Source organism: Hordeum vulgare, chromosome 5H, assembly GCF_904849725.1.
Source record: "Hordeum vulgare subsp. vulgare chromosome 5H, MorexV3_pseudomolecules_assembly, whole genome shotgun sequence".
NCBI classification, from domain to species: Eukaryota; Viridiplantae; Streptophyta; class Magnoliopsida; order Poales; family Poaceae; genus Hordeum; species Hordeum vulgare.
The window spans coordinates 274,385,087-274,457,175 of record NC_058522.1 but is presented as its reverse complement, the minus strand read 5'-3'; positions in this window follow the sequence as shown (position 1 = coordinate 274,457,175).

The window sequence follows — 72,089 nt, the reverse complement described above, 5'->3', positions numbered from 1 at the left end:
GCCACCGGAGGCCAGCGGAGGAAGGCCGCCGATGGTGGGGGGCTCGGGTGCCGGGGGGAGCAGGAGGGGGAACGCCGGAGGGGCCGGCCGACGGGATCGGGAGGGCCCCGGCCGCCGGATCCGGAGGGGTGGTGTGCTCCGGCCGGTGCGGAAGCAGGGAACCGACGGGAGTGGGGGTGGACCTGGGGTAGGCCTCGGTGGGAGGAAAGTGGGAGGAGAAGGAGGCACGGGAGGGAGAGGGGCTCCTGGAGTGGGGGCGAGATGGGGTCGTGCGGGAGGGTCTGTCGTGGGGGGGGGGTGGGAGACGAGAGATGGGTTGTCGGTAGGGGGGTGGGGCCCCCCACGAGGGATTAGGCTGGCGGCGCAAGGGAGGAGGGAGGGAGCGAGGCAGAAAGGGCTCCCTCGCCAGGGGGGGGGGGGCGCTAGGGTTCGGGTGGGAGTGGCCGGCTGGGCCACCTTGGCCCAGTCGGGCCAGGGGGTGGGGGGTTCTTTCCTCTTTTTTTTTAATTAATTCTAATTTCTTTTATTATTCTATTTTTATTTACTTTCTTTTATAATTTCCTATATATACATTTAATTCTTTCTTTTATATATTTATTTTAATTTACTATCTTTCTTTTATTTATTTGATTTAAAGCTCCACCTACAAATATATTGGGATTATCAATAACTCTAAAGTGCCCAATTCGATATTATAATTCGTTAGGGAATTTTTGATAACTTCCCGACGTTTTTATTTCAACAACACAAAATCTTTTCTCGTCTGACTTTATTTTAAAGCTTCGAATTTGATTCGGTTTCAACCAACACGAGATCATTGATATCACTTGCGATGACGTGGCATCATTAGCGCGGGATCAGTGTCACTTAATTACAATCATTACTGTAGCAAAAGTCGAGGATGTCACAATATGTGTAGTATTTAATGATATGCTTAGGTGATGTTTTCCAACAACTCTTCTATTTTATATTAATAAAAAGGACTAAAATGGAATAGTTTTGCTTCTGCTTGGTTGCTTTCAAAAATATTCCTTCAAAGAAATCTAAGGCAAATATTTTTTAAATGATATCTCAGATTTATCAGAAATAGGGAACATTTTTAAAATGACTTTGTGGACTGTTTCTGTGTGAGCTATTTCTTATTTATTGTTTTATCGATGATAGAAAATCCTTGTGATGAGGGAATCGGAACGGAAGACCCCGAAGACCCCGGATACTTAGCTGACCAAGACAAGCAGCCCTTTGACCATGACTGAGCATATGTTACTTTGCATGATAGAATAGCAAGTATTCCCATTGCATATGATCATAAGTGCCGGTAATCATTTGATATGATTTTACCAAAGGCTCCCCCGGAGCACATGCATTGAGCTTGACTCTACCGATACCATGTTGACAAGTAAAGATAGCAGTAGCACTATCACGAGCATGATGTTGTCATAAAGCAAGAGTTTATGAAAACCCCGTCGGGTGCCACTAATGCCCGAGGGTGATGATGAGTTAGGTGGTCACTTTTGGTGAAGTGATGCACCCGGTATTTGTGTGAGTAAGGTTTCGGAAATGGGATTAGATTTATGATGTGTCGACCGTCCCAACCTTACCAGTACGACCATGTTATCCCTTATGGGATGGGGCTATGTTAATTACTCTGGTCGGTGCTAGCAAAGAGCCACATTACTAGTGGCGGGAGTGATATGTGGTCACTCTCGTGATGGGGTCGTGCCGGGTAGGACGACTATGCCATTTTTATGAGTTCCAGTCACACCGTTGGTCCCCACATGGTTGGTACTATCCAGAGTTGGTGCTCGTAAGACGTACGACATGTGGGCTGGGTACCAATCGAGTGGACCTCTTTGTCTAGTATCATCAGGGGAAAGGCATTGATCGGGTACTTACCTCGGGTATGTGAAATACCGCGAGTCGTGGATGACACGGAAGTTTCCCGGATCTCGTGGGTCCAGCGTACTACCTCTACAGAGTGTAAACTATTCGAATAGCCGTGTCCATGATCAAGGACAGTTGGGTAATCCTGCTTAAACTACGTCCTGATATTTCCGCATAAACCAAGTGTGTGTGAGTGTGTGTGTGTATGGTGATAAGAAAGGTGTTGCTATGATAGCAATAATATGACCAAGTTACTTTTGTCTTAAGTATTTCCTTCATCTCCTCACTAGAGCGTATAATACTTGATTTTCCTTATTGAATTGTTAGATTGATTACTAGATTGAATGCTTATGAATGCCATGTTTGATTATAAGAGATTGGCTTGGGAGAGTGACAAATAGTTGTATGAAGATATTTCTTAGAGCGATATTATCTTCATCAACTTACTAGGCAAGTTCACTTTGACCATGCTTTTCATACTTATGATTTTATTGCATTTCAGTGTCACCATCTCACCATCTCCTCTAGTAGTGATGTTGATTCTTGTAGTTTAGTAGTATGCATGAGGTAGGAGCCCACACCTATGTCATAAAGCCCCGAGATCGTTATTTAAAATGCTACGATGTCGTAGACGGGGTTGGTATGAGTCTTCCGGAGTGGTGTGAGAAGAAGGATTCTGTGTCAATGATGACAACTCCAAGATGGCACCTTGATACGTCTCCATCATATATACTTTTCCTAACGCTTTTGCACTTGTTTTGGACTCTAATTTGCATGATGTCAAAGAAACTAACTCGGGATGACGATGTTTTTAGGAGAACTACCATGGTGTTGTTTTTGTGCACAAATAAAAGTTCTCGAAAAGGAACAAAACTTTTTGGATATTTTTCTAGAATATATAAAAAATATTGGAACCAAGATCCACCTGAGGGGGTGCCACAATATCCCACTAGACATGAGGGCGCGCAAGGCCCCCTTGTGCGTCCTCGTGTCTAGTGGGGCCCTCATGGCTCCGCTGACTCTAATTCCAACGCTATAAATTCCTGTTTTCAGAGAAAAATCTGAGAGGAAGTTTCATCGCGTTTCACGATATGGAACCGCCGCCACCTTCTGTTCTTCATCAGGAGGCCAAATACAGAGTCCGTTTGGGGCTCCGGAGAGGGGAATCTTTGGTCTTCGTCATCACCAACCCTCCTCCATTGGAAATTCCATGATGATCTCCATCGGGAGTGAGTAATCCCTTCGTAGGCTTGATGGTTGGTGAAGAGCTGGATAAGATACATCATGTAATTGAGTTAGTTTTGTTAGGGCTTGATCCCTAGTATCCACTATGTTCGGAGATAGATGTTGCTATGACTTTGCTATGCATAATGCTTCTCACTACGGCCCGAGTACCATTATTTCAGATCTGAACCATTTATGTTTTCACCATTATATCTATGTTCCTGATACGATCTTGCAAGTTACATGCACCCGCTACGTGTTAGGATATGCATACCCCAAGGTGACAATAATTGGAATTCTTTCGAGTGATTACCGTAGTTTGAGGAGTTCATATATTCACTATGTGGTAATGCTTTGTTAAGGTTCTCTATTAAAAGGAGGACTTAATATCCCTTAGTTTCCTTATGGACGCCGCTGCCATGGGAGGGTAGGTGTGACATCCTCAGCTTTTGCTACAGTGTTGTATGTAATTAAGCTACAGTGATCCCACGCTAATGATGCCGCGTCACCGTGATTTTTTTGGTAAACTCGGGTCGGTTCAAACCCCGCTGGTATTCCGTTGCAAATTTGATTTGTTTGAAAAGTAGAATTGAAAAGTTTTACGAAACTAAAAATAAAAATGTCGGATGAGTTACAAAAATTCCCTAATAATTTATAAAGTTGAATCGGGCATTTTTGGAATTATTTAAAACCCCTAAATACTTCAAACACAAACTATTAAAAAAAGGGCGCGGCCCAACTCGGCCAAATGGCCCAACTGGCCACTCCCTAGCCCACCTAATGGTGGGGGCTATAAACCACACCCCAGAAAACCTAACCCCGCTCCCCTCATCCCACATCCCGCCGCCACATCCCACCACCCCACGAGGGAACCAACCTCGTTCCCTCCCCTCGTCACCCACCCGGCCTCGTCACCCCACTCCCTTGGTCTTGCTCGCCACATTCCCCCGTGGCAGACCGAAGCCCCCTCTCCCCTCGCTCGATCCCCACGAGCCAGCCCAGCCCCTCGTGGCTCCCTCCCTGGACTAAAGCCCCTTCACCGAGCGCCCCATCCTGGCCGGTGCCCCCACAGCCGGCCCAACCCCGCCCTCCACCGCGGGACTGCCCCCCGTCGACCCCTCTCCGTCGCGCCATCGTCCCGACCCCGACTCCCCCTGCCACCGGATCCACCCCGACGGTCGCCGGCTCCCTGCTCCTCCACCTCGACGCCTCCTCCTCGCCCTCGCCGGTCCACCCCGTCGCCTCCCACGTCGCCGCTCCGTCGAGCCTCCCACGTCGCCGCTCCGTCGAGCCCATTTTAGCACATCTATAGGCTCGCGGTGAGCCTCCGAGGGCTCCCCTCCCTCTCCCTCTCCTACCCCCTGCTCTAGCCTCGTCCCGCTTCGCTCTTGTGGCTGCCGTGCGTGCCTGGGCCTCTCGTGGCAGGTTGGGTTTAATGGGGGATTAACCCCCCCCTAGTAACCCCTTTTTTGTGTGTATGACCGAGGGGGGCATAGTAACGCCCTCCCCTCAAAATTGTTAAAAGATATAAATAAATTATATATATGTTTTAATAATAATAATAATAATAAAATAAAGTAAATAAATAATTAGTTATATTAATTAATTAATTAGTTAAATAGAGGATTAAGCATTAATTAAAGGCTGTTAATAAATTCTGCTAATTAGATTATCATATTAGTGGATGACACGTGGGCCCCCCAATAATTAACCCTAATTAAAAATTGTGTCTATGACACATGGGACCCACTGGTTAGTTTGACCATTCAACTGCTGATGTCAGCATGACATGATGCTGATGTCATAAAAGCATTTAATTGAATTAATTAAATTTGTTTTTAATTCCTAAATATTGGTAAAACTTTGAAAATTAATATAAAATAAACCGTAGTTGAGATGAAAATATTTTCAACATGAAAGTTGATCAGCAGAACGAGACGAACCAGGATACGCGGTCCATTCGTTTGTCACGCGCCCCTAGCATAGCAAACGTGGAACGAGGGACACGGGAAATATCATCTCACACTACTGGAATTCAGAATTTTGCCATCTGCCTTGCCTTTGCCGTGTGCTGACGCATGTCAAAGGTACTCTTTGCCGTCAGCTGTCACAGTGCTGACGGCAAAGAGGTGGCCGATGGCAAAGGTTTAATTTGCCGACGGCCACCTCTTTGCCGTCCGCTGGCGGACGACAAAGAGAGGGCACATGGCAAAGCCCCCCCCAAACGGCCGAAACCCCACCCCACCCACCCCGCCCCTTTACCGTCCGCCACCCTCCCTTTGTAGACGGCAAAGGGGGCATGGCCCTAACGGCTCCGACGCCTCTAACGGCTCCCACCCCGCACCCAATCCCTGCCCGACTACTCCCTCTCTCTCTCGCGCGCGCCGTCGTCTGCCCACATCGCTGCCGCCGCAGCTCCCCTCCCTAGCCACCCCCGCCGCCGTAGCTCCCCTCCCCAGCCACCCCGCACCGCCGCCCCCCTCCCACCTCCCTCCCGACTGCCGCCCACCTCCCTCCCGACCGCCGCCACCCTCCCTCTCGACCGCCGCCCCCCCATCTCCCTCCCGACCGCCCCGCCCCCCTCCCACCTCCCTCTCGGCCGTCGCCGCCCCCTCCCACCTGCCTCCCGGCCACCGCCCCCTCCCCCTCCCTCCTGGCTGCCGCCCCCATCCCACCTCCCTCCCGGCCGCCGCCCCCTCCCACCTCCCTCCCAATCGCCGCCCCAGCCACACCTCCCCTGTGCCGGCGACCCCGGCGCCCTCCCCTCCGGTACAGTTTTTACAATTTTTTTCCTATTTTTTCTTCTTCGTTTTTGCTAGAATGTCCGAATAATAAAAAGAAAAAGTAGAAAAGGTAGAAAAAGTAGAAGAAGAATATGTAGTTTAGTGCTAGATTTAGTTTTTCTTTTCTTTTTTTATGTTAAATTAGATAGTTAGGAGGAGGAGAAAAAGACGAAGAATAGAGGAGAAAAAGTAGAAGAAGAATAAACTAGAAGAAAGAAGAAGAAGAAGAAGAAAGAGGAGAGGAGGAGAAAGATAAAAGAAAGAAGAAGAAGAAGAGGAGGAGGAGGAGGAGAGAAAAGACAAATAATAATAATAATAAGATGATCAGGAAGAAGAAGAAGAAGAAAAAGAGGAGAGAAGAGAAGAAGAAAGAAGAGGACCCCGACCCCCGACCCCTGGCGCCCGACGCCACCAACCCCCGACCCTCGCCCCCTACCTCCGACGCCACTGACCCCCGACCCCCGACCCCGACTCCCGACTCCACTAACCCCCGACCCCCGACGCCCGACGCCATTGACCCTCGACTCCAGACGCCACTGACCCTCGACACCCGACCCCCGACGCCAGACGCCACTGACCCACGACTCCCGAAGGCACTGACCCTCGACCCCCAACCCTCGACGCCACTGACCCTCGACCATCGACCCCCTACCCCTGACCCCCGACGCCACTGACCCCCAACCCCGACCCCGACACCTCTTTGGCCTCTTGTTGACCGAAAAGACCCCAACCGCCGACGCCAGTGACCCTCGACCCCCGATGACACTGACCCCCGACCATCGACACAACTAACCGTCGACCCCCGACGCCACCGATACCTGACACCACCGACTATCGATGCCACCGACACCCGACACCACCGACCAACGACGCCACTAAGTCGACGCGGGTCATAGTTTTGTAAATTATAAGTTAGGTCACATATTTTCCAATTATGTTTTAAAAACATCATATTTGTGTTGATCGTGTGAATTTCAATGTGTGGTTGTTCGACGACCTCCACGTGCGTTGGACGAGCTACGCCACTGCGTTTGTTGGTGAGCACAGATGACTTTTCCTCCTACCCCCTTAATTTGCTCTGTTCCAGTCTTCGTGCCAATGAAACTTGCTAGATATAGGTTTCTTCAATCATGAGTATGCGTGACCAGTATGCGTCTCCCGTTCGAAAGGGCGACATTTATAAATATGCATGGCTTTGCATATTTATAACCGCCATCCTTTCGAATTGTCTAACGTTATCCATGGACAGCCTGAATATGTGTAGATTGGGTTCGTTTTCCCGTATGTTGTGCTCTGGATCCGATGCGAAATTTCGTCATTGCCTCCCTATTGTTCTCCGGATACACATCCTCTTTGCTTATTGCCGAGACGTTTATCAGGAGAACGGCGGGGAGGTGCTACCAAAATTCTGCGTCGCATCTGGAGCAGAGCATGGTAAAACGAACCCAATCTACACATACTCGGGTGGGATTAGGACCTATCTTTACCTATTAGCGTGTAGGTTGCATGGACGTAATAAAACTGACAAACTTGATTAGCGGATGAATATAGATGATGAATTATATGTTTATTTCTTGTGCGCCCATAGGTAGCTAGGCAACATGAGTGATCGTGCTTGGATGTACACTGGTCACCCTAGTCAGAAAGACATGACCAATGAATGGTTAACAAAAACCAGGGGGTTTGTGAGAGCCGCATTTGCAAATGGCCAGCAAAAAACATGGTGCCCCTATCCCAACTGCGACAACTCGAAAAAGCAGACATAGTTTGCAAGGGGTAAACACCTGCAGAAGTGGGGTTTTACGCCTAATTATACGGTGTGGACTTTTCATGGTGAGTCTGACCAACGTGCCAGAGCTTAGGTGATTCGTCGTCGCACCGACGAGCATGGTACCGGGATCGAAGACATGGTGCAAGACTTTGATGATGCTCGAGATTCGGACGATGAGATGGAGGAATCTGCAAAGGCCTTCTATGAAATGTTGGAGTCTTCAAAACGCCCTCTCCACGAGCAGACCGAGCTTTGTCAGCTGGATGCCATGGCACAAGTAATGGCTCTGAAGGCTCAATTCAACCTAGGCAGAGAATGCTACGACGCGATGATGCCGATATTTGGACGCATTCTACCCAAAGTCCATGTACTGCCTGCAAACATGTACCGGTCAGAGAAAAGCCTCCGTGTACTTAAGATGCCCTATGATAAGATACATGCCTGTGAGAATGGATGTGCCTTATTTAGGCTTGAGAATGCGACCTTGAACTATTGCCCCATTTGCAATTCTTCCAGGTATATTGTGGTAGACAACGGTATGGATGAGAAGAATCAGACCAAAATCCCCATTAGTGTTCTTCGGTATCTGCCAGACAGTTGACATGGCACAAATTGGGCAAAAGAACCGAACTAGATGCGGATGGGAACAAGATGCTCGTACACACTTCAGATGGTTTTGCATGGAGGCACTTCGATGCATTACATAAGGATAAATCGGAAGATCCAAGGCACCCTAGAGTTACCATCAGCACGGATGGGTTCAATGTGTATGGTACGACGGCAGCACAATACAGTTGTTGGCCTGTATTTGTCCACTCAATTTGCCACCCGGAGAGATTATGAAAAGAAAGAACATTTTCCTAACGTTGATAATTCCAGGGCCCAACTATCCGGTGAAGAATATGAATGTGTACATGCAGCCGCTTAAGGATGAGTTGCAAGAAGCCTGAGATAATGGGATCAAGACCTATGACACGTCTACCAAAACAAATTTCAAAATGCATGTGTGGTACATGTACTCGACGCATGATTATCCGGCGTTTGCGCTATTCGCTGGCTCGTGTGTGCATGGAAGGTTCCCATGCACCACAAGCAAGGCAGCTCTTCAGATCCGTTGGCTGCAGGCTGGTCGCAAGTTTTCTTGCTTCGACATGCATAAACAATTCCTAGATCCTGACCATAAGTTCAGAAAAGACAAGAAGAATTTCATCAAAGGTAGAGTTGTCAAAAACACTGCACCAGCTGCGTTGACAGGGCAACAGACCCTTGATCAGTTAAACGCTCTCGAGCCTGATCCTTTGCGTCCAGGATACTTCAAAGGGTATAATACGGAACACGCCTGGACTGACAAGTCATGCTTATGGAATCTGCCTTACTTCAAAGACCTCCTTTGCCCACACAACATCGACGTGATGCACACTGAAAAGAATATTGCGGAGGCCATTTTGGGTACATTGTTCGGCATAGAGGGGAAGTCAAAAGATAATCCTAAGGCTAGAATCGACCTGGAGGCTCTATGTGATAGACCGTTGCGAAACTTGCGACAACGGAAAGGAAAGCAAAGCATAGCAAAGCCAAAGCATGGTTCAATCTTGAAAGGCCAGCTATGAGGGAAATGCTATTGTGAGTGAAAATGCGGTTGATGTTCCCCGATGGGTATGCTGTGAATCTAAAGAGGGGACCGAGTCTTGAGAAATTGAAAATATTTGGTCTCAAGAGTCATGATTGGCACATATGGATTGAGCGGGTAATGCCGGTGATGTTGCGTGGCTTTATCCCTGAGGATGAATGGCTAGTACTGGTAGAGCTGAGCTATTTCTTCCATTCTCTTTGTGCGAAAGAACTATCGCCTGGCGTGCTAGATGAAATGGAAGAGTTGGCGATGGAGTTGATCTGCAAATTAGAAAAGATCTTTCCACCGGGCTTCTTTAATCCAATGTAGCATTTGATTTTGCATCTCCCGACCGAGGCAAGAATGGGGGGGCCGTTCAAAATCGATGGTGCTACTCAACTGAGAGGATGTAGAAGACGCTTCGAGCTAAGTGTAAAAATAAACGTAGAATTGAAGCATCGATGGCCGAGGCATTCATTACTCAGGTGGCGGCAAACTTCGTGAGAGCACACTACGAAGCTAAAAATTATCATTTGCATAACTCGAAGCCTCGGTACAATGATGGTGAAAGGACATGGATGTCGCCTAGAGGAGGGGGGGGGGTGAATCGGCGCTTTAAAATAATTAAGGTTTAGGCTTGAACAAATGCGGAATAAAACTAACGTTTAATTTGTCAAGCACAAAACCTACAAACAACTAGGCTCACTTATGTGCACCAACAACTTATGCTAAGCAAGATAAACAACTAAGTGATAGCAAGATATATTACAATAAACAATATGTCTATCACAAAGTAAAGTGCATAAGTAAAGGGTTCGGGTAAGAGATAACCGAGGCACGGGGAGACGATGATGTATCCCGAAGTTCACACCCTTGCGGATGCTAATCTCCGTTGGAGCGGTGTGGAGGCACAATGCTCCCCAAGATGCCACTAAGGCCACCGTAATCTCCTCACGCTCTCGCACAATGCAAGATGCCGTGATTCCACTAAGGGACCCTTGAGGGCGGTCACCGAACCCGTACAAATGGCAAACCTTGGGGGCGGTCATCGAACCCGTACACGTGGCAACCCTTGGGGGCGGTTACCAGTACCCATGCAAATTGCTCGGGGCAATCTCCACAACCTAATTGGAGACCCCGACGCTTGCTCGGAGCTTCACACCACAATGATTGAGCTCTGAGACACCACCAAGCTTCTAGGACGCCAAAGCATCCACGAAGAACAATATCTAGGGTACTAAGTACCAAAGGTAGTAAGCTTATCAACTTCTCACTTCCACGTATCACCGTGGAGAACTCAAACCGATGCAACTAATGCAATGGCAAGAACACACGAAGTGGTCAAGTCCCTCACACTCAAATCCCTCCACAACAACGAAAGCTATGGAGAAATATGAGAGGAAGAACAAGGAGCACACAAAGAACTCCAAGATCTAGATCCAAGGGGTTCCCCTCACATAGAGGAGAAAGTGATTGGTGGAGATGTGGATCTAGATCTCCTCTCTCTTTTCCCTCAAGAACAAGCAAGAATCATTGGAGGGATTGTGAGTTAGCAAGCTCTAAGAATGTCAACAATGGAGGTAGAACAAGAGCTCAACAGATAGATCAGACCAAGGGGGACGAACACCCCCTTTATATAGTGGGGGAAGGAATCAGACCGTTACCGCACTTACAGCCCGAGCCGAACGGTACTACCGCTGACCCTCCGGCGGTACTACTGTTGGGGAACGTCGCATGGGAAACAAAAAATTTTCCTACGCGCACGAAGACCTATCATGGTGATGTCCATCTACGGGAGGGGATGAGTGATCTACGTACCCTTGTAGACCGTACAGCAGAAGCATTTAGAGAACGCGGTTGATGTAGTGGAACGTCCTAACGTCCCTCGATCCGCCCCGCGAACAATCCCGCGATCAGTCCCACGATCTAGTACCGAACGGACGGCACCTCCGCGTTCAGCACACGTACAGCTCGACGATGATCTCGGCCTTCTTGATCCAGCAAGAGAGACGGAGAGGTAGAAGAGTTCTCCGGCAGCGTGACGGCGCTCCGGAGGTTGGTGATGACCTTGTCTCAGCAGGGCTCCGCCCGAGCTCCGCAGAAACGCGATCTAGAGGAAAAACCATGGAGGTATGTGGTCGGGCTGCCGTGGAAAAGTCGTCTCAAATCAGCCCTAAAACCTCCGTATATATAGGTGGGAGGGAGGGGGCCTTGCCTTGGGGCTCAAGGAGCCCCAAGGGGGTCGGCCGAGTCCAAGGGGGAGGACTCTCCCCCCCCCAAACCGAGTTGGACTAGGTTTGGTGGGAGGGAGTCCCCCTTCCTTCCCACCTCCTCCTTTTTTTTTCTTCCTCTCTTGATTTTCTTCTCCTTGGCGCATAGGGCACTTGTGGGCTGTCCCACCAGCCCACTAAGGGCTGGTGTGTCTCCCCAAGGCCTATGGGCTTCCCCGGGGTGGGTTGCCCCCCCCCCGGTGAACTCCCGGAACCCATTCGTCATTCCCGGTACATTCCCGGTAACTCCGAAAGCCTTCCGGTAATCAAATGAGGTCATCCTATATATCAATCTTCGTTTCCGGACCATTCCGAAAACCCTCGTGACGTACGTGATCTCATCCGGGACTCCGAACAACATTCGGTAACCAACCATATAACTCAAATACACATAAAACAACGTCGAACCTTAAGTGTGCAGACCCTGCGGGTTCGAGAACTATGTAGACATGACCCGAGAGACTCCTCGGTCAATATACAATAGCGGGACCTGGATGCCCATATTGGATCCTACATATTCTACGAAGATCTTATCGTTTGAACCTCAGTGCCAAGGATTCATATAATCCCGTATGTCATTCCCTTTGTCCTTCGGTATGTTACTTGCTCGAGATTCGATCGTCAGTATCCGCATACCTATTTCAATCTCGTTTACCGGCAAGTCTCTTTACTCGTTCCGTAATACAAGATCCCGTAACTTACACTAAGTCACATTGCTTGCAAGGCTTGTGTGTGATGTTGTATTACCGAGTGGGCCCCGAGATACCTCTCCGTCACACGGAGTGACAAATCCCAGTCTTGATCCATACTAACTCAACGAACACCTTCGGAGATACCTGTAGAGCATCTTTATAGTCACCCAGTTACGTTGCGACGTTTGATACACACAAAGCATTCCTCCGGTGTCCGTGAGTTATATGATCTCATGGTCATAGGAACAAATACTTGACACGCAGAAAACAGTAGCAACAAAATGACACGATCAACATGCTACGTCTATTAGTTTGGGTCTAGTCCATCACATGATTCTCCTAATGATGTGATCCCGTTATCAAGTGACAACACTTGCCTATGGCCAGGAAACCTTGACCATCTTTGATCAACGAGCTAGTCAACTAGAGGCTTACTAGGGACAGTGTTTTGTCTATGTATCCACACAAGTTTTGTGTTTCCAATCAATACAATTATAGCATGGATAATAAACGATTATCATGAACTAAGAAATATAATAATAACTAATTTATTATTGCCTCTAGGGCATATTTCCAACAGTCTCCCACTTGCACTAGAGTCAATAATCTAGTTCACATCACCATGTGATTTCAACGAATCCAACACCCATATAGTTCTGGGGTCTGATCACGTCTTGCTCGTGAGAGAGGTTTTAGTCAACGGTTCTGAAACTTTCAGATCCGTGTGTTCTTTACAAATCTTTATGTCATCTTATAGATGCTGCTACTATGTGCTATTCGGAAATACTCAGAATATCTACTCTACTATACGAATCCGTTTCACTACTCATAGTTATTCGGATTAGTGTCAAAGCTTGCATCGACGTAACCCTTTACGACGAACTCTTTAACCACCTCCATAATCGAGAAAAATTCCTTAGTCCATTAGTTACTAAGGATAAATTTTGACCGCTGCTAGTGATTCAATCATGGATCACTCTCTGTACCTCTCAACATACTTTGAGCCAAGGCACACATCAGGTGCGGTACACTACATGGTATACTTTAGATTCTACGGCTAAGGCATAGAAGACGACCTTCGTCTATTCTCTTTATTCTGCCGGGGTCGGGTTTTGAGTCTTACTCAAATTCACACCTCACAACGCAACCAAGAACTCCTTCTTTGCTGATCTATTTTGAACTCCTTCAAAAACTTGTCAAGGCATGCATCTTGTTGAAACTTCCATTAAGCGCTTTTCGATCTATCTCCATAGATCTTTGATGCTCAATGTTCAAGTAGCGTAATCCAGGTACTCCTTTGAAAACTTCTTTCAAACAACCTTGTATGCTTTACAGAAATTCTACATTACTTCTGATCCACAATATGTCAACCACATATACCTATCAGAAATTCTATAGTGCTCCCACTCACTTCTTTGGAAATACAAGTTTCTCATAAACCTTGTACAAACCCAAAATCTTTGATCATCTCATCAAAGTGTATATTCCAACTCCGAGATGCTTGCACCAGTCCATTGAAGGATCACTGGAGCTTGCATACTTGCTAGTATCTTTAGGATCGACAAAACCTTCTGGTTGTATCACATACAATGTTTGCTCAAGGAAACCGTCGAGAAAACAATGTTTTGACATCCTACGTCCAATATTTCATAAATAATGCATCAACAACTAACATAATTTTAACAGACCTTTAGCATCGCTACGAGTGAGAAAGTCTCATCATAGTCAACTGTTTGATCTTGTCGAAAACATCTTTGCGACAAGTCGAGCTTTTCTTAATAGTGACTTATCACCATCATCGTCTGTCTTCTTTTAAAGATCCATCTTTACTCAACAGTCCTATGACCATCAAGTAGTTCTTTCAAAGTCTACACTTTGTTTTCATACATGGATCCTCTCTCGGATTTCATGGCTTCCAGCCATTTGTCGGAATCCGGGCCCACCATCGCTTTCTCCATAACTCGTAGGTTCACTGTTGCTCAAACAACATGACCTCCAAGACAGGGTTACCGTACCACTCTGAAGTAGTACGTGACCTTGTCGACCTACGAGGTTTGTAGTAACTTGATTCGAAGCTTGATGATCACCATCATCAGCTTCCACTTCAATTGGTGTAGGCGCCACATGAACAACTTCCTGCGTCCTGCTACACACTGGTCGAAGTGATGGTTCAATAACCTCATCAAGTTTTACCACCCTCCCACTCAATTCTTTCGAGAGAAACCTTTCCTCGAGAAAGGATCCGTTTCTAGAAACAAACACTTTGCTTTCGGATCTGAGATAGGAGATGTACCCAACTGTTTTGGATATCCTATGAAGATGCATTTATCCGCTTTGGGTTCGAGCTTATCAGACTGAAACTTTTTCACATAAGTGTCGAAGCCCCAAACTTTCAAGAAAAGACAGTTTAGATTTCTCTAAACCTCAGTCTATACTGTGTCATCTCAACGGAAATACGCGATGCCCTATTTAAAGTGAGTGCGGTTGTCTCTAATGCATAACCCATAAACGATAGTGGTAATTCGATAAGAGACATCATAGTATGCACCATACCAAATAGTGCGTGGCTATGACGTTCAGACACATCATCACACTATGATGTTCCAGGTGGCATGAACTGCGAAACAATTTCCACATTGTCTTAACTGCGTACCAAAACTCGTAACTCAGATATTCATTTCTATGATCATATCGTAGACAGTTTATCCTCTTGTTACGACGAACTTCACTCCGAAACAGAATTGAACTTTTCAATATTTCAGACTTGTGATTCATTAAGTAAATACTCTAGTATCTACTCAAATCGTCAGTGAAGTAAGAACATAATGATATCCACTGCGTGCCTCAGCACCCATTGGACTGCATACATCAAAATGTATCACTTCCAACAAGTTACTATCTTATTTCATCTCAATGAAAATAAGGCCTTGCTCATGTGGTATGATTTGCATGTCACTAGTGATTCGAAATCAGGTGAGTATAAAGATCCATCAGCATGGAGCCTCTTTATGCAATTTACACTAACATGACTCAAGCGGCAATGCCACAAGTAAGTGGTACTATCATCATCAACTCGTATCTTTTGGCACCAATATCATGAACATGTGTAACACTATGATCGAGATTCAATAAACCATTGAAGGTGATTATTCAAGAAAACAGAGTAACCATTATTCTCTTTAAATAAATAATCGTATTGCAATAAACACGATCCAATCATGTTCATGCTTAACGCAAGCACCAAATAACAATTATTTAGGTTTAATACCAATCCCGATGGTAGAGGGAGCGTGCGACGTTTGATCATATCAACCTTGGAAACACTTCCAACACGTATCGTCACCTCGCCTTTAGCTAGTCTCCGTTTATGCTGTAGCTTTCATTTCGTGTTACTAATCACTTAGCCACCGAACCGGTATCCAATACCCTCATGCTACTAGGAGTACTAGTAAAGTACACATCAACATTATGTATATCAAATATATTTCTCTCGACTTTTGCCAGCCTTCTTATCTACCAAGTATCTAGAGTTGCTCCGCCTCAGTGACTGTTCCCCTCATTACAGAAGCACTTAGTCTCGGGTTTGGGTTTAGTCTTGGGTCTCTTCATTAGTGCAGCAACTGTTTTGCCGTTTCACGAAGTATCCCTTCTAGCCCTTGCCCCTTTTGAAACTTAGTGGTTTTACAAACCATCAACTATTGACGCTCCTTCTGTTGGAAATATGCCCTAGAGGCAATAATAAATTAGTTATTATTATATTTCTTAGTTCATGATAATCGTTTATTATCCATGCTATAATTGTATTGATTGGAAACACAATACTTGTGTGGATACATAGACAAAACACTGTCCCTAGTAAGCCTCTAGTTGACTAGCTCGTTGATCAAAGATGGTCAAGGTTTCCTGGCCATAGGCAAGTGTTGTCACTTGATAACGGGATCACATCATTAGGAGAATCATGTGATGGACTAGACCCAAACTAATAGACGTAGCATGTTGATCGTGTCATTTTGTTGCTACTGTTTTCTGCGTGTCAAGTATTTATTCCTATGACCATGAGATCATATAACTCACTGACACCGGAGGAATGCTTTGTGTGTATCAAACGTCGCAACGTAACTGGGTGACTATAAAGATGCTCTACAGGTATCTCCGAAGGTGTTAGTTGAGTTAGTATGGATCAAGACTGGGATTTGTCACTCCGTGTGAACGGAGAGGTATCTCGGGGCCCACTCGGTAATACAACATCACACACAAGCCTTGCAAGCAATGTAACTTAGTGTAAGTTGCGGGATCTTGTATTACGGAACGAGTAAAGAGACTTGCCGGTAAACGAGATTGAAATAGGTATGCGGATACTGACGATCGAATCTCGGGCAAGTAACATACCGAAGGACAAAGGGAATGACATACGGGATTATATGAATCCTTGGCACTGAGGTTCAAACGATAAGATCTTCGTAGAATATGTAGGATCCAATATGGGCATCCAGGTCCCGCTATTGGATATTGACCGAGGAGTCTCTCGGGTCATGTCTACATAGTTCTCGAACCCGCAGGGTCTGCACACTTAAGGTTCGACGTTGTTTTATGCGTATTTGAGTTATATGGTTGGTTACCGAATGTTGTTCGGAGTCCCGGATGAGATCACGGACGTCACGAGGGTTTCCGGAATGGTCCGGAAACGAAGATTGATATATAGGATGACCTCATTTGGTTACCGGAAGGTTTTCGTGCATTACCGGAAAAGTTTCGGGCTCATCGGTAGTGTACCGGGAGTGCCGGGAGGGGTGCCGGGGACCATCGGGAGGGGTGTCACGCCCCAAGGGGTCTCATGGGCTATGGGAAGAGATAAACCAGCCCCTAGTGGGCTGGAATAAGTTCCCACTAAGGCCCATAAGGTTTGAGAAGGAAAAAACACAAGGTGGAAAGAGTTTCCAAGTGGGAAGGTGGAATCCTACTCCAAGTAGGATTGGAGTAGGACTCCTCCACCTCCAATTTCGGCCAAACCTTTAGGTTTTGAGGCTGCCTCCTCCCCTCCCTCCCACCTATATATACGGAGGTTTTAGGGCTGATTTGAGATGACTTTTCTCACGGCTGCCCGACCACATACCTCCATAGTTTTTCCTCTAGATCGCGTTTCTGCGGAGCTCGGGCGGAGCCCTGCTGAGACAAGATCATCACCAACCTCCGGAGCGCCGTCACGCTGCCGGAGAACTCTTCTACCTCTCCGTCTCTCTTGCTGGATCAAGAAGGCCGAGATCATCGTCGAGTTGTACGTGTGCTGAACGCGGAGGTGCCGTCCGTTCGGTACTAGATCGTGGGACTGATCGCGGGATTGTTCGCGGGGCGGATCGAGGGACGTGAGGACGTTCCACTACATCAACCGCGATCTCTAATCGCTTCTGCTGTACGATCTACAAGGGTATGTAGATCACTCATCCCCTCTCGTAGATGGACATCACCATGATAGGTCTTCGTGCGCGTAGGAAATTTTTTGTTTCCCTTGCGACGTTCCCCAACACCTTCTTGATTTCTACTTTCGCAGTGTCAAACATCGCGAATCGCTCAAGGATCATTGTATCTATCCTTGATATGTTATAGTTCATCACTAAGCTCTCACAGCTTGGTGGCAGTGACTTTGGAGAACTATCACTATCTCATCTGGAAGATTAACTCCCACTTGATTCAAGCGATTGTCGTACTCAGACAATCTGTGCACACGCTCAACGATTGAGCCTTTCTCCTTTACTTTGTGGGCAAAGAATCTCGTCGGAGGTCTCGTACCTCTTAACAAGGGCACAAGCATGAAATCACAATTTCATCTCTTTAGAACATCACTTATGTTCCATGACGTTTTAAAACGTTTTCGGCGCCTTGCTTCTAAGCCATTTAAGTATTTTGCACTGAACTATCGTGTAGTCATCAGAAACGTGTATGTCGGATGTTCACAGCATCCACAGACGATGCTCGAGGTGCAGCACACCGAGTGGTGCATTAAGGACATAAGCCTTCTGCGCAGCAACGAGGACAATCCTCGGGTTTACAGACTTAGTATGCAAAGTTTGCCACTATTAACTTTCAACTAAATTTTCTCTAGGAACATATAAAAACAGTAGAGCTATAGCGCAAGCTACATCGTAATTCGCAAAGACCATTAGACTATGTTCATGACAATTAGTTCAATTAATCATATTACTTAAGAACTCCCACTCAAAAAGTACATCTCTCTAGTCATTTGAGTGGTACATGATCCAAATCCACTATCTCAAGTCCGATCATCACGTGAGTCGAGAAAAGTTTCAGTGGTAAGCATCTCTATGCTAATCATATCAACTATACGATTCATGCTCGACCTTTCGGTCTCATGTGTTCCGAGGCCATGTCTGCACATGCTAGGCTCGTCAAGCTTAACCCGAGTGTTCCGCGTGCGCAACTGTTTTGCACCCGTTGTATGTGAACGTTGAGTCTATCACACCCGATCATCACGTGGTGTCTCGAAACGACGAACTGTAGCAACGGTGCACAGTCGGGGAGAACACAATTTCGTCTTGAAATTTTAGTGAGAGATCACCTCATAATGCTACCGTCGTTCTAAGCAAAATAAGGTGCATAAAAGGATTAACATCACATGCAATTCATAAGTGACATGATATGGCCATCATCACGTGCTTCTTGATCTCCATCACCAAAGCACCGACACGATCTTCTTGTCACCGGCGCCACACCATGATCATCCATCAACGTGTTGCCATCGGGGGTTGTCGTGCTATTCATAATATTACTACCAAAGCTACATCCTAGCAAAATAGTAAGCGCATCTGCAAGCACAAACGTTAGTATAAAGACAACCCTATGGCTCCTGCCGGTTGCCGTACCATCGACGTGCAAGTCAATATTTCTATTACAACATGATCATCTCATACATCCAATATATCACATCACATCGTTGGCCATATCACATCACAATCATACCCTGCAAAAACAAGTTAGACGTCCTCTAATTTTGTTGTTGCATGTTTTACGTGGTGACCATGGGTATCTAGTAGGATCGCATCTTAGTTACGCAAACACCACAACGGAGATATATGAGTTGCTATTTAACCTCATCCAGGGACCTCCTCGGTCAAATCCGATTCAACTAAAGTTGGAGAAACCGTCACTTGCCAGTCATCTTTGAGCAAAGGGGGTTACTCGTAACGATGAAACCAGTCTCTCGTAAGCGTACGAGTAATGTCGGTCCAAGCCGCTTCAATCCAACAATACCGCGGAATCAAGAAAAGACTAAGGAGGGAAGCAAAACCCACATCACCGCCCACAAAAACTTTTGTGTTCTACTCGAGAAGACATCTACGCATGAACCTAGCTCATGATGCCACTGTTGGGGAACGTCGCATGGGAAACAAAAAAATTTCCTACGCGCACGAAGACCTATCATGGTGATGTCCATCTACGAGAGGGGATGAGTGATCTACGTACCCTTGTAGACCGTACAGCAGAAGCGTTTAGAGAACGCGGTTGATGTAGTGGAACGTCCTCACGTCCCTCGATCCGCCCCGCGAACAATCCCGCGATCAGTCCCACGATCTAGTACCGAACGGACGGCACCTCCGCGTTCAGCACACGTACAGCTCGACGATGATCTCGGCCTTCTTGATCCAGCAAGAGAGACGGAGAGGTAGAAGAGTTCTCCGGCAGCGTGATGGCGCTCCGGAGGTTGGTGATGACCTTGTCTCAGCAGGGCTCCGCCCGAGCTCCGCAGAAACGCGAGCTAGAGGTAAAACCGTGGAGGTATGTGGTCGGGCTGCCGTGGAAAAGTCATCTCAAATCAGCCCTAAAACCTTCGTATATATAGGTGGGAGGGAGGGGGCCTTGCCTTGGGGCTCAAGGAGCCCCAAGGGGGTCGGCCGAGTCCAAGGGGGAGGACTCTCCCCCCCCCAAACCGAGTTGGACTAGGTTTGGTGGGAGGGAGTCCCCCTTCCTTCCCACCTCCTCTTTTTTTTTTCTTCCTCTCTTGATTTTCTTCTCCTTGGCGCATAGGGCACTTGTGGGCTGTCCCACCAGCCCACTAAGGGCTGGTGTGTCTCCCCAAGGCCTATGGGCTTCCCCGGGGTGGGTTGCCCCCCCGGTGAACTCCCGGAACCCATTCGTCATTCCCGGTACATTCCCGGTAACTCCGAAAGCCTTCCGGTAATCAAATGAGGTCATCCTATATATCAATCTTCGCTTCTGGACCATTCCTGGAACCCTCGTGACGTCCGTGATCTCATCCGGGACTCCAAACAACATTCGGTAACCAACCATATAACTCAAATACACATAAAACAACGTCGAACCTTAAGTGTGCAGACCCTGCGGGTTCGAGAACTATGTAGACATGACCCGAGAGACTCCTCGGTCAATATCCAATAGCGGGACCTGGATGCCCATATTGGATCCTACATATTCTACGAAGATCTTATCGTTTGAACCTCAGTGCCAACGATTCATATAATCCCGTATGTCATTCCCTTTGTCCTTCGGTATGTTACTTGCTCGAGATTCGATCGTCAGTATCCGCATACCTATTTCAATCTCGTTTACCGGCAAGTCTATTTACTCGTTCCGTAATACAAGATCCCGTAACTTACACTAAGTCACAATGCTTGCAAGGCTTGTGTGTGATGTTGTATTACCGAGTGGGCCCCGAGATACCTCTCCGTCACACGGAGTGACAAATCCCAGTCTTGATCCATACTAACTCAACGAACACCTTCGGAGATACCTGTAGAGCATCTTTATAGTCACCCAGTTACGTTGCGACGTTTGATACACACAAAGCATTCCTCCGGTGTCCGTGAGTTATATGATCTCATGGTCATAGGAACAAATACTTGAACGCAGAAAACAGTAGCAACAAAATGACACGATCAACATGCTACGTCTATTAGTTTGGGTCTAGTCCATCACATGATTCTCCTAATGATGTGATCCCATTATCAAGTGACAACACTTGCCTATGGCCAGGAAACCTTGACCATCTTTGATCAACAAGCTAGTCAACTAGAGGCTTACTAGGGACAGTGTTTTGTCTATGTATCCACACAAGTATTGTGTTTCCAATCAATATAATTATAGCATGGATAATAAACGATTATCATGAACTAAGAAATATAATAATAACTAATTTATTATTGCCTCTAGGGCATATTTCCAACAACTACCGCTGGCTGCAGCGGTACTACCGCTGACCCTCCAGCGGTACTACCGTTGGCTGCAGCGGTACTACCGCCGAGCCCATGGTAGCGCAAAGATACTACCGGGCCAACCACCGCCAAGAAAGTCTTCGCAAAAAGTCCGACGCAGTACAACCGCAAAGATGACGGTACTAAAGTCCTGGAGCGGTACTACCGCTGACTAGAGGCGGTACTACCGCTGGGCAGCGGTACTACTGCCAGCTCTAACGGTGCTACCGCTAGGGCCAGCGGTACTACCGCCAGCTCTAGCCGTACTACCGCTAGGGCCAGCGGTACTACCGCTAGGTCCAGCGGTACTACCGCTCGCCACTGAAACAACCATAACTTTCGCATACGAGCTCCGAATCGGGCAAACCCAAGCTTGTTGGATTCAGGACGACAAGAGCAATCCAAACAGCGATGTGAGACCTCTATGAATGAAGAACCGACAAAAACTCCAGCATCGAAAACATCATAGTAGTTGCATATGGACTCCGTTTTCGATGAACTCGAGCTTGTCATGAAGATGACCATAAGCTCTAAAACTCACAAAGAGAAACACCAAATAAGAACCAAGAAGTATTATGCAAGGATGCAAATGTTCTGAGCTCTTAACGAACGATACGACCAAGCTAATCACTTGAGAGCCCCCCTTGACAGTATAACATTCTATCCTAAACAGAAAACCTATCAAGGGCAAACCTATACCTTGCACCTCGACCTCTTGAGCTAGATGATGATGATCTTGGCTTCCTCAAGATGGACCACCTTTCTTGATTGCGTTGTCTTGATGAAGACTAGTTGATTGCTTCCCCATACCCACTATGGGTGAGCTACTCTTCAGCATACCTTCACAAAACCATTGCCACCACAATGGACGGCAAACTTTAAGCACGATATATTCGTGCTGATCCTCTTGAACTTGCACACTGCAATCTTGATGACGATCACCACTTGACGTCATCCTTAATGGGTTGTATGAGATCTTCATTTTGACGCAAGCCCATGGAAACACACCTAACACACACATAGAACTCTCACGAAGACCATGGACGCCGAGTTGAGACAAGTCGCTAATGGTTTTGACTATAAGGCCCGTTCATTTAACAAATACAACATCAACGGGTATCACTTTCGTACCTTTGGCAAAGAGCTATCTATGCCCGACCTAAAGACTACAAATTGTTTTGTCTCTACTATCGGCGAAGGAGGCACCGAGTATTATGGAAGAGTTGAAGCAATTTATGAACTTCTATTCTATGGTGAAAACCCATCAACCATCGTAGTCTTCAAATGTTATTGGTTTGAGCCGAGGGAGACTAGAAGGACTCATGAACATATAAGACTAGTCAAAATCAACCAAAACACCCACTTAGATGTTCCCCATGTCTATATTACGGCTCAACACGCAACACAAGTTTTCTACCTACCATGGGCCTGCCAAACTGATCCAAATCTCAAAGGTTGGGATGTCGTTTATGAAGTGCCACCACATTTTAGACCACCTATCCTCAATGAAGAGGATTACGAACCTCACATTAACCCAGACACATATGAAGGAGAATTCTTCCAAGAAACATGTATGTCCAAGAAACGTTTCAAGAACCGCTCTACTTCACCCCAGAACATTGAAGTAGACAACAATAGTGAATCCGTCTTAACCCCTGAGCCCGAACAGGAAGAGCTAGAAGAAGAAGAGGTTACTGCTGCGGATGACCTATCACTTCTTGAGCGATTACATAATGGTGGCCTTCCACATGTTCTTCCTGATAGTGATGATGATGATGCATTTATTGATGATAGTGATGATCATGATGCATTTATTGACCCCGAAGCATATATAGACGAGCACGATTGTTATTAGTTCATGTCAGGTATTCAACTATTACTATATATAAATTTTGAGTTCATGTTAGGTATTCAATTTTTATTAGTCATGTTGGTATTTATGACGATGATACACTTAAATTATATACATTTTATTACTCATGTTGGTATTTATGTTGTACTAATTTCATTTACTCTTTGTCATGAGAGGTGCTGAATGATGGTGGGAAAGGGTCGAACGCACTCCACGGCTCCTTCTTTGTCGGCGGGTGGTGGGATGGGTACTTCCATTCCTGCCTCACCTCTTCGTAGAGCGTTGCTCTCTACTGTGCAAGGTGCGCCCCCGTGAGAGGAGGTCGACCCCCCGCGAAGCCGAGAGGTACTAAAGGTACACGTTGTATTCATGTTGGTATTTATGTTGTACTCATGTTGTATGCATGTTGGTATTTATATACATTTTATTACTCATGTTGGTATTTATGTTGTACTAAAGGTACACGTGGCCGCGGGAGAGGTAGGACGGTGGCTGCCACGCCTTCTGAGGTGGAGGCTACACGGTCTCCGCCACCACCCCAAGCTGATTCACCTGAGCACAGGACTTCTAGGGTGGATTCGTCTGAGGTGGAGGCTATACGGTCTCCGGTTCACGAGCCTCAGGTCGACGAGCCTTTGACCCACGAGACTCGTGTCCCAGAGGCTTCGTTCCAGATGACTCCGGAGCAAAGCAGGGATGAGGATACGTCCCCAGAGACCCAGTGGGATACCTGGGCTGAGCCAAGTGGCCATGCTGGTAGCGACGAGGAGCTGGGTGAGGGGGCTACCCTCTACTAGCGTGGTAGTTCGGGACTCCCGCTCGTGCTGGCGACCCGCGAGCAGAGGTGGTCTATTAAGCCAAATGGGGACAAGTAAGTTAATTTACTCTTATTTAACCTTTTGCCTTCATGTTTTCTCAAATATCTAATGTTTTGGCTTTAATTTGTCATACCGCAGGGGTTGGATTGTTGCCAAGGGTGTCTGCAAGCCCAACATCGTCCTTGGTGTGCTTTGCGGTCAAAACTTCCCAGGGTTTGTTACGTTGCCCGGTCAGGAGCGAGAGGTAGGAATGACCTGGTAGCACTACTTGGGTGCCCCGGCCCCGCCGGAGGTGGAGATCGACGGTGTTTTGTGCCACACGAGGCCTGACATGGTGATCCGACAGTTCTGGGTAATTTCTCCTTCACACAATTATAAATCAACCATAGCTAGTTATTGTACTATTCGGTGTTGTCTCGTTTGTAGACCTACTAAAGGTGTGAGGAGGGATACGAGGAGGACGCGGCAAAGGTTATCGAAACCGAATGTCGCCGCCTACTTCAAAACTTTTGCCACGAGGCTCGGGTGAGGCTCTTTGAGGCTACTATGCCACGCGACGTATTAGGAAGGACAAGGCGAAGTGCCGTGATTCTAAGATGGAGAAGGAGCATTACATGAAGGTAATTACATATTATTAAGGCTTTGTAGTTAGTTTCCTTGATTTGGTTCTTACATGCTAAATTTCTCTTTATTAACTTAGGTGCCCCCGAGATGGTGTGTGGATAAGATGGATTGTTGGGAGGCCTTGGTGGACCAGTGGTGCTCCTAAATGTGGGCGGCCAGCCACAACAACGCCAAGGATAGGCGTGGCAAAATGGTTGGTGTGCCACACCATCAAGGGAGCGTCAACTTAATCCAATTTGGCGAGAACTGGGTATCTGGTTTGCTTCATGCGTCATGCAATTCATTCTTAATGCTATCTTGAGCCCTTCACTAATACAATTTTCCTCTCTCTCTCTTTTAGGCGCGTCACAATAAGACGGAGGTGCCACAGATGTACGACCTGTATGCGATGGCCCATACTGCCTCGTACAAGAAGGTCAAGGCATTCTCTGAGTCTGACCTCGAGCATCCAGAAAAATTCACCAACATCTCCTCCCAACACAAGCTCAAGAAGTACAGAGATCACGAGAAGGCGAGGAAAGGGCAGGACTTTAATCCGAGCGAGGGGCCTATTGATCCAGAGCTGGTGATGATAGCTGGCAACGGGAGGCCCCATGGCTCGATCGCCATTGGAGGCGGCCTTATACGTTGTCCTAGCACTCTCCGTCAGATAATGGCACGCCAAACGAGCTCCTGTCTTGAGATAACACCTCGTCCACGACCAGTCGAACTCGCCATCGAGGTTAGTTTAATGGACTCAACAATCTTTCCGCATTATGTTGTGCGTTGGAACCAATATGATTACAATGCTAACAATGAGTTGTGTTGCAAGCTACTATTCCAAAATAGAGAGAGGCAATGCAGGCGGTTATGGCGGAGAAGGATAAGGAGATGAGGGAGCTGGAGAAGAGGACGACTGCATTGGTGGAGGCGGAGAGGGCACGGAATGATGCGTCTAACAAGGCCATATACGAGCTCTTTGTGGTAAGTTTCTTCTTCCTATTATTTAAAATCTTGCATTTTAATGTCCATTTCATTAATAACTAAATAGTTTGACTTGTGGAACCCAAATTTACAGTCTATGTGCAATAAGACCGGCCAAGTCCCTCCGGTGATGCAGCCATTAACATGGCGGGGACGGTGAGTTTCATTTCAGTGCAATGATCTTAAGAGTGTCCTCATGCTAACGACACATTGCAAACGATGTTTGGTGGAGAATATCTCCCGAAACGCATCGCACGACCCTTCTACAGTGGAGCCCTCTCCAGGTGAAACAAGCCAGAGCCACCGTGCTTCACCACCGTGATGACGATAATGGTATGTTATTTCTAGTGTTTTGCTGAACAACCGCATAATGGTCCAATATGGCTTAATAAGCACAGTTAGCTCCAAAATGACATATTTAACCCAATTAGCTCCAAAACGACATATAGTTAGCTTGGCTTCCACCTAAATGACATAATTACCTTAGTTAGCTCCAAAATAACCTATTTACTAAAAATGACCTATAGTTAGCTAAGTTCTCTCCTAAAATACATAATAAGGCTTAGGTAGCTCCAAGATGACCTATTCCCCCTAACTTAGGTATTAAATGGCCTATAATTAGCTTAGCTAGATCCAAAATAGCTTAATAAGGATAGTTTGCTCCGGAATGACATATTTTACCCAAGTTAGCTCCGAAATGACCTATAATTAGCTAGGCTTCCACCTAAATGACATAATTAGCTTAGTTAGCTCCAAAATGGTCTATTTAATAAAAATGACATATACTTAGCTAATTATCCTCCAAAATGACATAATTAGCTCCAAAAAGGCATAATTAGCTAATTTAGCCCGAAGAAGGGGACAAGAGGAGAAGAAAGAGGAAAAATGAAAAGAAGGAAGAAGAAGAAGAGAAGGAGAAGCGAAGAAGAAGGAGAAGGAGAAGGAGGAAGAAGAAGGAGAAGAAGGAGAAGGAGGAGAAGGAGGAGAAGGAGGAGAGAAGCTCCTTCTCCTTCTTCTCCTTCTTGTCCTTCTTCTTTTCTTCTTCTTCTTCTCCTCTTCCTTCTCCTTCTCCTCCTCCTTCTCCTCCTCCTCCTCCTTCTTCTTTTATTGCTCCTTCTTCTTCTCTTCTTGCTTCTTCTCTTTCTCTTCTTCTACGTAGCTTAAACTCATCCAACAAAGACTAAATTGGCTAATTATCCTACAAAATGATATAATTAGCTTAGTTAGGTGAAAACATCATAAGAACCTTGGTTAGCTCATTAAAATGACCAATTTCACTCAAAAATGAAATAATACGCTCCAAATGGCATAAGAACCTTGGTTAGCTCATGAATATTATATACTTAGCTTGGCTTCCACCTAAATGATATAATTAGCCAATTTAGCTCCAATATGGCTTAATAAGCATAGTTAGCTCCAAAAAGACATATTTAACCTAAGTTAGCTCCAAAACGACATATAGTTAGCTTGGCTTCGACCTAAATGACATAATTAGCTTAGTTAGCTCCAAAATGGTCTATTTAATAAAAACGACATATACTTAGCTAAGTTTTCTCCTAAATGACATAATAAGGCTTTTGTAGCTCCAAGATGACATATTCCCCTAACTTAGGTATTAAATGGCTTATAATTATCTTAGCTAGATCCAAAATGGTTAATAAGCATAGTTTGCTCCGGAATGGCCTATTTTTACCCAAGTTAGCTCCGAAATGACCTATAGTTAGCGAGGCTTCCACCTAAATGACATAATTAGCTTAGTTAGCTCCAAAATGGTCTATTTAATAAAAATGACATATAATTAGCTAATTATCCTCCAAAATGACATAATTAGCTCCAAAAAGGCATAATTAGCAAATTTATCCCGAAAGAAGCGGACAAGAGGAGAAGAAAGATGAAAAATGAAAAGAAGGAAGAAGAAGAAGAAGAGAAGGAGAAGAGAAGAAGAAGTTGAAGGAGAAGGAGGAAGAAGAAGGAGAAGAAGGAAAAGGAGGAGAGAAGCTCCTTCTCCTTCTCCTTCTTGTTGTCCTTCTTATTTTCATCTTCTTCTGCTCTTCCTTCTCCTTCTCCTCCTCATTCTCCTCCTCCACCTCCTTCTTTTACTTCTCCTTCTTCTTCGCTTCTTGCTTCTTCTCTTTCTCTTCTTCTACGTAGCTTAAACTCATCCAACAAAGACTAAATTGGCTAATTATCCTACAAAATGACATAATTAGCTTAGTTAGGTGAAAACATCGTAAGAACCATGGTTAGCTCATTAAAATGACCAATTTAGCTCAAAAATGAAATAATAAGCTCAAAATGGCATAAGAACGTTGGTTAGCTCCTGAATATTATAGACTTAGCTTGGCTTCCACCTAAATGATATAATTAGCCAATTTAGCTCAAATATGGCTTAATAAGCATAGTTAGCTCCAAAATGACATATTTAACCCAAGTTAGCTCCAAAACGACATATAGTTAGCTTGGCTTCCACCTAAATGATATAATTAGCTTAGTTAGCTCCAAAATGGTCTATTTAATAAAAATGGCATATACTTAGCTAAGTTCTCTCCTAAAATACATAATAAGGCTTAGGTAGCTCCAAGATGACCTATTCCCCCTAACTTAGGTATTAAATGGCCTCTAATTAGCTTAGCTAGATCCAAAATGGCTTAATAAGCATAGTTTGCTCCGGAATGACCTATTTTACCCAAGTGAGCTCCGAAATGACTTATAGTTAGCTAGGCTTCCACCTAAATGACATAATTACCTTAGTTAGCTCCAAAATGGTGTATTTAATAAAAATGACATATACTTAGCTAATTATCCTCCAAAAATGACATAATTAGCTCCAAAAAGGCATAATTAGCAAATTTAGCCCGAAGAAGGGGACAAGAGGAGAAGAAAGAGGAAAATGAAAAGAAGGAAGAAGAAGAAGAAGAGAAGAAGAGGAGAAGAAGAAGGATAAGGAGGAAGAAGAAGGAGGAGAAGGAGAAGGAGCAGAGAAGCCCCTTCTTCTACTTCTCCTTCTTCTTGTCCTTCTTCTTTTCTTCTTCGTCTCCTCTTCCTTCTCCTTCTCCTCCTTCTCCTCCTCCTCCTTCTTCTTTTACTTCTCCTTCTTCTTCTCTTCTTGCTTCTTCTCTTTCTCTTCTTCTACGTAGCTTAGACTCATCCAACAAAGACTAAATTGGCTAATTATCCTACAAAATGACATAATTAGCTTAGTTCGGTGAAAACATCATAAGAACCTTGGTTAGCTCATTAAAATGACCAATTTAGCTCAAAAATGAAATAATAAGCTCAAAATGGCATAAGAACCTTGGTTAGCTCATGAACATTATATACTTAGCCTGGCTTCCACCTAAATGATATAATTAGCCAATTTAGCTCCAATATGGCTTAATAAGCATAGTTAGCTCCAAAATGACATATTTAACCCAAGTTAGGTCCAAAATGACATATAGTTAGCTTGGCTTCCACCTAAATGACATAATTAGCTTAGTTAGCTCCAAAATGGTCTATTTAATAAAAATGACATATACTTAGCTAAGTTCTCTCCTAAATGACATAATAAGGCTTAGGTAGCTCCAAGATGACCTATTCCCCCTAACTTAGGTACTAATAGGCCTATAATTAGCTTAGCTAGATCCAAAATGGCTTGATAAGCATAGTTTGCTCCGGAATGACCTATTTTACCCAAGTTAGCTCCGAAAAGACCTATAGTTAGCTAGGCTTCCACCTAAATGACATAATTAGCTTAGTTAGCTCCAAAATGGTCTATTTAATAAAAAATGACACATGCTTAGCTAATTATCCTCCAAAATGACATAATTAGCTCCAAAAAGGCATAATTAGCTAATTTAGCCCGAAGAAAGGGACAAGAGGAGAAGAAAGAGGAAAAATGAAAAGAAGGAAGAAGAAGAAGAATAAAAGGAGAAGAGAAGAAGAAGGAGAAGGAGAAGGAGGAAGAAGAAGGAGAAGGAGGAGAGAAGCTCCTTCTCCTTCTTCTCCTCCTCCTCCTCCCCCTTCTTTTACTTCTCCTTCTTCTTCTCTTGTTGCTTCTTCTCTTTCTCTTCTTCTACGTAGCTTAGACTCATCCAACAAAGACTAAATTGGTTAATTATCCTACAAAATGACATAATTAGCTTAGTTAGGTGAAAACATCATAAGAACCTTGGTTAGCTCATTAAAATGACCAATTTAGCTCAAAAATGAAATAATAAGCTCAAAATGGCATAAGAACCTTGGTTAGCTCATGAATATTATATACTTAGCTTGGCTTCCACCTAAATGATATAATTAGCCAATTTAGCTCCAATATGGCTTAATAAGCATAGTTAGCTCCAAAATGACATATTTAACCCAAGTTAGCTCCAAAACGACATATAGTTAGCTTGGCTTCCACCTAAATGACATAATTAGCTTAGTTAGCTCCAAAATGGTATATTTAATAAAAATGACATATACTTAGCTAATTATCCTCCAAAATGACATAATTTAACCCAAGTTAGCTCCAAAACGACATATAGTTAGCTTGGCTTCCACCTAAATGACATAATTAGCTTAGTTAGCTCCAAAATGACCTATTTAATAAAAAATGACCTATACTTAGTTAAGTTCTCTCCTAAATGACATAATAAGGCTAACTTAGCTCCAAGATGACCTATTCCCCCTAACTTAGGTATTAAATGGCCTATAATTAGCTTAGCTAGATCCAAAATGGCTTAATAAGCATAGTTTGCTCCGAATGACATATTTTAACCAAGTTAGCTCTGAAATGACCTATAGTTAGCTAGGCTTCCACCTAAATGACATAATTAGCTGAGTTAGGTCCAAAATGGTCTATTTAATAAAACATGACCTATACTTAGCTAATTATCCTCAAAATGACATAATTAGCTCCAAAAAGTCATAATTAGCTAATTTAGCCCGAAGAAGGGGACAAGAGGAGAAGAAAGAGAAAAATAAAAAGAAGGAAGAAGAAGAAGAAAAGAAGAAGAAGAGAAAAAGGAGAAGGAGAAGAAGGAGAAGGAGCCCTCCTTCTTCTTCTCTCCTCCTTCTTTTCTTTCTTCTTTTCTTCTTCTTCTCCTCTTACTTCTCCTTCTCCTTCTCCTCCTCCTCCTCCTTCTTCTTCTTTTTCTTCTTCTCTTCTTCTCTTTCTTCTTCTATGTAGCTTATTTTCCCCAACATAGACATACTTAGCTAATTATCCTCCAAAATGACAAAATTAGCTTAGTTAGGTAAAAACATCATAAGAACCTTGGTTAGCTCATTAAAATGACTAATTTAGCTCCAAAATGACATAATAAGCTCATAATGGCATAAGAACCTTGGTTAGCTCATGAATATTATATACTTAGCTTGTTTTCCTCTAAAATGACATAATTATCCCATTTAGCTCCAAAAAGACATACTTCGATAATTTAGCTCCAAGAAGGGGAGAAGAGGAGAAATGAGAAGAAGGAAGAAGAAGAAGAAGAAGAGAAGGAGAAGGAGAAGGAGAAGGAGGAGCCTTCTTATCCTTCTTCTCCTCCTTCTTCTTCTTCTTCTTCTGATTCTTCTTCTTCTTTGGCCTGTTGAATCAAATTGGGTGCCCCCTTTGCCGTCTGCCGTGCTGGTGGGAGGACGACAAAGGTTAAAAGGGCAGACGACAAATGGGCAAGTGAGAGGGGCTTTGCTGGTACCTTTGCCGTCAGCCCACCAGCACGGCGGATGGCAAAGGGTCAAAGGGCAGACGGTAAAGGGTCAAAGGGCAGATGGAAAAGGTGCAAACGAGAGGGGCTTTAGCGGTGCCTTTGCCATCAGTCCACCAGCACGGCAGACGGCAAAGGGGCCAATGGCGGACGACAAACTATCTGTGGGCCCAGCAGGCCGTCGTTAGCACTTGACGGAGGTGCCCACAGATGTGTCGTCCCATATTCTTTGTCGTCAGCCCCCTCATGGCAAAGATCCTTTACCGTCAGCTGTCCCAATGCAGACGACAAAGAGGCCCTTCACCAGATTATTGTTTGTCGTCCAGTTTGCCGTCTACTGACGGACGGCAAAGGCCTTTGCCGTCCGGGGTGACCCCCTTTGCCGTCCGCCATGACAGACGGCAAAGTCTCAGATTCCTGTAGTGTCACCGGCAGTAGCGAGAGACCCGGGAAATATCATCTGATATTTTCCCGACCCGTCTATGACGGGTAGCACTGCGTTAGCTCATGCCTAGACCTCCATATTTTCGTGTCATGCTTAGTGTTGCACCGTTGCTGTTATTTATTGTTTCTTCCCCCTCTTCTTACCGGTAGACTCCGAGACTGACGTTGTTGCCGGGTACATCAACCCTCCCAGCGACCAGCCCTTTGCCACAGAGCAACAAGGCAAGCAAACCCCTCTTGATCATCCCTATATCGCCTATGTCTTTCTTCCTCCTGTTTGCATTAGCATTTTGCTACTGTTGTAGTTAGCTCCTATATCTGATGCATAGCCTAATTTTTGATGAACTGCTACTTTCAATACCACACCTTTAAACTGTTCAGTATAGGTGGAGCAGTCATCCCCTCTGACCCCTTAGTCCAGTTGCCCCGCTTTGTCATCACGTCTCGATCCCTGATCGACGAGCCAGAAACGACACATCACTTACGCCCCCTTAGTTGTGTGGCGCTACAAAGCTACTATCGGGTACCGAGGGTGACACCTCGCAAAGTACTCAGGATGGTATCTCTGTAGTACAGCTAGTCGGTCGTGGTTATCGAGGGTGATTCCTCCTTCACCACTCCCGACGATGTCTCTGTCATGCAACCCCTCAAGTGTGGGACCCTCGAGGGAGATTCCTCTAGGTCCACCTTGACAGTTACATCGTTAGGAATCCAACGAGGGTGATACCTCGGATTCCCCCTGATGTTACAACCACACCGTTACTTGACCAGGTTACTTGGATCTTTGACGAATAGATGTTAGGCGGGTGGATTCCCGCGTGGATGTGTCGATGACTTAATTAAAATGATAATGGATTTGGGTATTTGATGTGGGTTGGTCGGAAGGCCTTATTATACACTAACCGTCTACGTGGGAAGAATTATGGGTACTCGACGTTGTGGTATCAGCCGAAGCTCTTCATACGTTAGCAATAGAGCGATGCGCGCCCGAGTGGTCCCGAGATGCAACGCGCTTGTATTAAGGGGTTCTAGGACTGACATCGGCCGCCCTTGCATCGTGCAGGAGCGTAGAGGGCAAGTGGGCCCATGAACCCTTTGTGCTTAGGATTTAGACCGGCGGGCTGGCCTCTGTGTTGAGCTTAGGTGGGGCTGCGACGTGTCGATATTCCGAGGCTGGGCATGACCTAGAAAAGTGTGTCCGGCCAGAGTGTTATCGAGCTTGATGGCGAATATGTTGTGCACCCCTGCAGGGAAGAAATGAACTATTCGGATAGCCATGTCCACGGTTATAGGACGACTTGGAGTTGTGCCCTGATTTTATACAACTACAACTGTTACTTAACTGGAATTAGTTGCCCCGGGATTGCTTCCTCGCAGGGAGCGAGGGAGGATCTCTCGGCGTGACCTCATATTAATATTGCTGCAACAATATGACTATTAATTGTGTTACATGTTCTACTCTCGTCTATTGGTGCAAGACCCCTGAAGATGCTAGTCTTCGATAGGACTAGGCCTTCTCTCTCTATTCTTGCATTGCTGCATTCAGTCCACATATAACCCCCTTCTTTGATACTGATGCATACTTAGCATAGTTCTGATTTAAGTCTTGCGGGTACTTTGGATGAGTACTCACCTTTGATTTGCTCGCCCTTTGCCCCCTTGATCTGTTGCTGCGACCAGATGATGGAGCCCAGGAGATGGGGTATCCTGCCGACGACGACTGCTACCCCAACGGTGCCTACTACTACGTGGATGCCGCTGAAGACCAGGAGTAGTTAGGAGGTTCTCAAGCAGGAGGCCTCGCCTCGTTCGATCGTGTATCTTTTGTGCTAGCCTTCTCTAAGGCACCACTTGTTTAATGTCTGTACTCAGATATTTTTGCTTCCGCTGACTCGTGTGTTTATCGAGCTTCTGTATTCTAGCCCTCGAGGCCCCTGGCTTGTAATATGAAGCTTGTATGTTTTATTTGTCTCTAGAGTTGTGTTGTGATATCTTCCCGTGAGTCCTTGAGTTTGATCGTATGCATTTGCGTGTATGATTAGCGTACGATTAAATCGAGGGCGTCATAGTAGGACAAAAGATGGCATGCATGTTCTTTTCCATAAGCACTTATGACTATCTATGGAATACATGCCAACATTATATCAATGAACGAGAGCTAGTTCCGTGTCACCCTATGTTGTGACTCTTATCCGGCAATATCCCTGATCGAGTGCCTATGAGTTTTCCACATATTGTGCTTGCTAAGTTACTATTGTTGCTACTTCTGCTACAACTGCTACAAAACTTCTATCACTGTTACGGTTATTGCTGCTACTATTACTGTTACTGTTACTACTGCTACTGTTACCACTCGTATCAAAACTATCATATTACTATGCTACTGATCACTATGCTGCAAATACTAAATCTCCAAGTGTGGTTGAATTGAAAACTCAGCTCCTAATACCTGCACATATTCTTTCGCTCCCCTTGTGTCAAATCTATAAATTCCGGTTGAATAATCTACCCTCGAAAACTACCGTGATCCCATATACTTGTGGGTTATCAAGAACGTTTTCTGGCACCGTTGCGGGGGAGCATAGCTATATTTGCTGAGTCACTTGGGATATCTATTTATTTATCACTATGAAGAATCTGAAAGATCCAAGAACCAAGATCGTTCCCACTAAGACAAGGGGAAGTAAGGAACTGCCATGTTGCTCTGCACTTGATTCACCCTCTGTTTTGAATAGACTTGCAACACCACCACCACATGCTATTAATCCTAATATGTTGCAAGTAATTGATGATGCTACCTCTACTATGAATGATGCTTATGATGATTCTACTACCTTGTTGGATGATATTTTGCCACTAGGTGAATTCCTTGATGAACAACTTGCTAGAGCTAAAGAAATTGAGCATGCTGAAATTGATGATACTATTGAAACTGATGAAGTCCTTGCTATTGAAAATATCAAAATAGCTTTTAGCCATGACTATCCTAGCACTAAGATGCCTGAAATATCTGAAAGTTATGTTATGGATGAAGAAATTGCTAGACACTTTCTTGCTTGTGAGGATAGAGATGATCTTAAGAAATCACTATGCAAGTTGAAAGAAAAATACTTTAATGCTAGAATGAAATATGACCCTAAGTTTGCTACTTCACCTATCTTTGTTACCGATAAGGATTATGAATTTTCTGTCGACCGAGTGATAATCACTCTGGTCGAATCTGATCCTTTTCATGGCTATGAGAATGAAACTGTTGTGGCACATCTCACTAAGTTAAATGATATAGCCACCCTATTTACTAATGATGAGAAAATTCGCTACTGCTATATCCTCAAATTATTTCTGTTCTCATTAAAGGGTGATGCTAAGATTTGGTACAATACTATTTCTCCTCATTGTGTGCGTAGTCCCCAGGATAAGATTTACTACTTATCTGAAAATATTTTCCTTCTCATAAGAAACAAGCTGCGTGCTACGGCGACAGAAATCCTTCTGTCGTCTCTTGAGCTTGCGTTGGTTTTTCCCTTGAAGAGGAAAGGGCGATGCAGCACAGGAGCAGTAAGTATTTCCCTAAGTTTGAGAACCAAGGTATCAATCCAGTATGAGAATCACGTCAAGTCCAGAGTACCTGCACAAACACAAAAGAGCTTGCACCCAATGCTATAAAGGGGTTGTCAATCCCTTCAAAATTGATTGCAAAGTGAGATCTGAAGGCGGAAAGTGCAATGAAGTAAAAGTGTAAGGCTGAAAATATGATGTGAAGTAGACCCAGGGGACATAGTGTTCACTAGAGGCTTCTCTCAAAATTGCAAATATTACAGTGGGTGAACAAATTACTGTCGAGCAATTGATAGAACCGCGCAAAGTCATGGCGATATCTAAGGCAATGATCATACATATAGGCATCACGTCCGAGACAAGTAGACCGATACTTTCTGCATCTACTACTATTACTACACACATCGACCGCCATCCAGCATGCATCTAGTGTATTGAGTTCATGACGAACAGAGTAATGCCTTAAGCAAGATGACATGATGTAGAGGGATAAAGTCAAACCAATGATAAAAACCCCATCTTTTTACCCTTGATGGCAATAACACGATGTGTGCCTCGCTACCCCTTCTGTCACTGGGTGAGGTCACCGCACGGTATGAACCCAAAACCAAGCACTTCTCCCATTGCAAGAATCATAGATCAAGTTGGCCAAACAAAACCCACAACTCGAAGAGAATTACAAGGATATGAAATCATGCATATAAGAGATCAGAAGAAACTCAAATAAGATTCATAGATAATCTGATCATAAATCCACAATTCATCGGATCTCGACAAACACACCGCAAAAGAAGATTACATCGGATAGATCTCCATGAAGATCATGGAGAACTTTGTATTGAAGATCCAAGAGAGAGAAGAAGCCATGTAGCTACTAGCTATGGACCCGAAGGTCTATGTGAGCTACTCACGCATCATCGGAGAGGTCATGGTGTTGATGAAGAAGCCCTCCGTATCCGAATCCCCCCTCCAACAGGGCACCAGAACGTGCCCCAGATGGGATCTTGCGGAGACAGAAGCTTGCGGCGGCGAAAAAGTATTTTCGTGGATCTCTCTTTCAGTTTTGGATTTTTTTCTGAATTTATAGGCGGAAGAGGTAGGGCAGACGTGCCATTGGGGGCCCACAAGCCTACTAGGCGCGGCCCCCCTGGCCGCGCCTAGGGGGCTTGTGGGGTCCCCTGCTGGCCCCTGCCTTGGTTCTCAAGTCTGGCGCGTATCTTTTGTTTCGGAAAAAATCTTTTTGGAAGTTTTATTCCGTTTGGACACCGTTTAAAATCCTCCTGTGAAAAGGGTCAAAAACACGGAAAAAACAGGAACTAGCACTTGGCACTGAGTTAATAAGTTAGTCCCAAAAAAATATAGAAGTCATACAAAACATCCAAAGTTTGACAAGATAATAACATGGAACCATCAAAAATTATAGATACGTTGGAGACGTATCAAGCATCCCCAAGCTTAACTCCTGCTCGTCCTCGAGTAGGGAAGTGATAAAGACTGAATTTTTGATGTGGAATGCTACCTAGCGTAGATGTCCTTTGTAACTTCTTTCATGTGACATGAATGTTCAGATTCGTAAGATTCAAAACAATAGTTTGCTACTGACATGAAAACAATAATACTTCAATCAAACGAGCAAGGTAATCATGAACTTTTGAAATAACAAGGCCAAAGAAAGTTATCCCTACAAAATCATATAGTCTCACTATGCTCCATCATCCTCACACAACTAATTTAAATCCTGCACAACCCCGGTATTGGCCAAGTAATTGTTTTGGCATTCTTACTTTCTCAAACCTTTTTCAACTATCACGCAATACATGAGCGTGAGCCATGGGTATAACACTATAGGTGGAATAGAGTGTGGTGGTGATTGTGAGACAAAAAGGAGGAGATGGTCACATTAACTCGGCGTATTAAAGGGCTATGGAGATGCCCATTAATAGATATCAATGTGAATGAGTAGGGATTGCCATACAAAGGATGCACTAGAGCTATAAGTATGTGAAAGCTCAAAAGGAGAACTAGTGGGTGTGCATCCAACTTGCTTGCTCACAAAGACCTAGGGCAATTTGAGGAAGCCCATCATTGGAACATACAAGCCAAGTTATATAATAAATATTCCCACTAGTATATGGTGGTGACAAAACGAGAGGCTCTCAATCATGACGAACATGGTGCTATTATGAAGCACAAGTGTGGAAAGAGAGAGTAGCATTGTCCCTTCTCTCTTTTTCTCTCTTTTTTTTGTTTGGGCTCTTTGGCCTCTCTCTTTTTCTTTCCTCTTTTTTTATAATTTTTTTGTTTGGGCTCTTTGGCCTCTTTTTTTATTTCCTCACATGGGACAATGCTATAACAATGATGATCATCACACTTTTATTTACTCTATAGGAAATGCCTCCGGCAGTGTACCGAGATGTGCAACGATGTAGCTTGGTGTATGACGTTGAAACATCTCGCTAGCTATCTTACGATCATGCAATGGCAATATGAGAGTTACGGCGCAAGTCATGAGACGGAACGGTGGGAGTTGCATGGCAATATATCTCGGAACCACTCCTGGTGATGACCATAGTTTGAGGAGTTCATGTGTTCACCAAGTGCTAATGTGTTGGTCCGGTTCTTTATTAAAAGGAGAACCTTAATATCCCGTAGTTTCCTTTTGGACCCCGCTGCCACGGGAGGGATGGACAATAGATGTCATGCAAGTTATTTTCCCTAAGCACGTATGACGACACACGGAATGCATGCCTACATCACATTGACGAACGGGAGCTAACCACATATGTCTGTGTGTTATAACTGTTGCATGATGAATATCATCCAAACAAATCACCGACCCATTGCCTACGAGTTTGTCCCACTTCTGTTGTTACTTGTTTTGCTCTGCTGCTGTTACTACTGTTGCTGCTGCTGTTACTTGCTTGCTCTGCTGTTACTTGCTAATGTTGCTACTTGCTACTGTTGTCACTACTGTTATTCCTTGCCACTGCTGCTACTTGTTACACTGCTGCTACTCGTTACACTGTTGCTACCTGCTACAATACTGGTTCGCACGACGTTGACGGGAAAGAATATTTCACGTCCACGGGCAACTTCTGGCGCCATTGATACAATCGTTAGGAATAGTCTGCCGTCAACAGATCGTTTCTGACACCGTTGTTATCATACTACTTTGTTGTTGATACTTTGCTTGTAGATACTAATCTTTCAGGTGTGGTTGAATCTGACACATTCAGCTGCTAATACTTGAGAGTATCCTCTCACTTCGTGTCCGGTGAACCAACAAATTTGGGTTGAATACTCTACCCTTGAAAACTGCCTCAATCCCACGCGTAGGTGGGTCATTGCAAGACAATTTCTAATTGTTGAGCAATCAAGAATAGCATTTTTCTAGCCATTGCCAGGGATCTGCTAAACAACATTTTTGTGGCGCCGTTGCCGGGGAAGCGATTGCTATATTCTCTGAGTCACTTGGGATTCATATCTACTGATCACTATGAAGAAGCTGAAAGATCCAAAAACCAAAGTTTTGCCCTCAACTACGAGGGGAGGTAAGGAATTGCCATCTAGCTCTGCACTTGATTCACCTTCAGTTATGAGTAAGTTTGCGACATCACATCCTGCTAGAAATCTTGATATGTCGCATGTGCTTGATGATGCTTATGATGCTGCTATGCCTGATACTGCTAGAGATGCTATGCCTGATACTGCTAGAGATGCTATGCCTGATACTGCTAGAGATGCTATGCTTGATACTGCTAGAGATACTTTGCCTGATGTGCCACTAGGGGTGTTCCTTGATGCTCATATTGCTAGAGTTACTGCCAATGCTCGTGATGCTTCTGAAACTGCCGATACTATTGAGATAGAACCTGCTTTTGCTCCTGCTAGATCTAGCTCTCCTAGATATGAATTGCCTGATATACCTGAGGGTTACGTTATGGAGGAAGAGATAGTTGAGGATTTTATTGCGTGTAAGGATGCCTATGACGCTGAGAAATTACTTCTCAAGTGGAAGGAAAAATCTCTGAAAGCTAGGATGAAATATGACCCAAAGTTTGCCACTTCACCTATCTTTGTCACCAATAAGGATTATGAATTCTCTGTCGACCCTGAGATAATCTCTCTAGTCGAATCTGATCCTTTCCACGGTTATGAGTCTGAGATGGTCGTAGCCCATCTTACCAAACTACACGATATAGCCATCCCTTTCACTAGTGAGGAGAAGATCCGCCACTACTACATCCTTAAGTTGTTTCCTTTCTCTCTAAAGGATGACACTAAAGCCTGGTTCACCTCTCTTGCTCCTGGATGTGTGAGTAGTCCCTAGGATATGGCCTATTACTTCTGTGAGAAATATTTCCCTGCCCATAAGAAGCAAGCTGCCTTGCAGGAAATATACAACTTTTCTCAACTCAAAGAAGAGAGTCTTCCACAAGCTTGGGGGAGGCTCATCCAGCTAGAGAATGCTTTGCCTGATCACCCTCTTAAGAAGAACGAGATACTTGATATCTTCTATAACGGACTTACCGATGCCTCTAGAGACCACCTAGATAGTTGTGCCGGTTGTGTTTTTAGGGAACGAACTATCGAACAAGCTGAGATCCTTCTGAATAACATCTTGATCAACGATAATGCTTGGACTATTCCCGAACCACCTCCTAAGCCAACTCCTAAGAAAAGAGGTATTCTATTCCTCAGTCCCGAAGATATGCAAGAAGCCAAGAAATCTATGCAAGAGAAAGGCATTAGATATGAAGATGTCAAAAATCTACCACCTGTCGAAGAGATCCATGGTCTCGATAACCCGAAACAAGTAGTAGAAGTGAATTCTCTGCGTAGGTTTGATGAGAGTGATATTCCATTTGACAAACCTGCTAGCCTATGCTTTGATGAATTTGACAACTTTGTTGCCAAACAACAGAGTTTCAATGATTATGTTAGCAGACATTTGGAACAAAGTACTCGTATGCTTAGCCATTTAAGTGCTTGTGTAGACAGAAATGTCAATGATCTGAAGCTTCTGAGTAAACATGCCACTATGATTACTACTCAGGTAGAACAAGTACTTAAAGCTCAAAATGACTTGCTCAATGAATTAAATGAGAACTCTGTCAGAGTCATTACTAGAGGAGGCAAAATGACCCAGGAACCTTTGTATCCTGAAGGCCATCCTAAGAGAATTGATCAAGATTCTCAAGGAATTAATGCTGATACACCCAGTCATCCTAGGGAGAAGAAGAAGGATGATAGAAACCTACATGCCAGTTCACCAAATACTGTCGCACCTGAAGAACCAAATGATATTTCTGCGTCTGATGCAGAAACACAATCTGGTGATGAACATGAACCTGGTGACAATATGGACAGCGATGTTCATAATATTGCTCAACCTAGCAATGATGAGGATGTGGAGATTGAACGTACGGTTAATCCTGATAACCCACAACCTAAGAGATACGATAAGAATGACTTCACTGCTAGGAAGCATGGTAAAGAAAGGGAGCCATGGGTTCAGAGACCTATGCCCTTTCCTCCTAAGCCATCCAAGAAAAAGGATGATGAGGATTTTGAGCCTTTGTTGAGATGATAAGACCCATCTTTCTGCAGATGCGGTTAACTGATATGCTCAAAATGTCTCCATATGCCAAGTACATGAAAGATATTGTGACCAATAAACGGAGGATACCAGATCTTGAGATCTCCACCATGCTTGCCAATTACACTTTCAAAGTTGGAACTCCTAAGAAAGTTGGTGATTCCGGAGTGCCCACTATACCTTGCTCCATTAAAGGAAACTACATAAGAACTGCCTTATGTGACCTTGGAGCCGGTGTTAGTGTTATGCCGCTCTCTCTTTATCGTAGACTTGAACTGGATAAGTTGACACCCACTGAAATTTCTCTGCAAATGGCCGACAAATCAACTGCTTTCCCTATCGGCATTTGCGAGGATGTGCGTGTTGTGGTTGCTAACACCACTATCTTAATAGACTTTGTTATCTTGGATATTCCGGAGGACGATGCTATGTCTGTCATCCTCGGAAGACCCTTTTTAAACACTGCAGGGGCTGTTATAGATTGCAACAAAGGCAATATCACTTTCCATGTCAACGGTAATGAGCATACAATGCACTTTCCGAGGAAATGATATCAAGTACATTGCATCAATGCTATCGGAAAGACTTCATCGATTCTTATTGGGAGCTTTGAATGCCCTATTCCTCATGTCAAGATGAAGTACGATTTGCTTGTTGGGGAGATACATATCCCCAATGAGGTGACTTAGTGGATATTCGACAATTCTCTGTTTCCTCTTGCGATTCGAAAAGGTTTTGTCATGAGGATTTGATCAACCCCATTGACGGATTTCTTTCGATGACCATGAAATGGATGAATCAGAGTCACATACCTCTGGTTTTAAGCTTTCACTTTCTGTTGCTTAGAAGAAAAATGATAGATTTAGTTTAGTTTTTCCTGTTTTCTGTTTTAGTGTCCCGGAGAAAAATACCCCGAAAATAAAAGTTCTCCGATGGTCCTGAAAATCTAGTATGATTTTTTCTGGAATATTTGAAAAATACTAGGATTGAGAGCTGGCCAGTGGGCCACACCAGTGGGCCACAAGCCATGTAGCTGCCGCCCCGTGGTGGCGGCTAGCAAGCTTGTGGGGCCCACACGGACCCCCTCCACTCATTCCAGCTCCCATCCTCTTCTTCCACCTCCAGAAAAAATCATTTCGCAGCTCAAACCCGTGTTCTTGCTCATTTGGATGTGATTTTCGATCTCCTTGCTCAAACCACCATTCTTCGAACCGTTTTGGGGAAATTACTCCTTGGTAAGTGACTCCTCCATTGGTCCAATTAGTTTTTGCTCTAGTGCTTTATCCTTCGCGTATTTTTGCTACCTTGGTGACCCTATTCTTGAGCTAGAAATGTTGATTTTAGCCGGTCCCAAGTAGTTTTAGCGCGTGATACGGTCTCTAGGCACTAGTAGGAGTAGTTGTTACAAGTTGGGTTAATTCTTACTCAGTTTTCTTTCGAAGTCTCTAAAAATTTCAGAATTTTTCACAGCTAAAAAAGGAAAAGATGAGGAGGTTCTTTAGAGGCTCTTCAAGCCGTAACCCCAACGAGGATGAGAAGAACCACCCCAAGTACATGGTTCCTCGAGTCACAGAAGTTCGAGCGTGCGAGTGGCCAAGTGATGAATTTTTGCGCGCCGCTGGGCTTTATGAAAACTTTTATTACTTGGTGGAGAACGCAGGTCTTACCGCATTCGTTGAAGATAAGTGATCACAATACCTCCTCTTCACCAATATTTTCGTTCAAAGCTTCAACTTTTATCCAAGGAAGAATCCTCCCATGGTTGAATTCATGTTATACGACATCCCCCAGTGCATGACACTACAGGATTTTTGCAATGTATGCAAATTACCTTATATTGGGGATATCCGTGACCCTCGTCCATGGTACTTGGAGGATTTCATAGGTACTATTGTTGTTGGAGAGGAGAGAGGAGTGTCTCGCGCTAGAATTGCTAGCATACATTTTCCTGTGCTTCGGTACTTCTCATTATTTGTGGGAAAATGTTTGATTGGCCGTGGGGAGGCTGGATCACTTAGCTCTCCAGACCTTGCGGTTTTGCGCGAAGACCTTTATAACGATAAGACTTATAGCCTAGGTGCTATAGTAGCCCAGCGGTTGAACACCAACCGTTCCAAGGGTGTCGTCTATGGAGGTATCTATGCTACCCTATCTTGCCAGACACTTTGAGATACCCGTTAGACTGGGGGAGGAAGGAGAGATGCTTCTCCCTGAGAAATATCTGGATTATGACAGCATGGTTCGCCATGATTTTCTCGATAGAGATGCTAGTAGACGGATGATTTATAACCTGGTTTTTAGTCAGGGTACTCGAGAGACTATTACTTTGCCTGCTCCTTCTTTGTTCGATCTTCATGCAGGCAGGTACACTATTATGCCCTCGGACATCTACGCATATTGAGGCTTGGCCCAACCACACGTGCCCGTGCCCAGCCGCCAGTCGAGTACCAGACGCCAATTTATCAGTGGGAGCCAGAGGAGCTCACACAGCAGTGGGATCCACAGTACGCTCCGGAGTATATCAGAGCTGGTGATTTCCCGCCATGGGAGTAGACCAAGCTAGGCCAAAAGCCTAAGCTTGGGGGAGTACGTGTTCTCACCAACCTTACATTCATGCTTATGCTTTCACTTTGTCAGTTGGTGTTTACACTTTGCCACTGTATTATCCATGCTAGTTTATTTTCGTTTTCTTGTATTGTGTCCTTTTGAGAAAACCCAAAAATATTTTTATTTCTTATTTTGCTTGTTGGGAGTTTCCCCGTGTAAATAGTTTTCTTTTTCTTTGGGTCAAGGTAGAAGATATTGGTTACAATGTTTAGTGGCTCTTGCATGCATACCTGTTTAGCTTTCAAAGAGCCATATTACTTTGTCTTCTCCTTTGTGTTTCCCTGCACATTCACCTTAGTCCAATGCACGAGCACTCTTATTATTGTTCACCTCGTTCGATCGTGCAAATGAAAGGCAATAATGATAATATATGATGAAGTGACCGAGACTGGAAAAGCTGGTATGAACTCTATCTATTTTGTCTTTGTAAATATGACTAGCTTGTCATGTCTGATTCAGCTTTGTTGTGAGAGAACCATGTTTACAATGACAACTTAGAGATCATAGTTTCTGATGCCATGCTTAATTAGCTGAGAGCTTATAATGGTTTGTCTTCAATGCCAACATAGATTTTGAGATGACTATGATGTAGTATGATAGGATGGTGTTATCCTTTGAATGATTCAAGTGGCTTGACTTGGCGCATGTTCATGCATGTAGTTGAAACAAAATCAACATAGCCTCTATGATGTTCGTGTTCATGGTGATTTATATCTTGTTCATGCTTGCATTCAATGTTAGTCAAACTCATTGCATCTTGATGACTGTTGTCGCTCTCTATTTGGTCGCTTCCCAGTCTTTTGCTAGCTTCACTTGTACTAAGCGGAATACTCCTTGTGCATCCACTTCCATAAACCCAAAAGTTTTTCCATGAGAGTCCACCATACCCACCTATTTGCGGTATCTACCTGCCGTTCCAAGTAAACTTGCAAGTGCCATTCTCTAAACCTTCAAGAAATAATCTGTTTTGCATGCCCGAACTGCTCATGTGGTGACAGGGGGCTATTGGTATCTTCCATGTTAGGCGTGTTATCCTCGACATGTGTTTATTCACTATCATTCACGAGAAAGGGCCCGGTAATTGGAATGCCCAGTTCCACGCTTAAATCGAAAACATAAATGTAAAACAAGACTCCCCTCGGATTGATGTTAGTATGGACGGTTCCCGAGGATTCGGCTCGCCGTGGAGTGTGATTGATTGGTGGTGGGGGAGTTAAAACTTTACTTTTCTGTTTGGGAACCGCCTATAGAATGAGTAGCATGGAAGATATTGAGAACCCTTGGTCATTGCGTTGACAATGAAAGCATGCCACCCAAAATTATTATCTCTGTTTTCAAAGCTTGAGCTCTCGCACCTCTGCAAATCAATGCTTCCCTCTTTATTTTCCTATTGACTCATCCTCTTCTTATATAAGCACCAATTAGAGAGCACCTCTGTCATTTTTATGCTTTGCTTTTGATTGATATTGAGTATGACTATGACTGGATCTTCGTTGCTATGAATTACAATGTTTAGTCAGCCCTTGATCTTTGAAAGTGCTCTGCATTTATGTTTTGCGGTCTCGGAAAGAGCTAGCGAGATACCACCTATTCATATTGCTTCATGCTTGTTTTGATTGAATTGTTGGTATTTGAAACTCATTATTAGTTGCTCGTTAGCTGATTATGCCATTGATATTAGTTTACCGTGAGACCTTTGTGTCACTTGCTTATGTGGTTAACTTGTGATCTTGCTGAAATTCTGGTTATGAGTTAGACATAGTTGCAACAACAAGATCAAACAAAGTTTGTCAAAGTTTTTCTTTCTCTTTAAGTTTATCAACTGAGTTTCTTAAGGACAAGCAAGGTTTTAAGCTTGGGGGATTTGATACGTCTCCGTCGTATCTACTTTTCCAAACTCTTTTGCCCTTGTTTTAGACTCTAATTTGCATGATTTGAATGGAACTAACCTGGACTGACGCTGTTTTCAGCAGAATTGCCTTGGTGTTGTTTTTGTGCAGAAATGAAAGTTCTCGGAACGTCCTGAAAATTTAAGGAGAATATTTCTGGAAAATATGAAAAATACCTGCGCACAGATCCACTAGAGGGGATGGCCGGTGGGCCACAAGCCATGTAGCCGCCACCCCCCTGGTGGCGGCTAGCAAGCTTGTGGGGCCCACGTGGCTCTGCCGCCCCCATACTCAGCTCTATAAATTCACTTTCATCCCAGAAAAAATCAAGAGAGAAGATTTCGTCGCGTTTGCGACACGGAGGCGCCGCCACATCCGTTTCTTCATCTGGAGGGCAGATCTGGAGTCCGTTTTGGGCTCCGGAGAGGGGAAATCGTCGCCATCATCATCATCAACCTTCTTCCCTCTCCAATTCCATGAAGCTCTTCATCGTTCATGAGTAATCTATTCGTAGGCTCGCTAGGCGGCGATGAGTAGGATGAGATCTATCATGTAATTGCGTGAGTTTTGACGGGGATTGATCCCTAGTATCCACTATGTTCTGAGATTGATGTTTCTACTACTTTGCCATGCTTAATGCTTGTCACCAGGGCCCGAGTGCCATGATTTCAGATCTTAAATTATTATGTTGTCACCAATATATGTGTGTTTTAGATTCGATCTTGCAAGTTGTAGTTACCTACTATGTGTTATGACCCGGCAACCCCGGAGTGACAATAACCGGAACCACTCCTGGTGATGACCATAGTTTGAGGAGTTCATGTGTTCACCAAGTGCTAATGCGTTGGTCCGGTTCTTTATTAAAAGGAGAACCTTAATATCCTATAGTTTCCTTTTGGACCCCGCTGTTACGGGAGGGATGGACAATAGATGTCATGCAAGTTCTTTTCCCTAAGCACGTATGACGACACACGGAATGCATGCCTACATCACATTGACGAACGGGAGCTAGCCACATATCTCTACGTGTTATAACTGTTGCATGATGAATATCATCCAAACAAATCACCGACCCATTGCCTACGAGTTTGTCCCACTGCTGCTGTTACTTGTTTTGCTCTGCTGCTGTTACTACTGTTGATGCTGTTGTTACTTGCTTGCTCTGCTGTTACTTGCTACTGTTGCTACGTGCTACTTCTGTCACTACTGCTGTTCCTTGGCACTGCTACTACTTGTTACACTACTGCTACCTGCTAGAATACTGGTTCGCACGACATTGACGGGAAAGAATATTTCCCGTCCACGGGCAACTTCTAGCACCATTGATACAATCGTTAGGAATAGTCTGCCGTCAACAGATTGTTTCTGACACCATTGTTATCATACTACTTTGTTGTTGATACTTTGCGTGCAGATACTAATCTTTCAGGTTTGGTTGAATCTGACACATTCAGCTGCTAATACTTGAGAGTATCCTCTCACATCCTGTCCGGCGAACCAACAAATTTGGGTTGAATACTCTACCCTCGAAAACTGCCTCGATCCCACGCGCTGATGGGTCATTGCAAGACAATTTCCAATTGTTGAGCAATCGAGAATAGCATTTTGTAGCCATTGCCAGGGATTTGCTAAACACCTATCATCTTTGGGACTACTTTCATAGCACAAGCCAACTACCAAGTCCGCACCGTCGTGCTCTAAAAGATCTAAGTGAAGCACATAGAGCAAAATTATCTAGCTCAAAAGATATAAGTGAAGCACAATGAGCATTCTAGCAAATTCACGATGAGTGCATGTATCTCTCAAAAGGTGTGCAGCAAGGATGATTGAGACACGACAAAAAGAAAAGATTCCTACAATACAATACGCTCCAAGCAAAACACGTATCATGCGGTGAATAAAAACATAGCTCCAAGTAATGTTACCAATCGATTGAAAACGAAAGAGGGGATGCCTTCCCGGGGCATCCCCAAGATTAGGCTTTTTGGTGTCCTTGAATTTGACTTGGGATGACTTGGGAATCCCCAACCTTGAGCTCTTTCCACTCTTTATCCCTTTGTCCATGAGAACATCACCCAAAACTTGAAAACTTCACAACACAAAACTTAAACAGAAACTCGTGTTATCATTAGCACAAGAAAACAAACTACCACCTCTTTAGGTACTGTAGCAATCTTGAATTCTATTTATATTGGTGTTAGATTACTGTATTCTCACTTTTCCATGGCTAGTAACCCTCGATACTATCCATAGTTTCATCAAAACAAGTAACCAACTCAACAAAAACAGAATATGTCAAAAACAGACCAGTCTGTAGCAATATGTATACTTCTGGTACCTCAAAAATTCTGAACAATTACGAATGCATGGGAAAAAGGCATATCAACCAGCAGCAAAAAGAATCAACTCAAAATATCTTTCTGAATAAAATTGAAAAATAATCTCGTGAGCGAAAAGTTTGTGTCTTTTTCCAGCAGGATCAAACAACCATCACCAAGACTAGTCATAAAGGTTTTGCTTGGCTCAAACACAAAAAGAAACACAAACGACACAATCATAAAAGAATTATGATGGTGTGGACGCAACAAAATAGAAAGAAAAAGATAAATTCATTGGGTTGCGTCCCAACAAGCGCTATTGTTTAACGCCCTTAGCTAGGCATAAGGCGATAGAATCACGTATCGTCGTCTTTGGTGCTCAAACCATAAGTAGCATGATCACTCATCATCTTAAGGTCTTCATCTTTCTTACTAGATGATTCACCACTATTTTTAGGAACAAAAATAGACTTGGTGGCCTTATTGTGGGCAAAATTTGGAGTAGTCTGCATAGGGCCAAAAGTGGAACCCAAGTTGGTTATAACATCCTCTAGTTTGCCAATCCTAGCGGAATCACGACCTAGTTTTTCATTAACTGTGGGTTCCTTCTCCTTTAAATTTTTCAAAACCATTGCCACCTTGCATCTGTACTGAGTGATTTGATTGTGGATCTTTTTATCCAAATTCTCAATGAGTTCGATCGTAGCAACTTTATTTTCAATGACGTCCAACCTACGCATCACATGTTCCTGAATTAAGGTAGTTCCATTAACCATGAGTGGGGGTGAGCCTACCAAATTTATTACAGCTCCGTAAGAATCAACGGTATGGCTACCCAAGAAATTTCCGCCTACGATGGTGTCAAGAATATACCTATTCCAAGGAGAAATACCCACATAAAAACTGCAAAGCAGGACGGTGGTAGATTGCTTATGAGTAGATCTACTCTGAGCATTGCAAATCCTATACCAAGCGTCCTTCAAGTTTTCTTCCTCATTTTGTTTGAAATTGAGAACTTCGTTCTCGGGAATATCGTCCGAAGCGGTGGGTCTAGCCATGAGGACAGGTAGACTATCCCACACAAACAAACAGAAAGCAAGCGAGAGAAAAGGGGAACGAAAAAGGCAAACGAAGAAAAGGGCAATTTTTTTGTAAATTTTTGTTTTTTTGAAGTGGGGAGAGGAAAACGAGAGGCAAAAAAGTAAATGCAAGAGATGAGTTTGCGACACTTACTTGGATGAGTTCTTGACTTGATCCTCCCCGACAACGGCGCCATAAATTCTTCTGCTACGGCGACAGAAATCCTTCTGTCGTCTCTTGAGCTTGCATTGGTTTTTCCCTTGAAGAGGAAAGGGCGATGCATCACAGGAGCAGTAAGTATTTTGCTCAGTTTGAGAACCAAGGTATCAATCCAGTAGGAGAATCGCGTCAAGTCCAGAGTACCTGCGCAAACACAAAAGAGCTTGCACCCAACGCTATAAAGGGGTTGTCAATCCCTTCAAGATTGATTGCAAAGTGAGATCTGAAGGCACAAAGTGCAACAAAGTAAAAGTTTAAGGCTGAAAATATGGTGTGAAGTAGACCCGGGGGCCATAGTGTTCACTAGAGGCTTCTCTCAAAATAGCAAATATTACGCTGGGTGAACAAATTACTGTCGACCAATTGATAGAACCGCGCAAAGTCATGACGATATCTAAGGCAATGATCATACATATAGGCATCATGTCCGAGACAAGTAGACCGATACTTTCTGCATCTACTGCTATTACTCCACACATCGACCGCTATCCAGCATGCATCTAGTGTATTGAGTTCATGACGAACAGAGTAACGCCTTAAGCAAGATGACATGATGTAGAGGGATAAAGTCAAACCAATGATGAAAACCCCATCTTTTTACCCTTGATGGCAACAACATGATGCGTGCCTCGCTACCCCTTCTGTCACTAGGTGAGGTCACCGCACGGTATGAACCCAAAACCAAGCACTTCTCCCATTGCAAGAATCATAGATCAAGTTGGCCAAACAAAACCCACAACTCGAAGAAAATTACAAGGATATGAAATCATGCATATAAGAGATCAGAAGAAACTCAAATAAGATTCATCGATAATCTGATCATAAATCCACAATTCATTGGATCTCGACAAACACACCGCAAAAGAAGATTACATCGGATAGATCTCCATGAAGATCATGGAGAACTTTGTATTGAAGATCCAAGAGAGAGAGAAGAAGCCATGTAGCTACTAGCTATGGACCCGAAGGTCTATGGTGAACTAGTCACGCATCATCGGAGAGGTCATGGTGTTGATGAAGAAGCCCTCTGTATCCGAATCCCCCTCCGGCAGGGCACCAGAACGTGCCCCAGATGGGATCTTGCGGAGACAGAAGCTTGCGGCGGCGGAAAAGTATTTTCGTGGATCTCTCTTTCAGTTTTGGAATTTTTCTAGATTTGTAGGTGGAAGAGGTAGGGCAGACGTGCCACAGGGGGGCCACAAGCCTGTTAGGCGCGGCCACCTGGCCGCGCCTAGGGGGCTTGTGGGGTCCCCTGCTGGCCCCTGCCTTCGTTCTCAAGTCTGGCGCATATCTTTTGTTCTGGAAAAAATATTTTCGGAAGTTTTATTCCGTTTGGACACCATTTAAAATCCTCCTATGAAAAAGGGTCAAAAACACGGAAAAAACAGGAACTAGCGTCCAGTTGCTCAACAATTAGCAATTGTCTTGCAATGGCCCACCAGCGTGTGGGATCGCGGCAGTTTTTGAGGGTAGAGTATTCAACCCAAATTTGTTGGTTCGACACGATGGGAGTGAAAGGATATTCTCCAGTATTAGCAGTTGAGTTGTCGGCTAAACCACACCTGAAAGATTAGTATGTGCAAGCAAGATATAAGTAGCAAAAGTAGTATGATAGCAACGGTGCTAGGAAAGAATCTGTTGACGGCAGATTATTTCTAACTGAAGTATCAATGGCGCCAGTAAAGTATTATAGCAGGTAGCAGCAGAGTAACGAGTAACAACAGTAGCAAGGATTAGCAATAGTGATAGCAGTAGCAAGTAACAGCAGTAGAAACAGTAGTGGCAGCAGCAGCAGGACAAAGCAAGTAGCAGTGGCACTGGGACAAACTCGTAGGCAATGGATTGGTGATTTGTTGGATGACATTCATCATGCAATAGTTATAACACAGAGAGATATGTGGCTAGCTCCCGTTCGTCAATGTGATGTAGGCATGCATTCCGTGTGTAGTCATACGTGCTTAGGGAAAAGAACTTGCATGACATCTATTGTCCATCCCTCCCGTGGCAGCGGGGTCCAAATGGATACTACGGGATATTAAGGTTCTCCTTTAAATAAAGAACCGGACCAACGCATTAGCACTTGGTGAACACATGAACTCCTCAAACTATGGTCATCATCGGGAGTGATTCCGGTTATTGTCACTCTGGGGTTGCCGGATCATAACACATAGTAGGTAACTACAACTTGCAATGTCGGATCTAAAACACACATATATTGGTGACAACATAATAATTTCAGATCTGAATTCATGGCACTCGGGCCCTAGTGACAAGCATTAAGCATGGCAAAGTAGTAGCAACATCAATCTCAGAACATAGTGGATACTAGGGATCAATCCCCGTCAAAACTAACTCGATTACATGATAGATCTCATCCTACTCATCACCACCCAGCGAGCCTACGAATAGATTACTCATGAACGATGAAGAGCTTCATGGAATTGGAGAGGGAAGAAGGTTGATGATGATGATGGTGACGATCTCCTTGATCCGGAGCCCAAAATGGACTCCAGATCCGCCCTCCAGGGCAAGAACGGGATGTGGCGGTGCCTCTGGATCATGAAACGCGATGAACTCTTCTCTCTTGATTTTTTCAGAGACGAAAGGGAATAAATAGCACTGGAATTGGGGGCGGCAGAGCCACGTGGGCCCCACAAGCCTGGTAGCCCCGGCCAGGGGGGAGGCTGCGGCTACACGGCTTGTGGCCCACTGGCTCACCGCCTCCGGTGGATCTTTGCGCAGGTATTTTTCCTATTTTCCAGAAATATTCTCCGTAAATTTTCACGAGTTCCGAGAACTTTCATTTCTGCACAAAAACAACACCATGGCAATTCTGCTGAAAACAGCGTCAGTCCGGGTTAGTTCCATTCGAATCATGCAAATTAGAGTCCGAAACAAGGGCAAAAGAGGTTGGAAAAGTAGATACGATGGATTCGTAACATCATCATCTTAAGAAAAATGAAATTCTTGATATATTTTATAACAGACTAATCGATGCTTCTAGGGACCACCTAGATAGTTGTGTTTTCTCGGAACAAACTATCAAACAAGCTGAGGAATTATTGACTAATATATTTAAGAATTATGATGAATAGACACTTCCTCAACCACCACCTAAGCCTACTCCAAAGAAGGGATGTATCTTATTCCTTAGTCCTAAAACTATGCAAGAGGCAAAGAAATGTATAAAGGAAAAAGGAATTAAAGCTAAAGATGTCAAGAATTTACTACCTATCGAAGAAATCCAAGGTCTCCAAAATCCACCACAGGTGGAGGAGGTAAATTTTGTCTCAAAGTTTGATGAAGGTGGCATCCCTTACAATAAATTCCTAGTCAATTCTTATATGAGTTTGATAGTTATATTATGAAGCAAGATCATTTCAATTCCTATGTCATGAACAATTGAAACAAAACTCTCATATGATTGCTCGCTTAAGTGACTTGTTACTTAGAATCGCCAATGATCTATGAGGTGTAGGAAAACATGCTTCTATGGTTCAAATCCAACTAGAACAAGTTGCTAAATCTCAAAGTGAGTTACTTCATGAAATAACTAATAATATGAATGATCATGTTGTTAGAGTAATGACTAGAGGAGGAACAATGACTCAAGATCCATTATATCCTGAAGGTCATCATAAAAGAACTTAACAAGATTCACAAAGAATTAATTTTGATGCACCTAGTCCTTCTAGGAGGAAAAAGAAAAAGAAAAATGTTAGGATCTTGCATACTTCTAGTGAATGTGAATTAGAAAAACCTTCTGCTAGTGCTAATGATGTCTCTATCTCTCATGCTGAAACTCAATCTAGTAGTGAGCATGCACCTAGTGATAATGAAAATGAAAATGATGATGCTCATGTGGATTGTGAACCTTGCAATGATAAAGAACCAGATAATGATGTTGAGATAGAACCTGCTATTGATCTTGATAAACCACAACCTAAGAATAAACACTATGATAAAAGAGATTCTGTTGCTAGAAAGCATGGCAAAGAAAGAGAGCCATGGGTTCGAAAACCCATGCCTTACCCACCTAAACCAACTAAGAAAAAACATGATGAGGAATTTGAACGCCTTGCTGAAATGCTTAGGCCAGTCTTTTTGTGTACTCGTTTAACTGATCTTTTGAAGATGGCCCCTTATGGTAAGTACATGAAAGACATCGTCAATAATAAAAGAAAAATACATGAAGCTGAAATCTCTACCATGTTTGCTAATTATACCTTTAAGGATGGAGTTCCTAAAAAACTAGGAGATTTAGGAAAACCAACTATACCATGTTCCATCCAAAACAACTATGTGAAAACTGCTTTATGTGATCTAGGAGCTGGTGTTAGTGTTATGCCTTTCTCTTTATACAAAAGACTTGACTTCAATAAACTCACACCTACTGAAATTTCATTACAAATGGCTGACAAATCAAGAGCCATACCTATCGGTATTTGTGAGGATGTACCATTTGTTGTTGCAAATGTTACTATCTTGACAGACTTTGTTATACTTGATATGCCCGAGGACGACAATATGTCAATTATACCCGGTAGTCCTTTCTTCAATACTGTGGGGGCTGTTATTGACTACAACAAAAGCAAGGTCACTTTTCATATCAATGGTAAAGAACATATGGTTTATTTTTCGAGGAAACAATTTCAAGTGAATGGTGTTAATGTTATTGATAATTCTCTGACTAACATCAACGGAAGTTTTCAACTACCTCTACCTACAGCTAAAAATAAATATGAGATACTTATTGTTGGGGATATGAACATACCCAGGTAGGTAACTTAGTGTTTTACGAAAATTCTTCGGAATCATGTTAATTGGAAGTGGTTGTTACTAAGACTTGATCAACCTTTTTAATGAATCATTTTCAAGAAGCTTGAGGTCGATGAATTCAGTAGGCACACCTCTTTGTACCCACTTTTTTATCCCTATTTTTTAGTTAATTACAATAATAGTCATGATTATCCTATTTTATGATTTTCCCATGCAATAAAAAAGTGCCCAAAAATAAAAGTTATCCAAATGATCTGCAATTTTTACACGATTGTTTCCTTGAATATTTGAGAATATCTGGCACTAAAAACACTGCAAGGGGGTTCCTCAGGTGGCCACTAGACACCAGGGCGCGCCATAATGGCCCCCTCGGGGGTCCCCTCACTTATTCCTTCACCCCACTTCATCACTCACCCCGAGAAAAAAAAATCCCTATAGCTCTCTTTCTCGTTTTCTTCCTCTCAAACCTGTGGATTTCGATCTCTCTCCTCGAAACTCCATTTCTGAATCTGTTTTGGGGGATTGCTCCTTGGTAAGTAACTCTCCCACTCCTCCAATTAGTTTTTTCTCTAGTGGTTTATCTTAGGAGTAATTAGCTACTCTAGGTGTTGTTGTAGATGAGCTTGCATGTTGAATTCTTGAATTCCCAAGAAGTTTGAATGCTTGTTTTAGGCTCTAGGCATCCCTATGAGTAGTTGCTACCATTCTTGTGAAGTTTTGTTAACTTTAGTTTGTGACCCCAAAATTTTTCAGAAATTTGTTCTTGGAAAAATGAACCTCTTTAGGAGGAGTTTATCCAAGAAGAATGCCAAGGGGTTCCTGGTGAATCGTGTGCTGCTGGACTCACCACTCCATGATTGACGGAGTTCCGGTCGTGCCAATGGCCACACACTCCTTTCATGGAACAAGCCAAATTTCACCATGAGTTTGCACAATTTGTGGCAAATGTCACGTTGACCAACTTCATCATAGATGAGTGTGACCAATACCATACCCTCACTAATTCCTTAGTTCAAAACTTTTATTTCCTGAATAAGCATGATCCACCTTTAGTGTAGTTTAAACTATATGTTGAGACCCGCCAAATGTCGCTTACTGAATTTTGTGAGATATGTTTAATTCCCTCTCTAGGGGAGTTAAGGGAATCCAAACCGGTTGAATTTCAGGATTTCCTACTCACCATAACAGTCGGTGAGACGAGAGACGTGTCAAAAGCCATAGCCGAGAGCCTGCAGTTTCCTTCAGTGCACTACTTTGCTTTATTTATAATGAAGTGTTTAACTGCTAGGGGGAAGGGCAGTATCCTTAGCGCTCCTGACCGTGCCATTTTGCACTGAGCACTCCATAATGATCGCACCTTTAATTTGGGAGATATTATTGCCCAGAGTTTACACAATAACAGATCTAAAGGTAAAATCCACGATGGTATTTACGCCACTCGCTTAGCGGAACGTATTAACTTCCCTTTCCATCATGATGACAATATTTTAACACAAGCTTATCTAGATCGCCAGTCTATGATTGATTACCAATTTATTGACAGTGATGATTCCTTGGGTAAACTCCCGTATAACTTAGTTTTTAGCTAGTTTACCTGAGATATTATCTCGTTGCCTGCGCCTGCTTTGTTTGATTCTATTGCCGGGAACGAATATGGGATCATGCGTGAGGATATTATAGCCTACTGGAACGCCCACACAGTGGCCGAGCAGGAGCCCCAGGAGTGGGACTCTCTGGTGCCACCACCCAAATACTTTGAAATGAGTACGGACGGCTACTACGGGTGGTGATTACCAAGCTAGGCCAAAAGCCTAAGCTTGGGGGACTACGTGTTTCCACCGACTTTACATTCATGATTGCATATTCTAGTTGTCCATGTTCACACTTTTGCATGGTTCTATACTTGCTAGATTTATTTTCTTGCTTTCTTCTTGTGTGTTTGAAAAACTTGCAAAACATTCTAACAATATTTCTCACTTCTTTTCAGTTCTTCGTTCCAACATAATTTAGTTGTAGTATTAAAAGAAAACCCAAAAACATTTCTCTTCTCTTCTTTTACTTGTTGGGAGCTTTCCCGTGTAAAGAGTCTTTCTCGTTTCAATGTTTCCTTCTTTAATTTGCTTTCTTCTTCAAAAACTAAGAACTCCAAAAATATTTTAGTGTGTTTCTCTGAATTTCTTTTCCCTTCTTTGAGTTGTACCCAAAGAGAAGACCACGATGAAAATATTGAGTTGCTCTCATATGCATTTTTTATCTAATGAAGAGCCAACATTACCTTGTCTTCTCTTCTTGAATAAAATGTTGCATATTCCAGCTTATTCCATGGCACCCTTGCACTATTATTACTTTCATATCATTCAGTTGTGCAAGTGAAAGGCAATAATGACAATATTCAATGAAGTGACTGTGGCAAAGAAAAGCGGGTACGAACTCCATTTGTTTTTGTTTTTGTAAATATGTTTAGACTAGTATCCATGACTCAGCTTATTATGACCAAACATGTGTGCAATAAAAATTAGAGATTATAGTTTCCCATGCCATGCTTAAGTAGTTAGGAGTAGATAATGATTTATCTTGGATGTCAACATGCTTTTAAATGGTTGTGATGTAGTATGATGATATGGTATCCTCCTCTGAATGTTCGAGTGGCTTTACTTGGCACATGTTCACGCATGTAGTTGAATCAAAACCAACATAGCCTCCACGATATTTATGTTTATGGTGTTTATATCTTACTCATGCTAGTATGCAATGATGATTATTCATAAAGCATGTTCATGACCGTCTTCGCTCTCTAGTTGGTCGCTTACCAACCTATTTGCTAGCCTTCGCCTGTACTAAGAGGGAATACTGCTTGTGCATCAAAATCCTTGAAACAAAGTTATTCCAGAAGAGTCCACCATACCTACCTATATGTGGTATTACCCTGTCGTTCCAAGTAAAGTTGCATGTGCCACCTCTAATGTTTGAAATGAACTTCTCTTCCATGCTAAGCGTGTTGTTCTCATGATGAGTGTTTATTCACTCGTTCTTGCACGAGAGGGGATGGTAATAGGGACTCCCAATCCCGAATCATAAATTGTGAATAGTTAAAAAACTCCCCTCGATTGTTGTTGGTATGGATGGCACCCGTGAATTCGGCTAGTCGTGGAGCGTGTTTGATTGATGGAGGGGGAGTAAACCTTTATTTTTACCGCTTGGGAACTGTCGCTAATTTGTGTAGCATGGAAGATATTGATAACTCTTGGTCGTAACGTTGACAAGAAGGGTGCACCTCCCAAAATAATTTATCTCTTATTTTTGCTATGAGCTCTAGCACCTCTACAAATCCCGGCTTCCCTCTGCGAAGGGACTTTCTATTTACTTTCATGATTTTTTATTTTTTATTTCAGTCATCACCTTATCAAATAAGCACCAGACCTGGGAGCATTGATGTCATCCTCATGCTTTGTGTCTAGTTAACCATTGTTTGCAGCATGACTAGATCTATTTTACCATGAATTACAATGTCTAGTCGCTGCTTAAACTTTAGAGGTGCTCTGCATTTATGCTTTGCGGTCTCACAAAGGGCTAGTAAGATACCATTGTTGTCATATTATATCATGATTGTTTTGACTAAGTGGTGATGTTTGAGCCATCTTATTGTTGCTCGCTAGCTAATTATGCCATTGATGTGAGCTAATATAGTTTCTAAGGGTTATGATTTATGCTAAAACCATGGGTGCTCTCTAAACATGTATATGTAAACAAGAAAAAAAGAGTTCGTAAAAGTTTTTCTTTATCACTTTCAGTTTGTCAACTGAATTGCTTGAGGACAAGCAATAGGTTAAGCTTGGGGGAGTTGATACATCTCCATCGTATCTACTTTAACTAACACTTTTTCTCTTGTTTGGACCCTAATTTGCAAGACTTGAATGAAACTAACACGGACTAACGTTGTTTTCAGAAGAACAACCATGGTGTTGTTTTTTGTAGAAATAGAAGTTCTTGGAATGGAACAAAACTTTTTGGAGATTTTTCTGGAATGTTTAAAAAATATTGGAACCAAGATCCATTGGAGGGGGTGCCACAGCATCCCACTAGACATCAAGGCGCGTCAGGCCCCCTGGCGCGGCCTGGTGTCTAGTGGACCCCATGTGGCTCCGTTGACCCTAATTCCAACGGTATGAATTCCTATTTTCGGGGAAAATCAAAGAGGAAGTTTCATCGCGTTTCACGATACGGAGCCTCTGCCACCTCCTGTTCTTCATCGGGAGGCCTAATCTGGAGTCCGTTTGGGGCTCCACAGAGGGGATCTTTGGTCTTCGTCATCACCAACCCTCCTCCATTGCCAATTCCATGATGCTCTCCAATGGGAGTGAGTAATCCTCTGTAGGCTTGCTAGTCGGTGAAGAGCTGGATGAGATTCATCATGTAATTGAGTTAGTTTTGTTAGGGCTTGATCCCTAGTATCGACTATGTTCGCAGATAGATGTTGCTATGACTTTGCTATGCTGAATGCTTGTCACTAGGGCCTGAGTACCATGATTTGAGATCTGGACCGTTTATGTTTTCACCATTAAATCTATGTTCCTGATCCGATCTTGCAAGTTATATGCACCTGCTACATGTTAGGATCTGCATACTCCAAAGTGAGAATAATTGGGATTCTTTCCGGTGATTACCGTAGTTTGAGGAGTTCATGTATTCACTATGTGTTAATGCTTTGTTCTGGTTCTGTATTAAAAGGAGGCCTTAATATCCCTTAGTTTCCTTATGGAGCCCATTGCCACTCAAAGGTAGGACAAAAGGTGTCATGCAAGTTCTTTTCCATAAGCATGTATGACTATTTACGAAATACATGCCTACATTATATCAATGAACGGTAGCTAGGTCTATGTCGCCCTATGTTGTGACTCTTATATGATGAATATTATCCAGCAATATCACTGATGCAGTGCCTACGAGTTTTCCACATATTGTGCTTGCTAAGTTACTACTGTTATTACTACTGTTACAATTGCTACAAATCTGCTATCACTGTTACCGTCAATGTTTCTATTGTTACTGTTACTACTGCTATCAAAACTATCATATTGTTGTGCTATTGATCACTGTGCTGCAGATGCTAAATCTCCAAGTGTGGTTGAATTGACAACTCAGTTGCTAATACCTGCAAATATTCTTTGGCTCCCCTTGTGTCGAATCTATAAATTTGGGTTGAATACTCTACCCTCGAAAACTATCGCGGTCCCATATACTTGTGGTCTATCACACCTTCAAGGCTTACATATTCAAGACCTTAAGACTTCAAGACTTGAGACAGGATTTTAATACACACTATTGGGTGGAGTGGTTGTGAGACACGGTGGAGTACCCACTAGATGCGGTGTGAGCTGGAGTTGGCGAGTAATCATGTGGAAAGTTCCTCCACGACTCAAAGGGGCAGAAGAATCTTCATGCCTGGAAGCTTACTTGTGCAGCCACAAGTCATTGTGGGCTCTGGCTTGGTTGATCATCGTAGTGACTCTAACTGGTCCAATGCTACGAGATGTAGTTCTATGGTAGGACAGGATGGGCACTACCACTAGTTAGGGAAACTCCTTGAAAGACCATGTTTCATTCGTCCTGTTCTCAAACACCCGGCAGCGTGAGGACTTACAAGGAGATAACGGATCTTGTGGGTAAAGTGCACAACACTCTGCACAGTTAAAACCTAAGCGATTAGCCATGTCCCTAGTTATGGATAATTTGAGCCTCTCGACTTGGATCTATCTCTGAACTCTCAACACGAGACCGATAACTTAAATGTGGGCCACTCATAATGATTTGGGCTATGAGACATCGCTTGGTGGAACCATGTCACATTAGATAATTCTATAGTGAAAACTCTTCACACTCCTTTGTTGTAGGAAAAGCAAAAAAATAAAACGAGCTTTTATGCAAAAACTCACACATAGAGCCACAAAGCCTTATTGCATATAGAATAGTCTTTATCATCTGTTTCTATTGTGATCTTGCCGATACATTCAACATACTCACCTACACGGCTGCAACGTATCACATTGCATGATTTCTACAACTAGTAACACTTACGATTTAGCGTTACGATGTACACTCAACTTGTCGTTGGCATTGATGGGACTCCACTCCCGATTTACTGTTTCCGTTGAGACTCATGAGGTATATATCAGTTTTAGGTTATTTACATGTGATTGCACTTTGATATATACATCCATGTATTGTGTGTGCTAGCATACCAATCAAGGGATAGCACAGATACACACATGCTTGACTCATTTTGCGTTGGGTCTCTACAGAGATGTTATCAGAGCACATGTTTACTGTACGACGTGACCCTACAAAATTCCATAGAAATAGGTAGACCCTGTTATGAACAACTTTTACCTTCAACTACTCTCGTAACCTTGGAATTATTTTGATGAGCCTTCATTATTTCAAAGTAAATATGGAGAGCTACATTCGAAATGAAAGAGAGCAATATGAGGATGTTCTTGGTGGCTCATTCCTTGTAGAACCTTTCATAATGCCGAAGCTGCTGATACCTGAGATCAAGGTGACTAAGAGGAAGCTTGGATCATGGGGCATCAGGACTCGAGTTTTTGGATGTAAAGAAGACCCCAAGACTGAAGACATCAACTATGGGACGTTAGACCATGATTGTGATATGGGCATGAACACTGTTGTCCATGATGCTATCGCACACTTAAGATATTGTCATCGTGCTGAGTTAAGCAACCACTATTTTGGAAGGTTTGGATGGCAGAAGGTTGATGGAGCACCTATCATCTTGACTGATGTACAAAAGATGAAGTTTTCACCTCTGCTGGTGTATAATCAAGAACTGGAGTTCTGAGAGCTTTATTTGAGAAGGAAGCGCTTCGTGAGAACCTCAAGGTCCAGAAGCGAAAGGTAGCCAATCGGGAGAAGCAAGACCTCGAGCTCCAGAAGACTCGTCACGAGCTGACAGGGGATTGGACCATGTCACATGCCAAGGGTGTTGAGATCCAAAACCTCAACAACCAACTCCCGGAACTACAAGGACGACACAAGAAACTCCGCATCAATAGACATGATCTGGCAGAAGAACTTGAGAAGATCAAGCACGACCAGAAGAAGTCCATTGAAGATGAAGACATGGATAAGCTAGCTTAGTAGTAGTCCCACCATGAGAGAATAAAGATGAACATTTTTGTGATTAAAGTAATCCAGCAAACCAACCTTAGTTGGTGGTGATACTACAGAATTGATTGAATAAATGAATGTTTGGTTGTTATTATTTTTGTGTTTATTGAGTGGTTGGATAAATACGATATTTGTAGGTCTGAATTTATTTTAACCTTGAGAGATGTGAGTTACGGAGGAATAATAGAAGGCCTTCATATGGGAGAAGCATCAAGAATTGGAAAATTCCCAAGCATTGGAGACCCAAAGAAATGAAGAATTGGTAACGAAACCCATAATAGATCTGCCCATTACAAATGGTAGAAACTTTGACTTAGGATTTGATTGTTGATTGTTGGTGAATTTCTCTCGCTCTATCTTCCCCAGACCAAAACCTTGAACCCATCTTCCGATGTCAAAACTGAATGATCTCGAGTAGGGGGTCCGAACTATGGATCTTGGATCGATGGGTAACAAGTGGACACAGGAGAGGATGTTTACCCACGTTCGATCCGTCTTGATGGAGGTAAAAGCCTACGTCATGCTCTTGTTGTATTTATGAACTAGTATAGAGTATAGAGTTAATCTATCTCGAGATCGGATGTTGTGGCCTAAACCCTAATTGTAATGAGCGTATGTTGCCTATGAACTATAGCCATCTGGTTTATATAGATACCAGGGGAGCTAGGGTTTATACAACGACGGTTACATCAAGGGAGGGAATACACGTATCAACACGTGATCTTGGATTGCATGCCAAGTCTTTGGAGGAGTCCACCTTGATCTTAGTATCTTCAACAACGATTGAACGACCCAGGAGTCCGGTCCACAAGAAAAGATAGGTGGCCCAAAGACCCTCCTCATCCCGGACTCCCTCAGTAGCCCTCGAACTGGCCTCTAATGCCATAGCCTAGGTTCGCCATCTTCACACTCATGTAGTCTTCGTCTTGTGGGGGCGAGTTCTACCCTATGTTCGGCTAACTCCAGCTTGTATTTTTCTTCGTCTGCGATTGACAAAATGTCACCGGGCCCACAAGAATGAATATTTCCCGTGTAGGGTTAGCCACCTCTTCAATTTCATGCGCCGATAAAAAATTGGCGGTTACTTCCCAAATGAAGGAGATAAGTTACATATCTTATAACCTGCGCGTGCCTCTTAGCAACGCTCCCCATTCCTTCCCAGCATCGAGAAGAACCCTAGAGAAACAAAATCATGGTGAGTGCTCCAGGATCATCCTCACGCCCTCATTGCTCTCTCCTGGGAGATTGGGCCAGTTGTTCATAATCGCGCCTTCATCCGCGTGAACTGGAGGTGCAGGGGCATTTGCCTTATTCAGATCTAGCACCCTATTGTCCTGGTTTAACCTTTGGCAATGGCGAGGCCTTCGCGGAGGAATTTCCTACGCCCAATATGATGGAGAGAGTATGCTTCATCCCATTCCTCTTATGAGTCATGGGCTTCCCCATTCATTCCTTTCCACGAGGTTTATTGGAATTCTATGGGATCCAACTCCATCACCTTATCCCCGGACCCATCCTCCACATCTCGGGATTTGTCACTCTCTCCAGATGTTCCTGGGTTGTGAGGCCCATTTCCATCCGTGGAGGAAATTTTTGCCTTGTCCCCTGAATTGAGGGTGGGACTATTTGCAAAGTAGGTGGAGCCTTAGTATGGCGTATAGCAGGAACTGGGTATCCGGTAGAGACCCCGAGGGCAGCTTCGGAAGAGTGGACCTCAGAATGGTTCTATATCGAAGATGCCCCCTATTCGACCCCGTCCGAAGGGGTCTGTCCGAATTCTCATCCTCTCCCCTAAAGAAGCGGTCAAACTAGTGCCCGAGGAGTCCTTATCAAGATAAAAATTCGGAGGTGCAAAAGTTGGTCGCCAAGGTAAAACTATTGACACATTTCGAGCTCACCATGATCAATGTAATGGATGCGGCCATAAATCGATGTGTTCAACATCTTCAATAAAGGTCCCATCCCCTATGGAAATACAATGGTTCAAGCGGTGCCACACGACACAAGAGGGAGGGTCTAGCTAGTCCAACGGTATTAGCTGTTTTATTAGCCGACCTCTATAAAGGAGAAAAGGAAGACTTTATCAGCCAGACCATAAAGGAAGGCTATTCGAGTCATAACCCCATCGAATGGGTTAGTATAGCTTAATTTCCCTTAATTCGGATTTTTATTTACATTGATCCTTAGCTGGCTGGATCCTTGAAACTTTGCTTAAACATGAATGGAGAGTTGTGGTAGAGAAAATTAACTTCCCACCTCCCCATCTAGAAAACCATGCCAAGGACGACAACCCAGGATTCCATGACGATCTGGATACATCAGTTATCTTTGAGGATGGGTTCTTTTTTTAGATGAGCGTAAATGACTGTGAGGTCACCCTCATAGCCGATTACCCTAGGATTCCTCCTTCTTCGGCCAAGGGGAAAAAGAAAACTTCTTCCCGAAGAGGACTCCCGCTTACCACAGCAACAACTCATGCCATAACAGGTCGTTGTTCCACGCGCTAGACACCTATTAACATAGAATCTTCCGAACTCGTGTCGAACACTGGCAGGTCTACCAAACATGGAACATCCATAGGGACCACTTTGACCGCACCTCCTGCCAAGAGGTAAATTTTTTACCACAAGTATTACTTCTCCAATCAGCGGTAAGTATTTATTCCTTGTGCCATGTTTTACAGCAACCGAACACAAGCACCCGCATCAATAGTAGGGGACAATGTGGAGGTCCCTCCTGCAGATCAGCCTCCTCAGGATCACGACGAGGTTTCAGTTACCAACTCAGAAGTTCAGAGTGTAATGAACAGCTGTCGCTGGAAAGAATCACTGTGCCATCCTAAATTTTTCGAACACGAGTTTAATGCCTTTGGTTCGGTAGATGTGCACCTCGGAGCCGCTCGAGCAGGACTTGAGGGAGTCGCCAGCCGTATGTCAACAAGCCTTAAGGTATGTATTTAAATTTTTGCCATTGTGTACAAACCCCAAGCCACTAGCCCTCGATCCTTGATTGGGATGTATGACCGATCCAAGGGTCTAACCACAATTGTCGACATGCTTTTTAAGTAGAGAGGGACAAGAATAAGGAATTGTCCCAAGAGATTGGGACGTACCAAACACAACTCAAGGTTGCAAAGGCCGAACTAGAACAAGTGAAGAATTTCACAAGAGAAGCACATGGTGAGAATTTTATTTTTAACTCGCTCCAGTATTTCCCTATTATCTTTCTTAAAATAAAGTGTATTTTGTAGCAGCTGAATCTATAGGTCAACTGCAAAAAGATCTGGAGGCGGCCAGAGAATCGCAAAGATATGTCGAATCTCAGAATGAGACCAGTTGTAACTCGTTTTTCTGAAGATTTGATGAAAATAAAAAACTCAAGGTGGAAAAACAAGAACATATCGGCCAAATCGAGAGTTTAAAGAGTTAGCTGGCACAAGCCACCGAAGATAACAAGAGACTGAAGGGTGGAATGTTCGGTAAGTAGTATGCCGAACTTGTAAATATACGAATATGTGGTCTGAAATTAACAGATATTCCACTCATATTTATAGCACTCCTGACTGGGTGGTGTGAAGAAGAAGCTAGTTCATTCAGTGGTGACCTTCTAAAGGAATTGACCATAGTTTTGAATGAGGGCAAAAAGCGATGAAGAGCATGATGAAGGCATTATGGCTGGTCGAGAAGCCTCTGGAAGGGATGGTCGAACTGGCTCAGCACTTTAAAGGAGCTCAATGCTGATTTGAATTGTGGAAGACATCAAACTGCCAGGAAGGTTCTCAGGAGGCATGGGCAATGGTGAAGACAAGGTTCACTAAGTTTGAACCTGAAGAACTAGCACGAGCCAGGCCAGTGGGGCTCGGCGGTCAAGAGGTGCATCTTCACTTAGTTTACGATCAAGTGATGCCTGTCGCACGCTTGTCGCAACAAGATTGTCGTCTGGATGTAATAGTAGACAACCTAGACCAGTGGACACATGTGTTATTTTATGTAACTAAGTATGTAACTCACTTTGTTCTTCGACCGATGTGTTAATACTGTCTTAACCGACCATCCACTCCTGCCTCCTTCATAGAAATCAGGAAGTGTTCTGTACTATGTAATGTGTGAAATAGGTAAACAGATCGGAGAACCAGGCAATCCAGTCATTCAATGCTAAAATACAAAATATTATCATGGAGTTATGTTATATTACTTTTATTTAGTAAGAAACATGTTCCCAAGAAAATAGTTCCTTTGTGGGTTCCTTTCTTTGGGTTTTGGAATATCCTCTATATGGGGATCAAGTGTATGTTTGCCAATTTTAACCCTTCATGATGACCACCTAATTATTGTCACCATCCTTGTGCCGGGAAAATTTATTTGTCATGAAGAACCCTAGCTTTCGGCTTCACCCGTCTCAGATACGTATCTGCATTACCGAGTCGTAACAATCACAGAGGTGCTCTCTTTATCCTCTAGGAGAACAATTAGGAACGTAGAGGATAAACACAAGAGCCAGGCAACCCATCTTGGCAAAATCTTAAGTCGCACTTACTCGATATAGAGGCTTAAGTATAGAAGAATAGACGCATCATGAAAGTGATGCACAAATGTATTGTTATCAGCTTTAGAAAGCCTCGAGGTGTCTATGGAAAATACATGTTCAGGGACACAGTTCATTTTATCCAAATGTAAGATGGGATACGTTAATTCACTTGAAAGAGGAAAAAGCATATAAAAAAACTAAAAAGATAACAAGGGAATAAGTCAACATGACTACACCAGTTTAGTTGGAGAAACGCCGAAGATGAGCTGCGTTCCATGTATTTGGTTCAAGGCGATTATGTTACGCGTTGCGGAGACGATACGCCTCTCCTATAAGCAAGTTGTCAATGATGAAAGGGACCTCCCATTTGAGTGCAAGTTTATTCATTTTCTTCTCACGAAGATGCAACACAAGCTCGCCCACGTTGTAAGTCTTCACCCGAACTTCCCTGCTCTCATAGCGTCGAGGATGCTGTTGATAGAAAGTGGAACGTGCCAGAGCCGCATCGCGCTCTTCTTCCAGTGCATCCAAGTCATCCTGTCGATCCAACTCGGCTTGTTTTTTCCTGTACATGCGCACTCTAGGTGCATCATGGATGATATCACAAGGGAGGACTGCATCCGCCCCATACACCATAAGCAATGGCGTGTAACTTGTTGATCTGTTCAGAGTGGTGCGTAAACCCCACAATACGGAGTCGAGCTCCTCTACCCAATGGCAATCAGATTATTTCAAAGATCGAACTAGAGATGGCTTGATTCCGCTCATGATGAGACCATTAGCCCATTTGACCTATCCATTTGTTTGCGGGTGATAATCGGAGGCGTAGTCGAGCTTAATGCGCAAGCTCGCACACCAGTCGTGAACTTCCTGGCCTATGAAATTGGATATGTTGTGTGTCATGATACTATGAGGGACGCCATAGCACTGAACCACATCTGATATGAAATCGATGAACGGTCCGGACTTGGCACAAGTTACTGGTTTGGCTTCGATCCACTTGGTGAACTCATCGACGATAACCAGTAAATATTTATTTATTTTGGATCCCCCTTTGAGAGGTTCGACCATGTCTTGCCCCTAGACCACAAACAACCAAGTGACTGATATTGTCCCAAGAGCTGTTGATGGCATGTGGCTTTGATTTGCAAAAACTTGATATCCAACGCAATGCTGGACAAGCGTATGAGCATTTGTTTGAGTTGTTGGCCAAAATAGGCCAGCTAGAAATACCTTGCTTACCAATGCTCTAGATGATGTGTGGTGACCGCCCATACTTGTGTGTGTTTTAGCCAAAATTTGTTTACCTTCTTCGGATATGCATCGCTGGAGGACTGCGGTAATTCTTTTTCTATATTGTTCCCCTTCATGAACCTTGTAAGACTTGGATCATCGAATTATCCGTGTTGCTTCTATTTGGTCCTTAGGGAGTTCCTCGAAAAGAAGATAAGCCAGGAAGGGTTCGGTCGATTACGGCCATCATTTCGTAAGCTGAGAATGTTTCCTCTAGTGCGAAGCCACCGATGATTTAATCATCTGCCTCGACTAGGAGGATGATGGTCCTCTCTGGTTTCTCAATACCAGCTATGACGATGAAGGATTGATGGCTCAACACTATGACTTAGGCTATGAACGTGATGAGTTTATGCCTGATTTGACAGAGAAGGAACGTCCTAAGGCTAGTTGCAAGAAGTCTCCCTTCATGCAACCCTCACAGGACACGCCTCGATATACCTCCTCATACTAGCAACAACAACGTGAGGGTCGTGCAATGCTTAGCCTGACAACACTAGGGCGGTGGTTAGGGACTGTATGTTAGGCTCACTTTCATTACCCAAGAAGAATCAAAGGAGGATACAAAATAAAGGCCCTACTAGTGACAGATCTTCTTCTAGGAGCCATTCGCCTCCACAGCCCCGGGTTGCAGACAGTATACTTATCAAAGGTGCAGCAAAATTCCATGTCTTCGGCGATCCGATCCTATCCAAGGCAGCGCAAGAAGGCATAGACAGTTATTAGAGCATGATTCTCCATGTGTTGTTTTGGTAATTGATGAAAATCCCTATGAACTAATGGTTGCCTTGTCGAAGGATTTTTCCATAGGAACTTCTTGAAGTCCATTTGTTGGTTTCAAGGAGTTTATATGGTCACCAAGGTGGTATTCAAGGTTTTATCCAAAGATTGGTCATAGAGAAGATAAGATACAAGGTTGATCAAGACTAAGTAAATGACTGAATCAAGTTGATCAACACACAAAGCATAGAGGATGTACCAAAAGAGATTAAGTGATCCCATGGTATGGTAAGTATTGTCCGTTACACTTTCTGCACTAACTCATGGTCTATGTGGGGTTAGGTATATTTTCATGGGCTTGCATCATGAAAATATCGCATACAACCCTTGGAGGATGACATCAAGTGGTGATTGTCATCAAGATTGCGGTGTGCAAGTTCAAGTGGAGCAGCCGAAGTAATGATGCTTGAAGCTTGTCGTCCATTTTGGTGACAATGGACTTGTGAATATGTGTCGAAGAGTGGCTCGCCCATAGTGGAGTACGGGGGAGCAATCAACTAGTCTTCATCGAGAAAACGCAATCAAGAAAGGTGGTCCATCTTGAGGAAGTCAAAATCATCATCATCTATCTCAACTGGACTATGTGCAAGCTATAGGTTTGCTCTTGAAAGGTTTTCTATTTTACCGGTCGAATGGTGGTAGTTGGGAAACCCGGTTATAGGATTGATTGTCGTACCATCAAGGGGGACTCTCAAGTGAGTAGTTTGTTTGTATCATTCGTTAAGAGCTCAAACTATTTGCATCCTTGCATCAACAGTATTGGTTCTTGTTTGTTGTTTCTCTTTGTGAGTCTTAGAGCTTATGGCCATCTTCATGACAAGGTCAAGTTCATAAAAAATGGAGTCCATATGCATCTTGTATGACGTTTTCAATCTTAGAGTTTTGTCGTATCTTCATTCATAGAGGTTTCACATCTCTATATCATTTCAATTTTCATACCACCTTTTCCTAAGATAACCAACAAGCTTGAGTTTGCTCAATTTGGAGCTCATTTACAGAAGTTATGGTAGTTGTAGTTTTCGTGCTTTCACCTGTTGCCTTTGTCCAAGCACAAAACGACCCAAGCGGTAGTACCGCTTGATGAGGACATGGCTACCTTGGATATGACAAAAAAAATCATATTTGCATATTCGTGAGGTGATTTCTTCTAATAATTATGAAATAATTTATTTATGTTATCCGGAACCAAAATACTTCACATATTTTTACTTCATGCCTAAATGCAGAATTGTCGAACGTTGTCATGAACCACGTGTGAAGATAAAGAAAGAGAAAATAATTAGGTGTTGTTCAAGAAGTCCTATCACATCGAAGGAAATGATTAGATGTTGTTCAAGAAGTTCTCTCACGTCACTTTTCGCCCAAGAGAAGATAAAGTCCAGGTCTCTTACGTTCTGGACTAAGATTCGGACTACCCACACATACCTGTCTCAAAATGTCAACAACTTTTTCATACGGGTCCAAAGCTGTTGCATCACCCTCACTTGGGCCCATAGGCCTTGTACGACCTAGGGTTAGTTTTACGCTGCCTTTGGACGTCCTCCCACCTTCTTGGCATCCACCCCTTGCTCCTATATATGTAGATAAACCTGGTAGCTTTTTGTTTGGGATTTGTTTAGTTAAAAGTTAACCATTCCAACTTCGTGTAATTTGTTTATGTCCAACGACCAGACCAAGACCGCTTTCGGATCCCCACCCTTATCAAAACTTCATATATATTTGCAATATTCAGATTGCTTTTATCATATTCTTGCTTGTTCTTCGATTGCTTGCAGGAAGAGACCTTCGTGCTCAGGTTGATCGTGCTCCGGTGTGGTCAATAACCTTTTGGAGTTGGTTTAGCGATTGCTGAGGCACAACGTCAAGGAAGTTTGTAGTCTGGTCGTCAAAGTCGTCTCCACCAAATCGATAGCCACCATCTCATTGAAAGATCAAGACCCTCGCGTTCTATAAAGTGGTATCAGTTTTCAGGTTGCTCGGTGAGAATTTCGAGTTATCCCAAGATTAGATTTATTTTTCTTACCTATTGCCCAAGAAAAAGCCACACAAAAAAGTTAGATCTATTCATCCTTTGTCCAAGCGAGTCTGAGCCTTTGCAATTTCTTTTAGTGCTTGCATAGTTGAATGATCGGTTGCATCGTCGTGTCGAGTTGTTGGTCTTAATGTCTAGTCCTTTAGAGTTTTGAGCTCTGTTCACATAAGTCACGCCACCGGTGCCCCGTCAGCTCTTTGTTGTCGCCCACCACCATCCATCAATTGCCACCACAAGTTCCCGTCGGTCATTGTCATTATCACACTAGAGGTCATTTGCATCTTCGCTTGATCCAATCTACATCTTATTTGTTTGTTCGGAGAAGATAAAAAATGAATGAAAAAAAGTAAGAGAAAAAATACTAAAAATTTGAGAAATAAACAAGAGAAAAATTGTATCTAGCTAGACTTGATCCCGTAACTGAATTTGGATTGAAAACTCTTTTGTGCAGTGTTCAGTAAAACATATCTATCTTCCTCATACGAACTCCGTTTTGGCTCCACGAGTACTCAAATTCGAGCTATCGACAAGACGCATCTGAATAGTTCATCAAGCTATTTAATTATTGTCACCTCCAAATCGGCTTCCAAATAGGACATTTTTCTCTCTGAAGGTCGGAAACATAGTTTGTCAATATTTTTCTTGTTCGTTCCTGAATTTTTTGACTCCTCATACGAAGTCAGAATTGAGTGATTCTTTTTGCATTGACAATCTTGGGTCACTGGAAATTTCGAGAAAAAATACCAGAAATTTTGCATAATATTGTCCGGAGGAAAGTTGCACAGAGAGTTTTGATATATCATGCTTAGCGGTCATTTATCATCATTATCTTTACTGCTGTTGTGATCTTTACTTATATCTTGCTTTTTAGAGCTACTTCATATCATCCGTTGTTGATACTTGTGGTATGTCGTAACTCCATTAGTGTTCTAGGCTCAGCAGCAGTACTACCTCTTATCCGTGGTAGTACCGCCCTCGTCACCGGACGCTCTCGGGCGGAAGTGCCCTGGCTAGTACCGCTGCCTTGTGCCACTGCCTCATGGTCTCAACACTTTTTGTGTCGGATTGGGCGATTTCTCGCCAGTAATTCTAAGTGGTAGTACCGCTCTCTGAGCGGTTGTACCGCTTATCACTACCGTGCCACTTCCACCCATGTTTTCTCACGCTAGATTCTCAGCGGATCTTGAGCAGATGTAGGAGGTGGTACTACCCCTTATGGGTGGTAGTACCGCTCGTGGCAGCGGTAGTACCGCTCCGGTGGAACTACCTCCTACCACGTTCCCTCCTAATTTGGTATTCACTACCGCAGTGGTAGTACCTCTACCTGGAGTGGTACTACCTCTTATTGGCGGTAGTACCGCTCTCTGGAGCAGTAGTACCGCTTGTGTGCGGGCTAAGGGGTAACAGTTGGATTTTTACCCTCCTATAAAAGGGGGTTTTTCTTCCCCATTGAACCCTATCCTTTGAGCTTGTGTTCTTCCCCCCATTGTTGACCTTCTTCGAGCTTGCTGACTCTCAATCCCTCCAATGATTCTTGATAGTTCTTGAGGGAAATGATAGAGGAGATCTAGATCTTGGAGTTCTTTGTGAGATCCTTCTTCTTCCTCTCATATTCCTCCATAGCTTTGTTGTTGTGGAGGGATTTGAGTGTCAGAGACTTGACCACTTTGTGTGTTCTTACCATTGCATTAATTGTATCTCTTTGAGTTCTCCATGGTGGTACGTGAAAGTGTGAAGTTTGAGAAGCTTATTACTCTTGGGTGTTGGGTACCCTAGAGCTTTTTCATCTTGGGTGCTTTGGCGTACTAGATGCTTGGTGATGCCTCAGATCTCAATCATTGGGGTGTAAAGCTCCAGGCAAGCGTCGGGGTCTCCAATTAGGTTGTGAAGATTGCCCCGAGCATTTTTATGGGTTCCGGTGACCGCCCCCAAGGGTTGCCAAAGTGTACGGATTTGGTGACCGCCCCCAAGGGTTGCCATTTGTATGGGTTCCGTGATTGCCCTCAAGGGTCCCTTAGTGGAATCATGGGATCTTGCATTGTGCGAGGGCATGGGGAGATTACGGTGAACCTAGTAGCTTCTTGGGGAGCATTGTGCCTCCACACCGGTCCAAACGAAGATTAGCATCCACAAGGGTGTAAACTTCGGGATACATCATCATCTCCGCGTGACTCGGTTATCTCTTACCCGAACCCATTACTCATACACTTTACTTCTTGATAGCCATATTGATTCCTGTTATATATTGCTATCACTTAGTTGTTTACCTTGATTAGCATAAGTTGTTGGTGCACATACGTGAGCCTACTTGTTTTAGGTTTTGTGCTTGACTAATTAAACGTTAGTTTTATTCTACATTTGTGCAAGCCTAGGCCGTAACTATTTTAAAGCGC